Genomic DNA, 72,089 nt, shown 5'->3' on the forward strand with positions numbered 1-72,089 from the left:
CCCGGGACCTCTCGTTCCACACAAACACTCCTAACCATCCCTCTGTTCTGTTTTTCTGAATTATTTCCAGCCTAAAACTATTTAACTAATGTTTCTGTTTCTGTCTTTCCTTCTTCTTCTCTCTGATCGACCAAAAATACCAAATATTAAAACAAAGACTTAAATACTTCAAAATAATTATAACAATTTAATGTCAAAGGTTTAAATTAATTGAAAATAAAAAAAACAAAAAAAAAGAACTTGAAACAGCTGCTGCTGTTCGACGAGTGGGAGGAAGAAAAAAAAATTGATTTCGCGTTTGGAACGTTTTGAGACCTTGTTATCTACATGAACTATCTTTCAAATGATCATTAGAATACACTAGCATTATCAATTGAACCTTAATTGTAACAGATTACACTAATTCGTTCGAAGAAAAATGTTTGACTTTTTAAAACCAAAACTTTGACTTCGAAATTCGAATTCGTTTTGAGGAATTTGTGACAACCCGAAAATTTCCGACCAAATTTAAACTTAATCTTTATATGTTTCCGACACGATAAGCAAAGTCTGTAATATTGAATCTCAAAAGTTTTGGAATTATATTCATGTAACCAATTACTCTTTGACTGTGCTCGACGATTCACGAACATTTATGTGTATATAGATATGTGTATATAATATATATATATTAATTGAAAACGTTAACAAAGTATTAGATGTATAATACTTTACATGAACGTATTTGTTTCAATATATGTTTAACATATTTATCGAAGGAATTAAGAGGTAATATCAAACGATTGAATTACCAGACACATTGTGATATGATTACGAGTCTCTGTTGTGAGGTCCACATTGATTTGAGAAATCTTTCCATTTTAACAATATTCGGAAAATGTCAAAGTAATTTTCAAGTAAAAACAAATATGTCAAATAACGATAACCGGGCAAAGGTTAATAGAGATTCTTGTTTAACTTTCAACGCTTGTTTTGCAATAATTGCCTCGTGTCTCTTCATAAATTAATTATTTAGTTGTTATAATATTAAAACGTTATTTGATATAATAACTTTTATTATTTAAACGATTTTAATTTATATAAAACAACTTTGCAATATAATTAGTTTTGATAAACTAAATATTATATTATTAAAATATTTCAATTATATATGTACAAATTTATATTTCTAAATATATATATATATATATATATATATATATATATATATATATATATATATATATATATATTACAATAAGATAAAATATAAACTTAGTTATAAAAAACGTTTTGGTATAAATTACTTATATTAATAAACAACGAGAAGTTGATTTATAGAAGCAAATGACCAAAACACTCAAATGAATAAGTTACATTTCAATTAGTATAATTATTGGTGAAATAAGTCTAATTATTGTTAAAGGTACGTGTCGCGAAACGTAAAGTACCAGTTTTCTAAGCCTACAAAAATGCGTTCGAAAAACCGGAACCGGTACGTAAGTTGAGTGTCAACGTACAATTCATCGGTGCCAAAATTACAAATCAACTATGCACGAGAATATAATATAATAATTAATTAATTCTAAAGATTAAATATATTATATATTAAATAATATATATATTAAGATCATAAGTGTCGGCAGAGGATTTTTAAGAGATATTGAGCTGGTAACATGACTCATGCGATCGCATGAGTCTTCCTCACAACTCTCATGCGATCGCATGAGGGGGTAGGTGGGCTAGTTTCTTTATAAGGCGAACGTTTTCAGTTTCTGAGATGCATTTGTGCATCAAACACTCCGTAAAATTTAATATATATTATTAATATTATTATTATTATTATTATTATTATTATTATTATTATTATTATTATTAAGATTGTTATTATTAATCTTATTATTATTAGTAGTAGTTTTAGTATTATTATTATTATTAGTATTTATACATAAAATACTACGACGGAGTGCTGTTCGAGTAATTTAAAAATGTGTCTCGAGTGGGATAGAGCTAAGGAAATTATGGGTTATAGCTATGGAAGTCATGGGCATTGCTCGGGGGTTATGCTCGTGAGTCAAACTAGTGTTTATCATCTCCGTTGCGTTTACGTACTTTCCTACAATATTGAATCACAATATTGATACGTGAGCATTCATATCTTATCTTTTATATATTAATTGTGTATCCATGTCTAGTGCTCGAGTATATATGTTTATGCATGCTTGTATGCTTTAATTTTGACGTTAGATAGTTTATGATGAATCACGAATTTGATACATATGCTACTGATATAAAGTATATGATATGCATATTTTTGAAAAGCTGGCAAAAAATTATTAACTTTTCATTTAGAAATCGTGTGATTTCGATGAACGGATTAAAAGATATGGTCAACTGAATTATGGTTAACTTTAATTGAAATTGTGTTTGAAACTGTAAATTAATATTTAAACAACTTGTCTATGAGATTGATAAATTGGATTTTTAAATATTACTAATCGAGTAAATGATTTCTATATAAGGCACGTTTTGTTTTGTTGATCAATTGTCAAAGTTGACTGTATTATCATGTTTTAAAAGCTTTATAAACACTATAATCTAATTTTACAAGTATTGGAAAAACTATGTGAAATAATAAAATATGTTCGATTGTCATGATAATTCAAATATAATATAGCTCCTGAAATAAATAATATTTTGATTTTGATAAACTATAAATTCGTTCAATTATCAAGACTTATATTATGTTAATAAACATGTATAGATTTAAAGATCATATTGGGTCAGGTTGACTTTTGAGATGACTTTTGTTAACTTTTGCATGTCGGTCTCGAGCATTAGGATTGTGATACACTATGACCTGACCTAGCTTGATAAACATCTATTGACCAACATATATTCTCTAGGTTGAGATCGGTGGTTATTTTGCATTCCGAGTTTCGGTCACATTTCGATGAATGACCTTATGTGCTGCTAAGGTGTGACGAACCGAAAAATTTAGACTAATTTTAAAACAAACTCTCGATACGATTTAATATTTTTGACACGATAAGAAAAGTCTATTATGTTAAGTCTCAAAATTTTTGAACTGTTTCATATATTCAATTGACCTTCGGCTGTTCTCGACGATTCACGAACAACTATTTATAAATAGATACACACACACACACACACACACATATATATATATATATATATATATATATATATATATATATATATATATATATATATATATATATATATATATATATATATATATATATACATGAATGTTAATTGTAAATATATTTATTTGAAAATATATATATATATATATATATATATGTAGAGTTATATAATAAAACCTGATATTAAAATGTATTTATATATACATATAGTATATGAAAAATAAATGATTTCGAGCTTAATTAGTAAACCTCAGTAATACTCGGTTGACATTTCGTTAGTGTTCATATAGATCTAATACGAATTTGTGAAGATTAGAAGTAAAAGTTAGTCCATAAATGGATTACGGAGATTTTAGGTTTGATAGAAATATTTTTATCTTTTTAGTTTAAATTATAATACTCCGTACATATTATTTGAAACCGAAAATAAATAATGGATGAACCTTTTTGATCCCATTTATCACATTTAATGATCAGAATAAATACATATATATAATGTAAAAATTTGGGATTTTTTGGAAGACTTTTATTCCGCCACTGATTATCAACGGACCACGATATAGCAAACCGTGTAAAACTGTCAGTAGATATTTAACTGAGTTTACTGTACTTTACTATTCTTAAAGTTTCATTCATTCATCAAACACGTTTACATCTCTATCATAATAGATATTATAATTATATATGAATTACATAACTAATATAATATTGTTATACATATACAAATAATTCTAATAATAGGTAACAGCCAAAATCTTGAAAATTGCATCATTCACGAGCACTTTCTCTCTCGTTTGCTGATTGGGTTTTAATTATGACTCATCTTCTTTGATTCCTAATCTTAATTTTCATGTATATATATATATATATATATATATATACTTACATATACATAACATATGGAGAAAAATAACCACCAATCTACAATCACTACCGCCACCCATCAACCACAACAAACGATCACCACTCTCTTCAACCTTCGGTAACCACCCTTTAAAAACCGAGAACAAACAACCACCTCACCTTCGGTTACCATCTACAACCCATTGAAAAACTACTTCATTTTTCATGTTTCTAATCGAACTGCCTTGCTACTACTACGCTTATCTTTTCTGTTTTCTAGTCTTGAACGACCACCGAATACACCACCTTTCAAACCACTACTTTCATCTCACCATCACCACCACAAACCATGAAGAACCACCACCTTTGGTTTCTTCCTGTTTGTTCGAAAACCACCCCAACTCATCGTATATTGCTACTATTTCATTTCAGTTATGTCCAAGATTCATCATCGAGCTGCTACAGCCACTATTTAACTTGTAAGTGTTACCATTTTTCATCTCTTGTTCAAACCCATTAAACCATCATCGAGCCACCTTTGCTACTGTTTGTTTTAGTCGAGGACAATCACCATCGAACCATAACAAACCCATTAAACTAGTTAGTGTTTGTATCCTTCGACCACCAAAGAAAAATCACCAACAAACCCACGCACACCCCACTTCGATCACTCATTTTACAACTGCTAATCTTGCTACTATTGCAGCTAACCGAAGCCAAAACCCTATCTGTTACTCGCTAGCTTTCTGTTTCAATTTCTGTTCTAAACGAAGATGATGATACTGTTTTGTTCCTGCTGATACTATTACTACAATCTGTCGTTACTGCAGTTCCTTTGATCTGTTTTTGTTTCACCACCCAACCCATCGTAAACCTACTGTTGTGTTTACAGACTGCTATACCTTCTACTTTTGCCATGACAAACGAAGAAGAGGAAGATAGTCATGACTCTCATTCGTATTTCTTTCTTTCAATATTACAAGTGGTAATATTCATGCAAGAATTGCATTAAATAATAAAAGGAACACTCTTAAAAAGAAATTGATTTTTGAGAACCTGTGAATTAACAACTTCGTGTATTGATAATGGGTCATGGGACCGTGTGTCTCTCAAAAGCTTCAACTTTTTGTTTCCTGATGATTGGGTGGGGGCCCTCGTTCCACAAAGCATGTTACACAGTTCGAGTGCGAGCATATTTGTGTAGGAAATTGGTTCATGATCTAATAGTCTTTATATATATTAGGATGTGATAATGATACATGGTTGATGATGATTATGTATTGTTCCTGTTTCCACTTCCATTATCGTTCGAGGGTTATACCCTAAAACCGAACCCAGCTAACCACGGCAATCGATATATGTCGTTATATCTAACTGGGTTTGTTTCTCTCTAATTGGGCTTGTTTTGTTATTGGATTAAGCAATATCAATTGGGCTCTATATTCAAGCCCTTGACCCACTTTATATCTTGAGGAAATTCGATAAAAATAATGGCGAGAATAAATAATGGTGAAGATGAGATAATATGTATGATACATGATAATGATGATGAAAACGGAAACGATGATTAGATGATGATTATGAAAATGATCATAAGATTAAGATAACGATGATGAGAAAGAAGAAGAAAATGAAACAAAAAACAAATACGGGTTACAAATAATTCGTATGGGTGTAAATTAGGAAAATAGAAACAGATCAATGGTTTGGTGTGGTGTTGGGTTAGCGAGAGGTCTCGGGTTCGAGCCCGGGCGGAGACATTTATTTTTAGAGCTTGTTTTGAAGGTAGCCTATCTTTTCTTATTATTATTATTATTATCATAAGTATTAGTATTATTATTAGTAATATTATTATCATTATAGTTATTAACATAAATATTAGTATTATTATTATTAGTAAAATCATTATTTTTATAGTTATTATTATTAGTATTCATTATTATTAAAAGTATCATTTTTATAAAATTATCATTTTTATTATTATTATTATTATTATTATTATTATTATTATTATTATTATTATTATTATTATTATTATTATTATTATTATTATTATTATTATTATTATTATTATAGGATAAAACAACTTTTTATTTATTATTATCAATATTATTTTATCAAATAACTATTAGTTATATAAAACCATATTTACTACATATAACATAACTATATTAATACTTTTATAATTAATATTAATAAATGTAATTAACTAGGTTATTAATAAAACACATAATTAAAAATAACAATTAATTCACTAATAATATATAAATTGTTCGATTACTAGGTTTTAATATATATAATTGATATAGGTTCGTGAATCCGAGGCCAACTCTGCATTATTCAGTTCAGTCGTATGCATATGTTTACTACAAAATATCGTATAGTGAGTTTCATTTGCTCCCTTTTTAAATGCTTTTGCAATATATATTTTTTTGGGACTGAGAATACATGCGCTGCTTTTATAAATGTTTGACGAAATAGACACAAGTACTTAAAACTACATTCTATGGTTGGATTATTAAACCGAATATCGCCCCTTTTAGCTTGGTAGCCTAAGAATTAGGGAAATGGCCCATAATTGATGCGAATCCTAAAGATAGATCTATGGGCACTGACCAGCCCCAGTCAGAGAATTTGAACTGCTTTAGTACTTCGATTTAAATGGTGATTGCGATCACCGTTATATAGCATACTTGCGAGTATGCGGGGGATATTCTATATGCATTAAAGTTAATGTCGGTTACCAGGTGTTCATCATACGAATGGATTTTATACACTTGCAAGTGTTTAAATGAAATCTTGTGGTCTATTGAAATTATTGAAATGATTGTTTATGATAAACCTATGAACTCACCAACCTTTTGGTTGACACTTTTAAGCATGTTTATTCTCAGGTATGAAAGAAATCTTTCGCTGTGCATTTGCTCATTTTAAAGATATTACATGGAGTCGTTCATGGCATATTTAGGTCAGAACCTCGCGATGGGACCATATGTTGAAGACTTCGTCCAGGTGGATTAGGACGGGTCGCTTCATAAGGTGAGTTTCATATGCTCCCTTTTTAATTGCTTTTGCAATCTATATTTTTGGGCTGAGAATACATGTACTTTATTTTAAACGCAATGGATACAAGTACATACTAAAATCTACACTGAGTTTGAACCGAAAATCCCTTAAATTTGGTAACTAGTAACTGCCATTTATAAGAACTGGTAGGTGCGAGTAGTTGTATATGGATCCATAGGGCTTGACATCCCCGTCTGTTCCAGGTATAGAAACCCTAGCCTGAACTATAAAATAGACGTATGCTATTTGAGTTTAGTACACATTAGATTGCGTGTATTGTACATGTTGGTTGCATGTATGTTAAAACAGGGGTACTTATTATATATACGTTAAGTTTAGTTACCAGGATGCTCAATCTTGTAGAATATTTTGATAAACGTTTCTGAATGAAACAACTGAAATCTTGTGATCCATCTTTATATACGGCTTATGCGCAACATTAAAACTATGAACTCACCAACCTTTATGTTGACAATTTTAAGCATGTTTATTCTCAGGTTCCTAGAAGTCTTCAGCTGTTTGCTTATATGTGATACAAGCTATGTGCATAGAGTCATACATGCTTTATTCGAGAAAACGTTGCATTCACAAAATCATCACTATGTATCTTATTTTGACTGCATTATCAACGGATGTGGAATTGTAAACTATTAATTACGGTGATTGTCTATATGTAGAAATCATCAAACGCCAAAAACCTTGGAATTTGATATTCAGTTATGGTGTGCCTTTTCAAAAGAATGCAATGTTTACAAAATGTATCATGTAGAGGTCAGTACCTCACTGTGAAATCGATGAATGATGTATTCGTCCAAAGGGATTTGGACGGGTCATCACAGAATTGGAACTTGGAATTTTGCAGAAAGTTTAAGTGAATGATTTCTAACAACACTTCATTATTAATTTTTGCAATCGACTTTGAATTCTAGTTTTTGAATAATTGAACCAAGAACACTATAAACTCTAAATTGGATTTTAAATTTTAGATAGTTTTAGATTATAATTTCAACATGAAATATGTTGTAAATGATTCCTGGAAACTTTTTGAATACTCAACTGAATCTGAAACATCAAAAGAACTTCGAATTTCCGCATGAACAAAATATTTGACTTTTTGATTTAAAAGTTTGACTTCAAGATTCGAAATAAATAGAAAGAATTGGAAGTTGAAAACTTACAGATAGTTTACATAGATCATTCTTAACAGAACTGCAATTCCAGATTTTGAATTAAATTTGTATTTGAAGCTTTTGATAATTTGAACCAAGAACAGAGGAATAAACAAGTTCAGCTTCTTTTTCTTTTTACTTTCTAAACGAATTGTAGGGAATAATTTAAGTAGATGATTAATTGACTTGTGCAGTAACAAGAATTGATAGATAGTTGTTTGTATCTTAAATTGCATTGACACTTTCTCACAAGTGAAATAGAACATAGGGAAATTAAGAAAAGTTGATTATGATTGAATTGGATTTAGTAATATATATCTATATATGATATAATCTGTATATATATTTATATAATATATCTGTATATAACCATATTTATATTTATAGATTATAATCAATTTCATTAATAATTATAACTATAATAATAATGCTCCTATTATTATAGATAATAATAAATAATAAATAATAATTTATAATAATATACAAGCAATACTAATAATATTATTATTAATGATAATAATAATAATAATAATAATAATAACTATAAAATTTATAACCATAATAATAATAATAATAATAATAATAATAATAATAATAATAATAATACTAATTATAATAATACTAATATTATTAATAATAACAATCATTTTTAGTCAATATAACATTATAACAATTTATATATATCAAATTTTATATTTAAATATAATATTATCAATAATCCTAATTAATATTTAAAATAATAATAATAGAGTTGTAATCACTTGGATCCATAAATTTGCTTGAAAACAAAGGGACCAATGAGAACGCGACATGTGGCGCGAAAAATCACATGTGATTGAAAAAAAAAATCGAAAATTTTTTTTTGAAATTTTTTTTTTTAAAATTTTTTTTTCGAATTTTTTTTGCGAAATTTTTTTTTTCGAATTTTTTTATAAAAATCACATGTGATTGAAAATCATATGTGATTATGCATGTCAATCACATGTGATTGTAAACCCAATCACATGTGATTATGCATGGCAAATCCAATCACATGTGATTGTACGATTCAATCACATGTGATTGTGCATGTAAATCACATGTGATTGTAAAAAAAAAAAAATTTAAAATTTTTTTTTTTAAATTTTGAAAAAAAAATTAAAAATTTTTTTTTCAAAAAAAAATTTTTGAAAATTTTTTTTCAATCACATGTGATTGTAAAAAAAAAAAATTAAAAATTTTTTTTTTTTAAAATTTTGAAAAAAAAATTTAAGTAAATAAAATTTTTTTTTTCAAAACAAAATTTTTGAATTTTTTTTTCAATCACATGTGATTTTCGCGACACATGTCGCGCTCTCATTGATCCCTTGAATCTCAACTTAATTTATGGACTCAAATGAATATTCCTCAATAATAATATTACTATAACAACTTATAATTTAATATATTACATATTTTTAATTATGTGATATTTAAATATTACATAATATATATAATAATACATATATAATTTTAATTATACCCTATATATATAAATTACAATATACATGAAATTTTAATTATGTTTAGAAGTCCTATATATATATACATCTTTATTATCTAATATATTATTTTTAATTAATTCTAATGTTTCAATTGTATTTTATTATTTCACATTATTATATATATATATATATATATATATATATACACACACATACATACATATATATATATATACATATATATTTATCTGCACACCATTGTTCGTGAATCGTCAGGAGTAGTCAAAGTTAAATGAATCCATGTGAACAGTTCAGAAATTTTTGAGACTCAACATTACTGACTTTGCTTATCGTGTCGAAATCATATAAAGATTAAGTTTAAATTTGATCAAAAATTTTCGAGTCGTCACAATATACACATAATCAAATTTACCCCAGTTAGCAAAAAAAAGACACAATCTAATTATGAAACATAACAATATAATTATGAACATTAATAACATTATAAATCGAGTTTATATCTGATTCAATAAGTGAGTAAAATACGTATGAAGAAAATACCCATTCATTACAAATAAAGATACTTGTGAATAAGTTATTTTCATAACAACATCCCTTATTTGATGCTATAAGTTAATCAAAAAGAACAAATAGATGCTAGATGTTACCATACATATACATAGACAGGCCCGTCTCAATAATTTAGAAGCGCTGTTTGAAATATAAAAATAGACCCCTTATAAACATTAAATTTTGTTAATACATATGAAAATACTATACTACTAAAATAATTAATACATAAAAAGTTCACCAAACATGCATAAAATTTTTTTTAATCACAAACAATTGTCATTTCAATGATATTTCGCTATTATATATAAAACTATGCATTACGGAATAATATATTTTAGAATTTTGGGCCCCTACAAAAGTTTGGGCCCAGTTCAGCTGCACACTTTGAACATGTACTGAAGACGCCCCTGTACATACATAAAAATAGAATAAAGCATAAATAATTACTCCGTATGTTGTTGTTATACTATTATTATTATTATTATTATTTATATTTATATCTTTTAAAATAATATTTATAATTATATTATTTTATTATTATACTATATTATATTATATGATATATGATACATATATATATATATATATATATATATATATATATATATATATATATATATATATATATATATATATATATATATATATATATATTATAGTAATTTATATTACATTATATTATATTATATTATATTATATTATATTATATTATATTATATTATGTTATATTATATTGCATTTGTCCTTCTATATCCTAGACTATGCCTTCGCTACATTGTTTTTAGAAATCGGGTGTGCACTTTTGTTAAAAATATTAATGCTTGAAATGTAAAATACATTAGAAAGTTACTTTGTACTCCAATATATTGTAACACCTTTTCCGGTAAGTAAATGTTATTAACTTCATGAACTATAAGAACCTTTTAAGCTAGAAATTACGAGAACTCGTTGTTCGAACAAAAAATGTGACGTCCGAACAAATAGGGGTTGTGGCTGAACAATTTTGAAAGATGCAAAAAACATTTTTGTTCTACATTCATGTTCTACATAATGGTCTACATTATGTTCTAAATTAATCTTTTACTTTTTAGGGTCTAGATTTAGGATTTATGGTTTAAATTTGACGTTTTACACGAACGGTTTATAGTTTTGGGTTTAAAATTCTAAACCCGAAACACTAAACCCTAAACCATAAAATTTAAATCGCGTTTTATTTAGAAACAAAAGTTGAATTCGAACAAAACTAGATTAATTAGAAACAATTTAGTTTGTGTTCGAACAAAAAAAATGTAAAACAGTATATTGTAGAACAGAAATGTAGAACGAAAAGTGATTATTATGCATCTAATTTTTTTGTTCGACCATACCATGAAATTATTCGACCACCTTCAATTTTGTACGACTACGTTGTTCTCATGGTTCCGTGAAAATTGGAGTTCTCACATATATAAAATATAATACATGCATACAAATATAATAATAATAATAATAATAATAATAATAATAATAATAATAATAATAATCTATCTATCTATCTATCTATAAGTTCTATTAACATTCTAAATTGATGATGTAATAATTACACTTTTTCCTTCTATAAAAAAATCAAAGACAAAGAAAATTTTGTGAAGACATTTAGGTGATGTCATAAATAGAATTATTTTTACAATTAAATTAAATCTACATATATATTAAATTAAATCTTTTTCAACAAATAACTAATTGTTGCACGGCTTCTCTATCTCTTCAATTAGGGTTTCTTTATATATAAAAAAACACGCCAATGTACTTCATCCTCAAGAATCATTCCTTTTCCAATTTCAAAACCTGCACGCGCGTGCCTGACATAATTGATTACCTTAAGCACGTCTCTTCTTTTTCAACTGTTTTATTTCATCTCTCTTCTTTTTTGTTTCTGGATTCAAATTGAAGGTGCTCGATGAATTTGGATTTGAAGATTTTTACAATTATTGGATTTGAAGTTTTTTAGGGCTGAAATCCGTGAATTTGTATATCTTCTTTTATGATGTAACTTCTTCAGCTTCTAAACTGGTAATCATGATTATCGTGAAGTTGAACCATGTATTTTGAGTCCCTCTTTTAATGATAAATAACTACTATTAATGACAAGAAAAATAGTAATTGTAATAAAAATTGTAAAAGGGTGGTGGGATAATTAATGTAGTTCATTTATTCTGACAAAGTTAACAACGACGAGTTTCTTAGTCGAAATCTGTGGTTCCACGGATTATTAAACTAAATGACTTTAACATTTACATTAACTTAATACCTAAAACATATTATTAAACTGTTTCGTTTAAACAACCCCGTGGTTCCACGGGTCATTTCACTAGTAATAATAATAATAATAATAATAATAATAATAATAATAATAATAATATAATATAATATAATATAATATAATATAATATAATATAATATAATATAATATAATATAATATAATATAGGGGGATGATTCTCACACACACTTTTTTGATCCTCACACACCAATTGAGTATTATTTGAAGAGTAAAAGGTTAAAATAGGTGTGTGAGGATCAAAAAAGTGTGTGTGAGAATCATCCCCTATAATATAATATAATATATAATATATAATATAATATAATGGGGGATGATTCTTACACACACTTTTTTGATCCTCACACACCTATTTTAACCTTTTACTCTTCTAATAATACTCAATTGGTGTGTGAGGATCAAAAAAGTGTGTGTGAGAATCATCCCCTAATATAATACAATGATAAATTATTTATTAATAAATAATAAATTAATAGAAAAAATACAAATAATAATGAAACGGAGAAAGCTTAAAAAACACATCCTTAGACGATCGATTCTCTCTCTCGTTTTCAGTTAGGCTTTCTTTCTTTGTGGCTCTCATCTTCTTTGCTTCTCAATCTTACTCTTTCAAATCAATCAATCTCGCTACTGTAAGTATTCGATCTTAATTTCATCAATCGATTCATCTTTTATTGTTAGATCTTAAAATCAATTAAACAATCAAAATCAATTCATATTCATAATTTATAACGCCAGCCTTCATAGATCCGGAATTTTATTGATTTGCACGACTTTTATTTAATCGATTGAATTATATGTTTTTTTATGATGAGTTGATATAGATGATGCAGCTTACGTAGTTTATTGCAGCTCTAATTCAGATTTATTGAAAAGTTAGTTGCTGATTTAGTTTTTGATAGGTGTTAGTTAGTGATTATTTGGTTAGATAAGTTATTGAATCAGTGTTAGATTTATGAGTAATTATGTTTTTATTGATTTAATTTGATTTGTAACAATAGTTTGTTTCTAGAATTTGTTCCTGGTTTAATTTTTGGTGTTAGCTTTTTGTTATTGCATTTAAATCAATATGAATGCTGTATGAAGTTGGCAGCTGATTATAATAATGTATTATTTTTTATTGTTGCAATCTTTGTTGACTGAGCATGATTTTGGGATTAGGTAAGTGTTAGTGCATTTAAATCAATATGAATGCTGTATGAAATTGGCAGCTGATTATATTTAAGTATTGTTTTTTTATTGTTGCAAACTTTGTTGACTGAGCATTATTTGGGATCAGGTACATGCGAGTGATCTAGCTTATTGATAATCAAGATAATCCTGAACTTTTTCTAAACATTCTTATATATGTGCTTATATTTTCGGATCACAATTGTTATGAGGTTTGTGTTTGCATGTATGATGTATTTTTATTATACTGAGGTTTTGTTTTTTGATTTCTATGTGAAGGCAACCATGAGTGATGAAGGAGAAAAGACTTGTCCACTTTGTGCTGAGGAGATGGATTTGACAGATCAGCAACTGAAGCCTTGCAAATGTGGCTATGATGTATGTTTCGTTTTCTTTCTAAAGACAGACATTTTACTCAAGTTACCTTCTTTTTGTCGAAATCGAAGTTACTAGCTATTAAAATATGCATCTGTTCCATTACACTTATTTGAAAGCTAGTATTTGTAAATTGATTAGAGGCACTTTAGAAAATCAATTACTTTTGTCAACCAAGTGGTGTTGTATAACCTAAACTAGTTTTCTTATTAATTGTACAATGAGTTAGTTCTCAATTTTTTAATTGTATTTTCTTAAATTATTTTAATGCTTGGTCTATGTAATCACATTGCAGATTTGTGTTTGGTGTTGGCACCACATTATGGATATGGCTGAGAAAGATGCTACTGAAGGGAGGTGTCCAGCATGTCGTACTCCTTATAACAAGGAAAAAATAGTTTCGACTACATCTAAATGTGAAAGGTTTGGTTCTTGACACATATACTTGATAATCATTGACCTTTGACAATCGTTGATTTTTGATAACCATTGACTTTTATTTATTTTGGTGGTTATGGTGGATTCATGTGTTGAATTACTCAGATTGGTGGCTGAAATGAGTGTGGAGAAGAAACATAAATCACAAAAAGGAAAAAGTAAAACATCTGAAGGTAGAAAGCAGCTTAGTAGTGTCAGAGTTATACAACGGAACCTTGTTTACGTTATGGGACTACCTCTTAGTTTAGCAGATGAAGATGTACTTATCTTACTCTATCACTAATTTCCAATTTTTTTTTTTTTTGAATTACTATTTCGTGTTTCTAACGTTGTTACATTTTAAAATCCAGCTTTTGCAGCGGAAAGAATATTTTGGTCGATATGGAAAGGTGCTAAAGGTTTCTATTTCTCGTACAGCAGCTGGGGCCATTCAACAGTTTGCAAATAATACCTGTAGTGTGTAAGTTAATTTACCCTTGCTAACATTTACAGTGGACATTGGTCTAGATTAATGTTCTTGTCGTTTTTTATCTCTTCAATTCATGTTTGTTTTTGGCATCTTTGAAGTAGTGTTTTAGTCCACAGATTATTACATATAAACAGTATAATTATCTTTAGTTATTAAAGCAGTGTTTTTGATTTATATTTTCCAGATATATCACATACTCAAAGGAGGATGAAGCAGTTCGAAGTATACAGTCAGTACATGGGTTCATTTTAGAGGGTAGACCTTTGAGGTTAGATTCCAACTAATATGATTTAAGATTGTTTCTGTTCTTTATTATTTTTAGCTAATGGATTGATAAAATTGTTGCAGAGCCTGTTTTGGGACCACAAAGTATTGTCACGCATGGCTGAGAAGCATGGTACGATATGAAAATTAGTTAATTTTACCAAATTTATTTATTTATTTTTTTATTCAAAGTAATTTACAAGTTCTCACAGGATGGTGTAAGTTTGCTATATTTTGATCAAGTAATCTCATTTTTTTTGTCCAGCCTTGCACCAATCCTGATTGCTTGTATTTGCATGAGTTTGGATCACAAGAGGATAGTTTCACTAAAGATGAAATAATATCAGAATATACAAGGTACTTTTGTAACCAGAATATTCGTAACATTCTTGCAGTACATCAGAGTTTTCTTACCAATTTTTTAATATGATTTTGGTGACTTAAGAAAAATATGAAGTTTTACATAAAATAGAAGTCAAATCATAGTACTCCGTATTAGGTAATTAATAATGAATATATGTGTCTCATATAAATAGTATTGATGTGTTCATACTATTTGTAATTATTATTCTTGAGAACATTTACTCTGTAATTGAGGTTTACATACTTTAGCGTCTTAAGTGATAAGGCTAAAGTCAAACAAGTTTTTCCTATGTTTATAACAAAGATAATTTCCCGTGCTTACACCATAATATTTCATATTGAAATTGAAATTAGTATATGAATACACACGTTCCTTACTAGTAGTGTTAATCTGTCATAATTAAATGCATATACTTGTTGCTTATACACAATGTTAAACTGTTCATAAGTTCATTACTACTAATTTTTATTTCTCTAAAAATTTATTAGAGGTTTACATTCTAGCGTGTTAAGTGATATGGCTAGAATAAACAATTTTTGCTGTGTTTATAAGAATGATTAGTAGACTGGTGTTGCTAAGTAGATTCGTAATGAAATTACGTGTACGAGCTCTAATCTTTATGAAATTGTTTGCAACACACATTTTTACTAAACCTGACTTGAGTTGCTGTTAAATACACATATAGTTTGTAGTACAAACAGTTATTTGTTAGTTGAAATCTTGTAATTGTTTGTTGGCTGTTAATTAACTTACTTAGTGGTTTTAAAGGGGTAGAGTTCAACAAGTTACCGCAGCTACAAATGAAATGCAATGCCGTTCTGGGAATACGTTACCACCTGCAGCCGATGATTACTCTTATAACAGCACCTCGTTGGCAAAACCTATTAGTAAAAGTACTACAAATGTAAGATATTTGGTGTTGACCTTTTTCCTTTTATTCAGCTATAAGTTTTCTATGTCATCAAAATCAATCTTGATGGTTATCTTAATCACTTAAAGCTCATGTTATGTTATTATGATGAAGTGTGTAAAACTAAAACTAGAAGATGAAATGATATTTGATAGTGATGATTTGTATGGGACAGAGTAATAAATTTTTTACGTTAATGAAGATGTTGAAATTAAAAGATCAACGAAGCTGTTGACTTTGACTTTGACTTAAATGACACTTTTTTGTCATTTTTATCAATAGGACCAAACAAACAGTAAAAAAAGTTCACCACCAAATAGTAGTTCTGGGAGATCTGAAGCTCTTCCTGCAGCAGCCTCATGGTATGTCCTTCATTATTCACACATTATTGTTATTATTTAATTATTATTATATGATATGATTTTGTGATTATATTTAACACGTTCTTAACTTAAGAAGTAAAATGACAATCATGGCTTCTGGTCAACCTAATCATACTAAAGTTTCACATATTGACCTGCTAACTAATCCTTCCATAATGGTACAGGGGAACACGTGTTACAAATAATCAATCTGTTGCTGCAAGTGTATTGAGTTCCAAAGGACCATCTAAGCAAAAGGTGGACACCTGTACTAGCTTATCTTTTTCGACAGCAGTGGTAGGCCCCTCTTCATTTTCAAATGAAATACCGAAGAAACATAGTGAAGAAAGCCCATCTGCTGATGGAAAACGTAAGCAAGAAAATTTAGAATCTCCAAAACGGGTCAGGGGCACAGACTACAGAAAAACGGTGTCCGAAATACCTACTATAGACAATGACCTGGACCAGTTATCATCTGACATGTCATCAGTCAGCATTGGTAAGAACCATGCATTACAACCATGTGATGATGAACAACCTTTCATCTCAAATAAAGCAAAGGTGGACACCAATTCCACCATGGATGATTATGTTACAGAACATAAAGTTGCAATAAAAGAAGTAGAAGATGATTTATCATCTTTCAATGATCAGAGACTAAGGGATCCAGAAGTTGTTACACATACACATACAGGCTATGTACATAATACGCCTCAATCATCTGATATGAACAATTTTGTGGGTCATACTTATTCTCCACAACAACAATATGTCTCGGCTAATGTTTCAAACGGGGATCATAGAAATGCACTAGATCAAGGAGAAGACAGTATTATTTCTGATATTCTGTCATGGGATTTTGACCCTTGGGACGAGTCATTAACCTCCCCTCAGAATTTGACTAAGTTATTAAGCGAGAGCGATAAACAACACGGGTCTCAGAGTGTTGCGACTTTAAGGAAAACACATAGCTGCAATCAGTCAAGGTTCTCGTTTGCTAGAGAGGATGATGAATGCGTAGATGGTGGATCAAATTTTACACATAATTTAAGAGATTTGGGCTCTGGTGTTAGTCAGCAGAACTTAAACCGTGATTATGCGGGCCAGCTTAGCAATGGAAATGGTTTCTCTTCTTTTAACTATGAGGAATCTGATCGTACTGCTAGCAACCACTCGTTTTTGTCTTCCAATAAGATTCCAGGTAATGCCTGTTTATTTATTTGTTCTTTAATCAGTATACTCGTATTATATATTGTTATATACTGATATCTACTTAACATATGATGATACAGCTACAAGATCCCAAATTTCTGCCCCTCCCGGGTTTATGGGTCCCAGCAGAGCACCACCTCCAGGCTTCACTTCCAATGAGCGGATGGAACGGACATATGATATTTTGTCTGGTCTGTATCATATTCTTTATTCTACTATTTATTATTATTACATATTTTTATATGCTATCTTATTTCTTTTTTTTTTTTGGTTCATCCATTTATCTTGCAGGAAACCATATGTTCGATACATCTTCTTTAATGAGAAAAGTGCATCAAGCACCAACTCAACCTGTATATAATGGCAGTGTTAGTGAGCTTGAGTTTATGGATCCTGCAATTTTGGCTGTTGGTGGTAGAATTCCTGGTGGGGTCACTAGTCCAGGGTTAGACATGAGATCAAACTTTCCTTCTTCTTTCGAAACCGATAATAGGCTTCGACATTTGGCGCAAAGATCTTTTATAGAAAAAAACCAAAGATTTAGTGACCTTGGAGATAATTTATCGTATTCCCAGAGGACAGATTCTTACGGCGTTCCTTCTAGATTTGTAGAACCGAACAACCGATCCGCTTATCAGGGTAATTTTCAACAGCCAAGGATCTCTAATGGGCATTGGGATGATATTGCAATGGCAGAGCTTTTAAGAAATGAGAGACTGGGCTATAACAAATATTATTCAAGTTACGAAGATACAAAATTCCGGGTGCCTAGTTCAGGTGATCTGTATAGCAGGAATTTTGGTATTTGATCTTCACTGGATCAGCCTTTTTGGTAATTCTGAGCTTGTTGGGCGTGTAGAGTGGGCCATGGGACCCAGAAATATTATCATATGGCATACTCTTGATTTATCTTCACTTGATTGGAGAGAAAGATTGAACCTTCTGAAACAAGGGCTTCCGTAAACCAGCAGGTGATCCTTATTGCACTATACTACATGTTGTATATGCCTTTTTTTTTTACTGAATATCGAGTGTTACATATTTATACATCGATTCTTGATGCCTTTAATGAATGACCTTTAGTTTTGTGTTAGCAGGCAAAAAGCAAGTTATGAGATTGAGACCTTGTTCCAGAAGTTGAGTTATTATGGATATATATGATGTACATTATTAGCATCATTTAATCCCAGTGATTATTCTCCAGGAGAGTAATCTTCCTGTTCTCGCTACTCAGTGTGAAGATAGCCAAGTTAATTTGCATGCATCAAATGTTTATAAAGTGGTTTCTTTCTTTCTACTTATTTCAATTTGACTTCTTTTTTTCGTGTGATTATACATATACATCAATTGACCATCAATTAATAAAATGAATTGGTTTTCTTTCTGATATAATGAAACGTATCATGGTTATAAAGGACCGTTGTAGCTGTATGGAAATAGTATACACAAAGAACACAAACCCATATATGTATCAGCTTGCTTCTTAGCAGTTAGCACCAGGGCCTATAGCAAGTACTATGGAGTATGAAACAATCAACCGGTCAATATAAACAACGTAGTGTGTAAAGACATAGTAATTAAGGTAGAGGTGGTGGCCGCCTTATCTGGTACTAGTATTGGGAAGAGCTGGCGGCAGCCATGGACGAAGAATGATTGTTGTTGAGAGCCGCCATTGAGGTGTTATCTCTAGAATGGTGGATTGCACCAGAAGTCATGATACAAACGGCTACTGGAGCTGCAAATCCTGATGATGATGCTGCTGCTGCTTGGTTGTGATTAAGATTTTGACCGTGCAGTTGCCACCCCCAGTTGGCTGGTCCGTGTGATGCCGCCCCTGCTATAGCCCTACCCAGGGGCGGAGGGAGGGGGTCAAGTGGGGTCAGCCGCCCCCGACGATTTCGAAATTTTAGTGTAAATTTTTTCGAGTTTTCGATTTTGCCCCAGGTGGAAATTTTTTTTTGTTGCCCCAAACCCTTTATATTTTGTCTCAAAACTTTCATATTTTGCCCTAAAACCTTGGTATTTTGCTCAAAAGCCTCTAAATTTTGCTAAAAAAACTCTATATTTTGCCCCAAAACCTCTATTTTGTGGGGAAAAAAATCCTTACGTTTTAATTTTTTTTTTTGTCCCCGGTGAAAATTTTTTCTGGATCCGCCACTGGCCCTACCGTTCATCAAACATCCCTAAAAATACAAATTTAGTTTTTAAGATCATAAGGCATTTCATACTGACATAGTTGTATTCATTCATACATCAATACAATACAGTTAAAAGAGTATATTAGTAAAAAAATAGCATCAATTTAGAGAATTGAGCTACAAATGTGAATCTGGAATAATTATTACCTGCAAACTTCGAGTGTTGTCAACGGAGCTCAAATGGGATTTCTCCGAATTTTCATTTCTATTTGAACCGGAAGTGGATGAAATACCCAAATTTAAATTCAAATCATGATCATTTCCTGCATCACATAATAATTTAATAAATAAATAAGTTTATAAACTTGAAAAATATTCGCAAGAAACAGAGACGCAGTGACTATTAAATAAAATGAAAATTACCTTGATTAAATGCAGAAGTGTTCCCTTCATAAGTACTGGCATCAAAGTTTGTCACGGCTTCTCTTATGTTACACTCGATGGCTGTCTTATCGTAAGCCCTATTATCCATAAAAATAGAGGTTGCAGATCGAAATATTGGTCCTATAATAATTCAAGTACGAAGGCTGAAATGTGTATGTCATGATCAATTAGGACCGACCTTGCAGCATCTGCTTCACTGTCGAATAGTCCAAGATATATATATACCTGCAAACGCAGATAGTTTACCCACACTAATCTCATATGAGCTTAACCTAATCCAGAAGGTAAATGCACCTAGCTCAAAACAACGCATTATCTAATACGTAAATAATAACAATAATTAGAGTGCTCCCAATGGAGTGAAGTTCCTTCACCCTTAGTCCTGGTGCCACATCAGCACTTTCTTCCCTGGACTAAACCCAAGACTAAGGCCACTTGCTATCGTTCAGCTCTTTCACTAACATTTTCCCTGCCACATCAGCACAAACCCTTTAACATTTCTTTCACATTCCTTTCACTAAATACTCACTATCATAAACTTCACCACCCCCACTTTACCCATTTTTTATTATTATTTAAAACTTAAATATAAATAACATTTATAAACAAAATAAAATACAAATAAAATTAATAAAAAAGACGATTACATTAAATAATAAAAATACGATTACAATAAAATTAAAATTAAAATAAAAGGCACGAGTACAAAAAAAAAAAAAAGCACGAGTAAAAAAAAAGCACGAGTAAAAAAAAAAACACGAATACATAAAAAAATACCGATTAATCGGTATAATAACCATCCGCACTACCATCGGTTTCGTGAGGAAGCTCGTCCCAAATATGTTTCGTATACAACACGACATTTGCGAATTTGATTATTGCGGTTCCGAGTAGCCACGCCCATTTATCGTTATCCTCGAGCCACTCGAAGACGTTTTCGCTATTCCAGTATGTAAAATGCGAAATCTCATCGCAATGAGCGTTTCGCCTTAAATAATCGAACAACTCGCCAACTAGAAGGCCCGTAACCGGCACATCTACATAATCGACACCCCCACCGTCGTAACGGTCCATGTCATCGGAAAACAACCCGCCACCATGAATCTCGAACATAACAGTGTTTGTGGAAACCATTTTTGTGTATAAAAATTGAGAGTGAATTTTGAAAGAGTTAAAATTTGAAAGTGAGAATGTATGTTTTTGGTTAATTTGTGGGGTATTTATATAGAAAATGGGTTGGAAAAAGGAAAAAGAAAAAAAAAAAAAAAAAAAAACACCAACGGCCGAATAAAAATTCAAAATTGGATGTGGGCCCCACTATTACACCCGTTACTCCCGTTGCAGGAGCAACTGGCGGTACCTCTGGCGAAATGCTGGCAGCGGTGGTGAGAGGGTGGCGGCTGGTGGGTGGCGTACATAGCGGGTGGCCATGACACTTCCAACCATGACACTCCTTCCACATAATAATTGGGACCCACATTTAATTACTTTAACTAAATTAAATATATTTTTATTATTAATAATATTAAAAGAATTATTAAATATTAAATTACATTTAAAAAAAACTTAAAAAGTAAATTGATTATAAATATTAAATATCACTCGAAGATAAAATAAAATAAAAAAGTACCTATAACTCATTTTAACCACATACTTTGTGGGACCCACAATTAATAAAAATTAAAAATAGCATTCATCTTCTTCAATTTAAATTATATCTTCATCGTACCTGTTACTTATCTTCTTCACAAATATAAAACAAATAAATTTAAAAAAAAGTTGGGAGACCGTCCACAAATATTTCACAGATGCACGAAGAGAGGGACGATGGGCTGGGCGAGCATGTGGGCGAGACCCTGGGCGGTCCGCTGACATCGGCTCCTAGGTGGGAGGTGGCCAGGGCGGCTCCCAGGGCGGGTACGTTGGGAGCACTCTTATTATACGATGAAGATCCTATTACTTTTTGTCTAAAAGCCGCCCCATTCGCGCTTCCCATTTACCACATTTGTGTAATGTCACGCCTGTGCACTTCAAGTTTCCCCATGAAAACCTTGTGCACTGTCGCCTTAGTATGTTCACAAATTCTTCTTTCAAAAACTCCATCATCTGCTTCAACCAAAAACACTAATAATAATATATAATTATATATATCAAATACTAATAATAAATAAATCTTTCTAACAAACTCCAACCTGTTTCATATCCTCCTCTTAATCATTTATGTTAAAATTAATATCAGCATCAACACCACGAAATTTAATTGCAGCTCGATCATAAGCTCTGATCAACAATCAAACTCTAAATATCCAATACAGAAAAGGAAAAAAAAAACATAACAAGTAAGTTCATAATTTGTTTACCGTACCTAGCAGCAGCGTGAGCAGTATCAAATCCCCCTAAACACCAACCCATAAAGTTACCAAAAATAAAATCAAACAAAAACAGGAAATATTAATAGAACTAGTATATACCAAAAAGTGAACGAAACAAAGTTTATCTTCATCGGTTCCGACAACACCAACCATTGAGCAAAAACATGAACATGATTCCGAATATGAGCTAGAATGTATGTTTCAGATGGAATATGAACTGTAACAACCCAACCCGTTAACCAACCAATAACGCGGATAATTTTTTTTTTTGCTGGAACAACATATGGCGCGGCGCGCCATATGGCCGCGCGGCGCGCCAAAGTGGCCTGTCCGGAAAGTCTTTAAAGTGCGAAAATGTTTGACCACTTCCCGGCGTATTTAGACAAAACGCTTTTAACCATACATTAATATATGTAGAACTAACACGTCCCATTAATAAAATTAGTTTTACGAAGACCGGGCCAACATCGGCCATTTTACGACTTTCGTACGAAAATACAAGTTTTCAACCACATGATTTGTAATACAAAATAAAGGCCGAGCATGGCGATTGGGGATACGCTACCCAATCCTAATCAATCCAAAAGCAAGCCTTCTAAAGCAACTACGCAAGTCCACTAGTCCCCGCTTACCCGAGCCTCCGCATCCATGCACTCTATAAAAAAGTCAACAACGAGAGGGTAAGCTAACGCTTAGTGAATGCAATACTTATACATATACATATGTAATTTACCTACACGCATCCACTTACAATACCATGCAAACAAAATGCATAAACGAGCTAGCAACACCAAACATACGACTAGCAACAACGTTAGTATATAAATCGTCACAATAATATACTAAATCACAATAATGCATAAATATAACAAACCGTTCCTCGCTATGGCACTACCGACTTGTAGACGACCAATAACGTCGAGTCTCACTCGTATGTTGTCACCGACTTGTGACTCATCAAAGGGTGTCACCGACTTGTGAACTACACTCCAATATCTATGGGTCACCGACTTGTGAACGCCATGTGACATCACCGACTTGTGAAGCGCTACTAAGTGTCACCGACTTGTGAACACTATAGGGTGTCACCGACTTGTGAATCACCCAAGGATATCACCGACTTGTGAACCCCCATCAATACATATGGGTCACCGACTTGTGAACGCCATGTGACATCACCGACTTGTGAAGCGCCACTAAGTGTCACCGACTCGTGAACACTATAGGGTGTCACCAACTTGTGAATCACCCAAGGGTATTACCGACTTGTGAATAACCTGTCGAGACACTACCGACTTGTAGTTCCCATCCCATCATACCAACAAATATGTCACCGTCTTGTGACATAACGCCCACTACTTACGATGTGGCACCAAAGGCCCACATCGCGTACGAGTAAATAAACCACATACCTACATGTATAAATATTCCACTCACCTTGTCGCCTTGAAGAAATGCCACCGAATAATCCGCAACACACCGATGGAATGTACCTATTCCATTATCACAAACACAACAACACAATTAGGGTGGATTTACAAATCAACCCAAATTGACAACTAGTGCAATTTCGACCCAAATGCACTTCCAAGCACAAACCGTGCCCAAACTAACCAATAATCACTAACACAAGTGAGAATGGTCCTAATACGCCAATTAGACCCAATCATAGGTGTTAAACACCTATCTTGCCCAAAATGGCACTTAAACCCTAATTTTGACCCAAAGGAGTCAACATCGCGCCATTAGCGAGTTTTGACACCAAAACATATTTAACTTGGTTTTATACTTCAACTTAATCCATTTTAAGTTTATAAACCTTATTAAATCGACAATTGAGTCATAATCATCACCAAACCCTAATCTTTGACTCTAGTCAAAGTTAATCAACCCAAATTCACCTAAAGTGATTCCAACACTTCCATAATCACTAAACCTAGTGATTAAACTCAAGATTAAAGCCTAATCAAGGCCAAATCATCAACCAACCCAAAACCCGCCAAGTGACAAGAATAACTAGTCACCATAAACCCATTTTATCATCCAAGAGGGTTTCACTACAAATCAAACTCAAACCCTAACTTGAATATCAAATCTAACAAATGTAATTCGGAGTTTGAACTTACCAATACCACCAAAATGATGCCGTTGACGAGTAGAACAACTTTAAAACCCGAGCTTTGGTGAGAATCCAACTCCTTCTTCTCCAAATCAAGCTCTCTCTCTCACTAAAAGTGGGTTTCTCTCACTAGGGTTTGAAGAGAGTGTTTGTGTGGGTGAGAAATGAGCTCCAAAGGAGTTCTAGATCAGTTTTGGTGACCCCAAACCGACCCTAATTGAAAAGACCAAAGTACCCCTCATTTATACCTTTTAAAAAGGCTGAAAATTGCCTCTGCAGCAATCGGCGCGCCGCACCAGAAGGTGGAGCGCCGCTCCAAATAACTGGAAATTGTGGTCGAGCCCAAAACAGGTTTCGGCAACTTGTTTTGGCCATAACTTTTCGACCGTAACTCCGTTTTCGATGAATCAAATATCGTTGGAAACGTAATAAGATATTCTATCCAATGGTAAGGCTTTGAAACATCAACTCAAACTTTATTTGGGGTTGAAAAGATACGTACACACCTTGTCACTTCGGACAACGTCCAGTTTCCTTCGACGTTCGAGCAAGCAACACGTACACTTCATACACGCATCGTACACCATAAATACATTATGTACAATAAATATTTGGGTCTTACAACTCTCCCCCACTTAAACTCGATCACGTCCTCGTGATCTTCTCCACTTAACCAATCCGGACCTACTCAACGATCCTCACTCAAGTCCCAATACGAACTTTCCTAGACAATTCTTCCCAATGGATCACTTTTAACAACTAAAATCGTCAACCGTGATTTATCAAAACCACAATCCGAGCACTAAAACCTGCTCAATTTCCCATATCGGGAAAAACTCAACCAACCTCGTACCTAGATATAAATTCCTTAGTGTACCTTTACCACGAACAAAGCTAAAAGTGACCAAGTCTCAAACTAAAGTCAACAATCCGAACGTTGAAGATCGAACCACATGAATCCTCACGGATTACTCTTACCACTAAACATCCTTTGTAGTGTGCAATACAACCAATACGCCACTATCCTAACATCATAAGCAACGACTAAAACCAAAAGCGCCCAAAACGACTATGGCAACGCTAATCCTAAGGTGTCCAAAATCGACTATTATCACACCCGTAATAACACGTGAGCGAAACACGGCTATCGCAATAACTAATCACACAACATGGTCCTCACGATCCCACTTTCGGCGTATAAAACCACCAATAGATCACACATCCAACAATCATGAAGACTGGCCGAAAACTACACACATCAAAGATAGTCAACATCCGTGACTCTTCTTGCACACATACTTGGTCAACGTAAACGCCTCTCGAATGGCATACCATTTCTACGCTAACCATTATGGAGAACAATACAAGTAACCCTCTAATCACCTCATGGTTACACCTGACTTGGTTAAGCCTCCACACCAAAACAATTAACCCGAACTCGTTAGTCAAACACACTTGGTCAACCCGCCTCGATCAACACCTATCACCTAATTGATTAACCCAACTCGGTTAGTCAAACTCGCTTGGTTAACCCGCCTCGGTCAAACCTCTAACGACAAATGATTAACCCAACTTGGTTAGTCAAGCGCATTCGGTCAATACCTAACATCAAATTGATTAACCCGACTCGGTTAGTCAAATACCCTAGGTCAACCCGACTCGGTCAATGCCTATCATCTAATTGATTAACCCGACCCGGTTAGTCAAACTCACTTGGTTAACCCGCCTCGGTCAACACCTAACATCTAATTGATTAACCCGACTCGGTTAGTCAAACTCGCTTGGTTAACCCGCCTCGGTCAACACCTAACATCTAATTGATTAACCCGACTTGGTTAGTCAAACTCACTTGGTTAACCCGCCTCGGTCAACACCTAACATCTAATTGATTAACCCGACTCGGTTAGTCAAACTCGCTTGGTTAACCCGCCTCGGTCAACACCTAACATCTAATTGATTAACCCGACTCGGTTAGTCAAACTCGCTTGGTTAACCCGCCTCGGTCAACACCTAACATCTAATTGATTAACCCGACTTGGTTAGTCAAACTCACTTGGTTAACCCGCCTCGGTCAACACCTAACATCTAATTGATTAACCCGACTCGGTTAGTCAAACTCGCTTGGTTAACCCGCCTCGGTCAACACCTAACATCTAATTGATTAACCCGACTTGGTTAGTCAAACTCACTTGGTTAACCCGCCTCGGTCAACACCTAACATCTAATTGATTAACCCGACTCGGTTAGTCAAACTCGCTTGGTTAACCCGCCTCGGTCAACACCTAACATCTAATTAATTAACCCGACTCGGTTAGTCAAACTGCAATGGACTAACTCGACCTAGCTAGTTACTACATCACACTAGAATACCTTCGTGCGAGAGTATAAACTCCCCCACCTAGAACTCCGTTCCGTAAACACATCGTCGAAATAATAGCATCCCATGGAATGGCCACTCATCAACATACACAACCAATATCCTCATTGGTCATAGTCCTCTAATTCTCACGAATTCGTCTCCAACAATAGCTCCCGACGATAAACACATGCTCACTCTCACGGAAAGAGTGACCACTAATCCGACAACTAATGCGCCAATCGCATTATCATAACTCCTAAAAGAAAGACGAGGTTCACCCGCCTTGCATCTCTTAATACGCACGTCAACAAACCTTGCTCCAACCTTGAGCATACGAAGGATTTCGGATTATCCTTTGCTACTTCAACCGAAGCACTTACCGAACCGTACGGGTATTACTCTAGCAATCATCGAGCTGCTATCGCTTGTAACTTCCACACCGCCACTCGAACACCTAAGGGTTTTCTTGCCGGTACCCTATGCTCAATGTAACCGTAACACCATCGGAGTCGAATACCACGCTAGTAGGTATGAAAGAGGCACCTAACGTTGCGTCCCGTAGACTCCATTACCAACATTCATCTAGATCAAACACTTGATCTCAGGGGTTTCATCCGCTCGACGAACCTCATGGATCATCAACTTCAACACGAAAGTGAACACGCTCTAACATCCGAATATTACTACAATCGCCTAACATACGTGTAACTCTAGCATTAAACTCAGCGTCGTTCATCTCGATCCCATTTCCCGTTGCCATTCTAAGGAATGCAAAGCGATTAGATCAAAAACGTATAAAGCACACACACAATACCACCTCATCTTGCTAAACACTCGGATTACATCACTTGCTAGACACGATTTGTACCCGTAATAAGGTTTGCAAGTCCTTATTACGCATACACGCCGTATCAACTCGTTAGTACAACGACTGCCTCGCTCGATGATATATGCACACAAACAAAATTCTACGCGATATGCACATACGCGAGAATTTTTATCACAACACAATTAATATATTAATAATATCCGCATTACTAATATAAACGTTAGTCCACCTACAAACAAGGCACTAACTATAACCTATTCCGACTTGTAATCCTACAAGTCCCGCACAAAATTTAGCACACACAAAAGTCTAAGTCTAGGCACCTATCTCAAGTCACCTAAATCCCTTAGACCATGCTCTGATACCACTTGTAACAACCCAACCCGTTAACCAACCAATAACGCGGATAAAATTTTTTTTTGCTGGAACAACATATGGCGCGGCGCGCCATATGGCCACGCGGCGCGCCAAAGTGGCCTGTCCGGAAAGTCTTTAAAGTGCGAAAATGTTTGACCACTTCCCGGCGTATTTAGACAAAACGCTTTTAACCATACATTAATATATGTAGAACTAACACGTCCCATTAATAAAATTAGTTTTACGAAGACCGGGCCCACATCGGCCATTTTACGACTTTCGTACGAAAATACAAGTTTTCAACCACATGATTTGTAATACAAAATAAAGGCCGAGCATGGCGATTGGGGATACGCTACCCAATCCTAATCAATCCAAAAGCAAGCCTTCTAAAGCAACTACGCAAGTCCACTACTCCCCGCTTACCCGAGCCTCCGCATCAATGCACTCTATAAAAAAGTCAACAACGAGAGGGTAAGCTAACGCTTAGTGAATGCAATACTTATACATATACATATGTAATTTACCTACACGCATCCACTTACAATACCATGCAAACAAAATGCATAAACGAGCTAGCAACACCAAACATACGACTAGCAACAACGTTAGTATATAAATCGCCACAATAATATACTAAATCACAATAATGCATAAATATAACAAACCGTTCCTCGCTATGGCACTACCGACTTGTAGACGACCAATAACGTCGAGTCTCACTCGTATGTTGTCACCGACTTGTGACTCATCAAAGGGTGTCACCGACTTGTGAACTACCCTCCAATATCTATGGGTCACCGACTTGTGAACGCCATGTGACATCACCGACTTGTGAAGCGCCACTAAGTGTCACCGACTTGTGAACACTATAGGGTGTCACCGACTTGTGAATCACCCAAGGATATCACCGAATTGTGAACCCCCATCAATACATATGGGTCACCGACTTGTGAACGCCATGTGACATCACCGACTTGTGAAGCGCCACTAAGTGTCACCGACTCGTGAACACTATAGGGTGTCACCAACTTGTGAATCACCCAAGGGTATTACCGACTTGTGAATAACCTGTCGAGACACTACCGACTTGTAGTTCCCATCCCATCATACCAACAAATATGTCACCGTCTTGTGACATAACGCCCACTACTTACGATGTGGCACCAAAGGCCCACATCGCGTACGAGTAAATAAACCACATACCTACATGTATAAATATTCCACTCACCTTGTCGCCTTGAAGAAATGCCACCGAATAATCCGCAACACACCGATGGAATGTACCTATTCCATTATCACAAACACAACAACACAATTAGGGTGGATTTACAAATCAACCCAAATTGACAACTAGTGCAATTTCGACCCAAATGCACTTCCAAGCACAAACCGTGCCCAAACTAACCAATAATCACTAACACAAGTGAGAATGGTCCTAATACGCCAATTAGACCCAATCATAGGTGTTAAACACCTATCTTGCCCAAAATGGCACTTAAACCCTAATTTTGACCCAAAGGAGTCAACATCGCGCCATTAGCGAGTTTTGACACCAAAACATATTTAACTTGGTTTTATACTTCAACTTAATCCATTTTAAGTTTATAAACCTTATTAAATCGACAATTGAGTCATAATCATCACCAAACCCTAATTTTTGACTCTAGTCAAAGTTAATCAACCCAAATTCACCTAAAGTGATTCCAACACTTCCATAATCACTAAACCTAGTGATTAAACTCAAGATTAAAGCCTAATCAAGGCCAAATCGTCAACCAACCCAAAACCCGCCAAGTGACAAGAATAACTAGTCACCATAAACCCATTTTATCATCCAAGAGGGTTTCACTACAAATCAAACTCAAACCCTAACTTGAATATCAAATCTAACAAATGTAATTCGGAGTTTGAACTTACCAATACCACCAAAATGATGCCGTTGACGAGTAGAACAACTTTAAAACCCGAGCTTTGGTGAGAATCCAACTCCTTCTTCTCCAAATCAAGCTCTCTCTCTCTCTCACTAAAAGTGGGTTTCTCTCACTAGGGTTTGAAGAGAGTGTTTGTGTGGGTGAGAAATGAGCTCCAAAGGAGTTCTAGATCAGTTTTGGTGACCCCAAACCGACCCTAATTGAAAAGACCAAAGTACCCCTCATTTATACCTTTTAAAAAGGCTGAAAATTGCCTCTGCAGCAATCGGCGCGCCGCACCAGAAGGTGGAGCGCCGCTCCAAATAACTGGAAATTGTGGTCGAGCCCAAAACAGGTTTCGGCAACTTGTTTTGGCCATAACTTTTCGACCGTAACTCCGTTTTCGATGAATCAAATATCGTTGGAAACGTAATAAGATATTCTATCCAATGGTAAGGCTTTGAAACATCAACTCAAACTTTATTTGGGGTTGAAAAGATACGTACACACCTTGTCACTTCGGACAACGTCCAGTTTCCTTCGACGTTCGAGCAAGCAACACGTACACTTCATACACGCATCGTACACCATAAATACATTATGTACAATAAATATTTGGGTCTTACATGAACTCACAATTAATTATGTTCAACTTCGAACACTTGAAGAATAGAATAAGAAGCTACGACAAGAAAAGAATCAACTCATATCAGAAAAATATTTTTTAGCTAAGACAATTCAAACTCTTTAAGCTGAAAATAATTCAAGTCCGAACATGACCTAGATTCTAAAACCATTCTACAACTTTGCACTGATGTTCATCATGTGCAGACTCTTAGCCGAACATTATCTCAAGACTTCAGCAAATACATTTCGGAGTTACAACATGCGTTAGATGTTAAATTGACACCAATTCCAAAACCAACAATGATGTCGATGGGTATACAAGTTGAAATCCCAGAATTCAATGAACCAAAGATTTCATAATCAGCATGATCTTTTCCTACAGCGGAGAAGATGGTTCCTTCATCAGAGGTCCCCAAGGTTACTAAACCTCACAAATCTGTTTCCCACGAAAAACAAGTCTATTCCAATTACTAAACCAAAACAAATCAACCGTTTTTGAAATCTGCTTATGGGCAAAATGGAGAACTCACGGGGTTTCGTGAAAGCAATTAAGTTCAGAGAAATCATCTGTCACCTCAAGCAAAGCACCATTTGTTAAAACATCAACAAAACCAATCAAGTGCTCATTCAAAGAGTTTACTTTTGTTTCAACCAAGATCTGTGATCAAACTTAGGTGGAACTCAAGGTCAATCAATCAGATAGACCGTGCCTACAAGTTGTACACAAAAAAAAAATGACAAATCAAACCGAAAAACCCACTACTCCAACTTTCGCACCAAATCTCCGACACAAACTCTTCCTAACAACTCTTTTGTCTCCCTATGTCCGATTGAGGGGGAGCAAAATGAATCATCATTTCAAGGAGGAGCTAAAGAAAATCTCCAACCATGCTCTTTCCTACACCCCTCTCAATTCAATCAAGACATATTTGAACAACGCATACCAAGGAGGAGAAACAATGTCAAGACCAAAAGATGGTGTGCATTGGGATCGCTCTTATCCGACAATGAAGAATCTTCCAAAAGAAGAAGATTCTTCATTTCATGACAACAACTACGCCTATTAACTCGACAATCTTATTTCAAGGGGGAGAATTCAAGTTATCAAAGAAATCCCAAGACCTCAAAGAGTACAAGTTCACAAAGATGATCATTAAAAAATCACATCTAAAGGGGAGATTGTTAAGTCATATTGTATATATGTGATTGTACTAGAAGTAGGAGTATAAATACTTTTAATGTTGCTTAAAAACTAAGACTTCCCTTACAATTTGCACACCACTTACACCTTAAGTTTCACCTAGTTCACCAAATCCTCTCACCATTGTAATCCCTAATTGTGACAATGAGTATTGATAAAAATAGTTCCCGATCTTCATGTATTCATAGTGATTTGTTCTATCATCTTCATCATACTTGCATTATATATATATATATATATATATATATATATATATATATATATATATATATATATATATATATACGATTATATTTTTTTCACTCACACTAGAACACGAATATTCAACCAAATTTTAATCCAAACACATATCATAAACTCATATTAATATTTATGTAGTATATTTTAGATTATTTTATATTTGTTGACTTGACATTCCGAGTAATCTATTAGGATCCACGTAGTTGATAAATAAGATTTCTTTCATCACCATTATTAACGTTTAATAATCACAGTCGATGTGGTTGATGCACTAACAAAATTAGCTAATCTTTTGACAATCAAGTTAATTGCTTCCACTTATCTTTAAATGGAAAATAGAAATAGAACAGAATATTGTGTTTTTATCTGCAAAATGTTGCAATAAATGATAAGATGTGATAGGTCATTTTATATTATCGTCATCAATTACTATTAATATAATGTGATTTTAAACTTTGTAATGATATTATTAGTATTAGTATTTGAGGAAGTAGTGGAGGTAGCATCGATTGTCCATTTGTTAAAACTTCTTGGAAAATCATAGTTAGACGACATTAAACCGACCAAAATCAATTCAATACAATACAAGTTGGATTTGTCTTTAATTATATGGCAAATGATCTAAAAAGATAACCTAATTTATCTAATTTGACAATAAAGGTAATCTCAAATTTCTTTAAACCTGAATGGAATTATGATTTTTAATTTGGCGCAGAAAAGGACTACGGTTTGAAAGAGTTTGAAATTCGAGTAATCATTGTCAAATTCATTAACGATCGTTAGTCAAAAATACACGGTTGGTCCCTGAAATTTCTTAAAAAATTGCATCAAAAAGTCCTCTTTATCATCTTCATTAACATCTTCACCCCCAAATTCAATTGTGAAGGAATGAAATTTTAATCATGGTCAAGGCTTGATGATGATCAAATTGTGGAATACTCAACGCCTGGTACGCAATTTTGTCGTTAGTCAAAAATACACGGTTGGTCCCTGAAGTTTCTTAAAAAATTGCATCAAAAAGTCTTCTTTATCATCTTCATTAACATCTTCACCCCCAAATTCAATCAATTTAGGCAGTAAAAACATTTACGAATGGTGTTTAAAATATTTTTTTGGGTAAAGGGATCACCCGGTAAATCTTATTAATGATAAAATAAAGAATACAAAACAAGGGAAACAGTAGAAGACACAAAATCAACTACTAACGACCACAACTCAACATCACAAAGACGACCAACAAAACATTGCTCAAACCACCCCAAACTCCTTATGGGATCTTCCATCGATCTTTAAGAAGACGCACCTTATTTGAATTCTTAAACTTCAACGTCATGAGCTTCAATCTAACCGTGGAAAAAACCAAGTCAAAAACCTGATCCGCCGAACGTATCTTCCCATTGAAACATCGATTATTTCTCTCCATCCATATAAAGTAAATAGAAGCGGAAAACATTAGTTTCGCAACAATAACTCTCGCGACTTTCCGATGGGCAAAAGGACTAACATGCTGAATGAACTCTTTCCAACCTTGAACTAACATCGGTAATTCAATGACATTCAAAACCTTCATCCAAATACTCTCCGGGAATGCGCACTCGAAAAATAAATGAACATGCGAACCTGTTATTGCTTGCAAAAAGCGCAAACCAAATTATTTCCAGGCATATTTTCCCACGGCTTAACTTTGTCATGAGTTTTAAGTTTCTCCCTAACTAAAAGCCATGTAACAAAAGCGTGTCTAGGAATACAATGAGCGTGCCATATCACCGAATACCATCCAACAACACTTGCACGAGGCTTATGGTATGTCAAACAGTCCCCACTGAAAATTGCTGCATATTGCCATCTGCATCTCGCCAATTTACTTTGTCATCCTCATTATTAATCACAGGTGGTTGAATTAAATTCAAGATTGGATACTTTAGGTTCCAATTGGCAGGCCACTTCCATCCTGATTGATCAACAACATCGTGAACTTTAGACGTAGTAGAATACCCGGCTGAATTGATGTCTCTGTAAGAAACTATATTTGCCAACGGACCAAGATCACACCAAGTGTCATACCAAGCCGAACATGAGCTCCCATTTCCAATCTGATGTATAATATACCGGCGAATAATGTCTCGAATATGCAAGATTTTACGCCACCCCCAACTATCCATGGATTGAACCGAAACCTCCCACACACTTTTCGAATTCAACCTATACTCATGTATCCACTTGACCCAAAGCGATTGCTTATGAGTAATGAGACTCCATAAATAATAGGACATCAAAGCCACATTCTATCCTTTAAGCCTTTTAATCCCAAGGCAGCCTTCCTCCTTCGGCAAACAAACATCATCCCATTTTACTTTCGCCTTTCCTTTTTTCATCTCGCCTTGACTCCATAAAAAACCCCTCATAAGCTTTTCGATATCTTTAATTATAGAATCCAGAAGAATGAAAACTGACGACCAATATACTTGCATCGAGGTCAGGACCGAAATGATGAGTTGAACTCTACCAGCGAAAGATAAGAATTTATTCTTCCAATCATCTAACTTGTGCCTTATTCTTTCCACAAGGACTTGACAATCCTGGTTCATAAGTCTAGACGAAATAAGCGGAACGCCTAAATATTGAATAGGTAACTTACCTTCCACAAACGACATGATATCCAAAATCTGACTTTTAGCTGCATTCGAACAGTTTGCTAGAAAAACTGTACTTTTTGGCATGCTTGGAACAAGACCCGAACACAACTTAAACTCCTCGAGAGCATTAGCAATAACACGAACCGATTCTTTATTGGCACACGAGAACAAAAATAAATCATCCGCGAAACAAAGATTAATAATCTCTTGTTTTTCACACTTTGGATGGTATCGAAACAACTCCGACGAATTAACTCCCCGTTTCAGCATAAGAGTTAAAACCTCCATAATAATCGTAAAAAGGTAAGGAGACAATGGGTCCCCCTGGCGCAAACCCCTTTTTCCTTGAAAAAAACCATGAAGCTCTCCGTTCACATTTAAAGAAAAAGACGTCGTTGAGACACACTTCATAATCCAGTTGACCATAGTAGTATGAAATCCAAATTGATGCAGAATATATTCAAGAAAATTCCAATCAACAGTATCGTATGCTTTTTAAATATCCACCTTGAATGCACATATAGGAATACCTCGATCTAAGTGATAATTTTTCATCAAATCCTGCGTCAACAAAATATTATCCGATATACGACGACCTGGTATAAATGCCGACTGGTTATCACTAACTATATACTTCAAACCATCTCTAATGCGGTTAGTGATAATCCTGCTAATAATTTTATAAATAACATTGCAACAATAAATAGGCCGAAAATCATTAACCTTGGAGGGGACTTGAATCTTCGGAAGAAGAGAGATAGTCGTGTGATTAATCTCCTTTAGAAATTGCCCATTAGAGAAAAAATCTTTAATAGCCTCAACAACTTCATCGCCAATAATATCCCACGCGTGCTTAAAAATGGCAGCCGAATATCCATCTGGACCCGGAGACTTATCAACCCCAAAATTAAAAACAACATCCTTGACTTCACTCGTATCCACGGGTCTAATCATTATTTGCGCAATGTCTGGAGGAAGGCGATTACTGAACAAATTTTGAGGGTCTGTAATGTTATTACATGTAGATGCATTACCCAAAACTTGGATATAATGATCCACAAAAATATTTGGCACGTCCACTCCCTGATGCACATTACCACCATGGTCAACAATATTGTTGATTTTACTTCTATGCTTTTTCCCTTGAACGAATTTGTGGAAATAGCTAGAGTTACTATCACCAACTCGTAACCATTCAATTTTTGATTTTTGCTTCAGGAAACGCTCCTCATCCAACACCGCCTCATCAAAAAGTTTCAAAGTTTCACTTTCTTTGACACGAATGTCTTTAGAATGAGGATTTTTATCCAACTGATATTGAATGTCATCAAGATCCTTCCGAATGTTTTGAACCCGTTCGTGCAAATTTCCCTTTGCCCACATGAGCTTCCGTAACGGTTTCTTTAACATGCGCAACTTTTTGACAATCTTATACATTTTGTGACCTTCAACCTCACTTCTCCACCCAGTATCTACCACATTCAAAAAATCCTCATGGAATGCCACATGATTACTGAAGCAAAACGGTTTTCGTTTAGACCCAACAGCCTTTGGCAGTCGCAGAATAGAAGGACTGTGATCTGAGTTCCTGAACGGCTGAAATATAGCGAAAGCATCCGGGTAATCTTGCAAGAAAAAATCATTCGCCATAATACGATTAATCTTTTTAAGAATACCAGAAGTCGAGTTTGGGCGTTGGTTCCACGTAAACTGCAGACCCGTTCTATTAACATCCGTCATGCAAAGTTGATCACCACATTCTTTAAATTCCCGCATAGGAAGAGTAGACCGAGACGACCCCGATGTAAATTCCTGAATTGCAAGAGAAGCGTTGAAATCTCCCATCATCACCCACGGATCCCGACAAACTGTTTATGCATAAGTAAATCACGCCACAAAACCCTTCTTTGCACATATTTATTAGCCGCATACACAAACGAGACAAACATCTGCGAGTTATCCTGAGTAAACCGAAGTTGGCAATGAATGACCTGATCCGATAGCGACAAAACCATGAGATTGACATCCTCCGGGTTCCACCCAATAATAATGCGCGTACCTCTAACACAAACCGAATTGTTTGAAGTCCATTCCCATCTCGGAAAAATAACAGAACAAACCTTGGCCAACTTATTGATGACCACATGTGATTCTAAAATGGCACACACTGATATTTTATTGCTAGCAACCACCTCTTGAACCTCCGTTTACTTAGGGGTGCAGTTCATACCCCTTATGTTCCAAGCTGCGACGCTAATCATGGGACCGATTTAATCCGGGAGTGCTTGCCCCCTTGGTTTTTTCGGCCATAAACTTTGAAGTTTCATTATTCTTTAGCTCGACATCACTCTCCTCATCCATTAAACCATTATCCATGATCTTATTTCGTGGCTCGTTATCCTCCTGCAACTCAGCTAGGGAGCCAAACGCATTACTCGTAATTATCTTTGTTTGATCAGCGTGAGTACTAGGCTCAGACTCCCCTGGCCCAGTAGTCTTGGGCATATTATTTTGATCACCAGTTTTCTTACCCACCGGTCTGTAAACCATCTTCTTTTTTTGAGGTCCCACAACATAACCATGATATTGCTTCTGGATATTTTTTCCACTGTATACACTCTTGCCTTTGTTTCCAACTACTTTAAACCCATCGACATCTTTATCGTTTACAACAATTTTCTCTTCAGCATTCTTTGGACATTGTAGATCATTATGGCCAAATACTTTACAACAAGAACATCCCGGTGGCTTCCATTCGTATTCAATATGAACCACCTCCACAATCTTCCTTTTTCCTTCCATTATAGGTGTGGCTACTCGCAATGAGTCTTTGAGTTCATCTTTAGCTGCCACCTCAATCATTGCCCTTGCAAACGTTGGTCTACCCCATGATTCCAAGCACATTGTGCTAGTGTAAGCATCCAACCTCATTAGTGTCCCAATTTTAGTTGCAATGGCACTTAATCCATCTTCTGTAAATGCCGTTAAAGGAATATCAAATAACTTAACCCAAACAGGAACTTTTGTAAGATCCTCTTTGGTTAGCGAGACATTAGGAGACCAACAATTGAGAATAATAGGTACATTGAATTAACATAAAAGTGCATAAAAAGGTTTACAAATGGTGTTTGAGAATAATAGGTACATTGAATTAACATAAAAGTGCATAAAAAGGTTTACAAATGGTGTTTAAAATATGAAGACACGGCCTCAAAAGTATTGGTAAAACATGTACTATAATTTATAGGCCTGAACTGAGATGATCTCGAACTCTTTGAATTTAAACGAGTCGAGCTCAATCTCAGCACGACTTGTTTACATTCCTAATATATAACATAAAACGATGGCTAAACAGTTGATAGTAAATTGTCATTTTATAAAGGTAATGAGTATTAGTTTTCTTTTGCATTAGAATATGATAAATTAAATTAAATAGATCTGATGATTCAAATATGTAACAATTATTCAGAGCAAATTGCGTCTAAATGTTAAAGTCATACCACCTATTTTTTTTATTTATTTACTGTAACGATGTGACTCCTTATGAACGAGCATATTGATCCCCATAAGTCATAGCAAGTAAACCTCAAATTTTGGGAACTCATGCGTCACCCAGATAAAGTACATTTCAATATAAATCTCTAATTAAGCTGAAGAGGATATTGTCAGAATTAAACCCGAGACATAAAACTTAAGTAGGAGTTCTTGTTACTTAACTACTTAAGCAAATACCAAATGTTTTTGTTGTAATTATTTGAAATAAATCTAATTACAAACTAACTAAACCGAATAACTTACAAATATCAATCAAATACTAAACCAATGAACAAATAAACACACAACTTTGCACAAATCGAACTGAAGATTCACATAAAAGTCATCAATTTGTGATTCTAGAAATAGTGCTATTAAACAGTGTTGTAAAAAACCCGATTACTCGCCAATTAATTCCCGATTAATCATTTTTAAGAGCAATCCGTTCCGATTTCCAAAAATCCATTTAATTAAACGGTCAACATTAAATGATGGATCAAAATCGAATTTGATAATTAAAGTCGGTCAAATAAAAAATAGTTAACATTTTAACGTGAATTTAAACTAGAACTTTATGGTTTTGAGAAAAATAAATAATTTTAGATAATTATGTTAAAGTTTAATTTTATATTTATGGTTTTTATTCTATATTTACATATATAATTTTTAAAATTTAGATGTATAAAATAGAATCCGATTAATTTCCGGTTAATCTCCGAATTATCGATTAATCCTTCTAAATTTCCGTCAAATTAATCCCCGATAACGTCCATTGACTTTTGTACTCCGTAGTCCATAGTTGAGAGAGTCTAGGTAATTAATCATCCAGCTGTCATACCACTCTTCTAGTCTGACTTGCACCGTAAGTATTAAAACCTCTTCACTTGGCAGTTCACACCCACACACTAACTACATTTTACAATTTATTCCTTTTACTATTACGAATTTACATATTTCACCCTTAAAATGACAAAATCTCCTATAAATTGCAACCATCGACCCCATCTCATCTCATTCTCATTATTTCATTTCACCAAATAACAAAATTCACATCACACAACATGACCAAAGTTACACTCTCTGTCCTTTTTCTAGTTGAAAAAGTTCCGTAAATTTTTGTTTCCTCGTCCTTTGTTTTTCATCTAAAATTAATTTCTTTATTTTCATAGTTAAAATCATCATTCATCTCCTATTGATCAAACCCATAATTACTTTGTTACAATCAATTCTTTTAAATTTTCATCAGCAACAATCATTTTTCATACCTTTTAAATCAATTTATTTTAAATTTCTCTTTTTAAGCTCTGTTTTTATTTTAAATTTCTCTATTTTAAATTAATCTGTTTTTAAGCTCTGTCAATGGCGGCCCCTGTTCAACCACCACCACCGGTGAAGAAACCACCAAATACTGCTTTTCCACAGAGAAGGGGAAAAATCAAAGCTCAAATTTTTGGAGGGATTGCAGATTCAGTTGTATCTGCAGCCTCGAGAGCTGGCGATTTCATCGGAGGACTTACAAAGAAAGATGACACTTCTGCCCCTGCAGCACCACCTCAAACCAACACTACTTTTGATGGTTGATTTGTGAAGATGGAAGGGCTTTTTAGTCTTTTTCCATGATCTATCTTAATTATATGTTGTGGTACTAAATAATCATGATCCATGAGAAATATCCTTTAGTTTTATAAGGGGGTGATCTCATGGAAGCTATTTATGTATGAAAGTGTGTTATGTGTATGTGTCATGTGTGTATTTATTTTTATTATTTTTCCCTTTGAATTTGAGTTTGAGTTTGATCTGATTTGTCTCTTCAAATTTTGGAGAAGAGATAGGATTGGATTAAATTAGTATGTTTTGATTGATGTTGTAGTTTCCTGGTTTGCATGTTGTGGTTTGTGACTTTGTGTAATGATAAATGATTTAAAAAAGTGCAAATATATTTGTTATGTGTTTATGTGCAAATCTTTTTGTGGTTTTTGATCATTTGATTACTTTTATTTTACTTGATTTTAATATATATATTATATAAGTATATACGGAGTAACTATTATTGTTTTTTTGTTATACACGTCAGAAAATATATGGTACTTTTAACAAAAGTAATCTTATCTTATTGAAAAGTACGAAATACAAACTAAAGAGTAGACGTGTTGGTCTCGTTCTTCATGTTATTTTAGTACAACTATAGTTAAGATAAACTGTCTATGTGACCATGATTAGTAGAGTTTGCTATAAATTTCAGATTAAATAATGATAAAGTGGTACATTTATATTTACTTGATTAAATAGACTTCAAAGACCGATTCTATTTATATCCACCTCTTTTATCATTAAGTTGTTGGAAACCTAATGAAAAGTTAAAATTTTAGAAAGTGTGAAAAGAAAAGAGAAGTTTGGTTCTCATATTAATGGTATGAGGTGGTTACAAGAAAAGTTTGAGCGGAAGATTCACAACGAAACTTAAAATTTTACAGAGAGATGAATAATTCAAGCAAATATGTAGTCTCATATGATATACATATAGACGTAGCTATATTTAAGGAAAAGAGAAAAAAAGCAAATGACATATCTACCATTTAATGAACGGTGAAAATATGGTTAAAACGGCAATCCAACACTTCCGTGGCTTTTATTAGTTAGCATTTATATAACAAAAGCATCCATAAAGTTCTAAATATATATAAATAAACCTTCACTATGTTGGCCAAACTAGTAGATTATAGGTGGTAACTTTGGCCAAATTAGCTGCTGATAGATTATAGGTGGTAACTTGTAGCTGCAAGATAGCTTTTTATACGTATTTAGGTGTTTGACAGAGTAACTGAAACTGTTAACATAAATAGTAAAATTACAAAACCTAAGAGCTTTTTCTCAAACGCAAGTTCAATTAACTTTTAACTTTTAGCTTTTCACTCGGTCTAAAAGTTTTAACCTCTTAACCAAACGAAAGTTTTTATAAAATAGAGTTAATTACACCAATGGTCCCCGTGGTCTATTTTAAATTACGTCGCTAGTCCCTAACTTTTAAAAATGATATGGTTCGTCCAGGGCTGGTCTTGAGAATTTGGATGCCCAGGGCGAACATCTCAAAAATATGCCCCCTGCCCCCCCTCAAAATATATTAATAGCACAACACAAATATTTAGCGATTTGAAACCTACTCAAGATATGTTCAATTTGTAGCTTCTATTAGATGTCTCCGTTATCGGAAAAATTGTGCTCCTCACATGATGGCTAAAAAGGTAATTTAAACATTATGTACCGAATAAAATCCCTAAAGTTAGTGTCTAGGATTCCATTGGCACGTACGTTCTTTACACTTAACATCGAATTTCACTTGGTTCAAGTTTTAAGGTTCAATTCGGTTAGGGTTTATTCAATTAAATAATCGTTAAGCCAAAATCCGTTACGATGAGGTGTTATTGCGGAAGCAATGCTATTATTCGAACGTCTTCGACTGCAAAGAACCCTGGACGCCATTTTTACACATGTCGACGTATGAATTGATCATTTGATGTTGATATTTCATCCAAAAATTGATATACTTTACAACTTGCAGTGGTCAAAATGTTCATTTTTTCGATGGGTAGATCAAGTTAGGTACAATTGCCCGATTGAGGTTTTATCCGGATCGTTTAAAGATGTTGAAATTCGAAGGATTAGGATTATTTTTTGGGTTGATGTGTTTGTCATGGTATCAATGATTGTTGTATTTTTTTTAGTAGAATTTGAATATATGGTTGCAGTTTGTAATGTTATTGTCAATTTGCACAACATTTTGTAATGGTATTTTGAATCTTTTGAATGTTGCAATTGTTTTGCTTTGACATTGGTTAGATTGAACAATAGTTTGACATGAATATGATATATTGACATATATTAAATGTGATTGTCAATTTGAATAACAGTTTGAGATGTTACAATAGTTTGACATGATAGTTTTTTTACCTAAAAGAGATTGTCAATTTGAATAACAGTTTGAGATGTTACAATAGTTTGACATGATAGTTTTTTACCTAAAAGATTGTAGTTTGTAATGGTTATGGGCATTATGTGACGATCGCTCCAAATCCATATGGACGAACACGTCATTCATTGATTTCATTGCGAGGTATTTGACCTCTATATGATACGTTTTGTAAACATTGCATTCTTTTGAAAAGGCACACCATAAATGAATATTTAAATCAAAGGTTATCGACATCTGATGATTTCTACATATAGACAATCACCATAAATAATAGTTTACAACAGTACTTCCGTTGACAATGCAGTCAAAATAAGATACATGGTGATGATTTGGTGAATGCAACGTTTCCTTGAAAAATATGTCATGTAAGACTCCATGCACATAGCTTATCTAACATCTAAGCAAACAGCGGAAGACTTCTAGGAAACCTGAGAATAAACATGCTAACAAGTGTCAACACAAAGGTTGGTGAGTTCATAGTTTTAATGTTTCGTATAATCTGTATATAAAGGTGGATCACAAGATTTCAGTTGTTTCATCCGAAACGTTTATCAAAATATTCTACAAAATTGAGCACCCTGATAACTAAACTTAACGTATATATAATTTGTACCCTTTGTATAATCATCTTAATAATACACGCAAACCAACGTGTACGCTTATCAAATAGCATACATCCGTTAAAAGGCTAGCGCTCTAGCTCAGACGGGAATATCAAGCCCTATGGATCCATATATAACTACTCGCGCCCACCAGTTCTTATAACCGGCAGTTACTAGTTACCAAAGCTAAGGGATTTTCGGTTCAAACTCAGTGTAGAATTAAGTATGTACTTGTATCCATTGCGTTTAAAATAAAGTGCATGTATTCTCAGCCCAAAAATATAGATTGCAAAAGCAATTAAAAAGGGAGCAAATGAAACTCACCTTAGCAGCATATAAAGTTGTTCATCGTAATTTGACCGAAACTCGGTATATCAAATAATCGTAGATCTTAACCTAGAGAACATATGTTGGTCAATAAATGTCTATCAAGCTAGGTCAGGTCATAGTGTATCACAATCCTAATGCTCGAGATCGACACACAAAAGTAATCCAAAGTCGTTTCAAAAAGTCAATTTTGACAGTTGTTTAACCAAACGAGACGTGTTTTATATAAGGATTCATTTACTCAGCTGGTAATATTCAAAAATCCATTTTATCAATCTCGTAAAAGACCGAATCATCAAGAAAAATATTTTCTTGATATGTTTAGAGGTTAAATAGAATGAAAGAGTTATGTAACATGGTTCATGATGAGGGTATGATCTGTGAACCTTTATCACATTCCATTAGAAACTCAGCATGACTTACTGTAATATAATCACGTTGATCAAGTGTCATTATATTATACTAACTCATGCTTCAATTCCCAACACTACTTCAAAAACATCCATTTTTCAAAATTTTCAGAAATTAGAAACTAAAATAGTTTCTTTTATGATGTAACACAGATAGCATGAAGAGATAAATGATTTCAGATAAAAATAGTTATGAAAATATCTTGGGCAATATGGAGGATATTTATAATGGAAGATACGATGATATCTTAGAATTTCTAATATCAGAGGATGATGAAGAATATTGTCCGCAAAGGTTTTAGAGTAAGGAGCAAGGTATTCGCTAATGATTTCAGCAGACTATGAATCATTTGGATTCTTTGAAGGTAGATTTAGTCTTTGTGATTTGTCCACAGCCTCCTTCATGGTCTGCTCAATCCGTTTTTCAATTCCAAACCTTCTCTTTTTCTCAGCTTTACCACCATACTATTCTTTATCATCAAACTTTTGACTGTTAAGGTCGTTTATAGTTTTTGCTGCTTCATCAACATTTTTCCAAAATTCGGAGAACTAGTTTCGTAGTTTGGGGTGTTTTTCGAAAACTTCACATTCGAAGTATGTAAGTCCAGGAGGTAGACGTTATATGTACACATATAACTGTTGGCGTAGACGTGCTACAAGATTTCAAAATACTGATTGCTAATTCCCGATAGTTGGTATGGCAATTGCCGTTACAAGATGTGGCTGAGTACATGATACGGTTTCAATGAGTATAAGGATTTTTCGGAAGGTCAAAGATCAATGAAGTTGTTGGTAAATTTACTGCTAATGTGGTGGAACATGAAAGATTCCCCGATAAAAAAAATATATGCCAAAGTTACAAGTCTGGAAGTTCGTCGTTGACTGGTTGAACGGTTGATAATACTGGATACTTTGAAAAGAAATTGCAAGGTTATTTTTTTTTTTGAAAAGATAGCTTTGAAAGGTTATTTTTTTGTTAGCTTTGAAAGGTTATTTTTCGGAAGATCAAAGATAGCTTTGAAATTTCAAGGTTATTTTCAGTAATAACAATGCTAAAGGATCTTTCACATTTTTGAAGTCAAAGTATAGCTTTGAAAGATGTAGAGATCTAAGAATGATGTCACCCGTTAAATCTTGACTTGTATTCTGATCCGTCAATATCAGAATATGTAATTGAATTTGTATGGAAATGATTGTATATCGCTGTGAGCATAGTTAATAATTTTTGAATCAAAGTTGAAGAATGTACAGTATAACATATTAATTGTGAACTTATATATTTTCCGAGAATTACCTACCCGTTAAAGATTTCACAAGTAATATTTTGTACAAAAGAATTTTTATTACCATCTTTATGAAAATATATGTATGTATATTTTCTTCAGATGTAATACAGATTTGATGAGTTAATATCATATTAAGCTCATTTGATTTTTTGACTTGAATTAGAAATGAATAATCTCTAAAACATTAAAGATTTAATAATCTTTACGGAGTATTTCACTAATGTAATCAATACTCAGTTTTATTGATATTTTCTCAGTGAATCATGTTGGTGCTCATGGAACTCTTGCTAACTTCGCAAGGTACTAATGATGTTTTCTAGAAAGTTTCGAATACATCGAAGATGAAAGTATAAAATCAACCATATAATTGAATAATATACTTAGTTTATTATGAAATGGAATTCATTGAGTTGGAAACAGAGATTGTAGTTAACGACGGTTAAGTCATTAACGAAGGATGTACATCATAGCATATTAGTAATATGAATTAACCGAGTAGTACCTACCAGTTAAGATTCACACGTAATAACTTGGTACGAAAAGATTTATTTTGATTTCAAAATTCATATATATTAAATATACATAAAATTTCTTCAGGGGAAATGAGTTAATACTTCATCGGTTATTGTTGCTGGTATTTCTTGGTAACTACGGTGCGTATGACGTTGATGCTCGTGGAACAGATTGTGAAGTTGAGGTTTGCGATGCGGATGTTGTTGGTGGTTGTAATGGTACTGTTGGTGTTGTTGTCGGTGGTACTGTTGATGCCGGTGATGCTGCTGGTGCTTGTAACCTTTGCACCATATTCTCCAAAGCCACTACCCGAGCGCGAAGCTCGTTGACTTCTTCTACTACACCGGGATGATTGGTGGTTCGGACGAGCGGATGAGTAAGATCCAGAATTTGAGAGAGTATATGATCATGACGAGATATTCTGGAGATGAGAGAGAAAATGGTATTACGAACAGGTTCGCCGGTAAGTGCTTCAGGTTCTTCGCCAAGAGGGCAATGTGGTGGATGGAAGGGATCGCCTTCTTCTTGTCTCAAATAATTAAGTAGGCTACGAACCCATCCCCAATTCATCCAGAATAGATGATGGCTAATTGGTTGATCCATTCCGGTTACACTTTCTTCAGAGTTCAGGTGAATATTCATATCGAAATAGCTGTCAGAGTTTAAGGAATTTGAACTAGATACGGGATCCATCTTGTATAATTAGGGAGATGATTTTTTTTATATATGAATTAGATTATAGAATTTAGTTTGGTATTCTTCAATACATAATTTACATATGTATATATAATACCAAATTCCATAAATCACGGAGAAATTTTCGGAAGATGTCAGGAAAAGTTTACAGTAACAGATACGCTAAGATATGAATTTTGTCTATACACTATTCATGCAATCAATGCAGTAAAACGTGTCTAGACTTAAGAATGATAGGCATGTAATTTTCGACAAGAAATGATAAGCAAAACTTTTAACATGCAGACACGGTCGAAGTCCAGACTTACTAATGCATCCTAACAACTATCAGTTAGACACACTTATGCAAGACCTGGTTCACTAGGACCAACGCTCTGATACCAACTGTGACGATCGCTCCAAATCCATATGGACGAACACGTCATTCATTGATTTCATTGCGAGGTATTTGACCTCTATATGATACGTTTTGTAAACATTGCATTCTTTTGAAAAGGCACACCATAAATGAATATTTAAATCAAAGGTTATCGACATCTGATGATTTCTACATATAGACAATCACCATAAATAATAGTTTACAACAGTACTTCCGTTGACAATGCAGTCAAAATAAGATACATGGTGATGATTTGGTGAATGCAACGTTTCCTTGAAAAATATGTCATGTAAGACTCCATGCACATAGCTTGTCTAACATCTAAGCAAACAGCGGAAGACTTCTAGGAAACCTGAGAATAAACATGCTAACAAGTGTCAACACAAAGGTTGGTGAGTTCATAGTTTTAATGTTTCGTATAATCTGTATATAAAGGTGGATCACAAGATTTCAGTTGTTTCATCCGAAACGTTTATCAAAATATTCTACAAAATTGAGCACCCTGATAACTAAACTTAACGTATATATAATTTGTACCCTTTGTATAATCATCTTAATAATACACGCAAACCAACATGTACGCTTATCAAATAGCATACATCCATTAAAAGGCTAGGGGGATATCAAGCCCACCAGTTCTTATAACCGGCAGTTACTAGTTACCAAAGCTAAGGGATTTTCGGTTCAAACTCAGTGTAGAATTAAGTATGTATTTGTATCCATTGCATTTAAAATAAAGTGCATGTATTCTCAGCCCAAAAATATAGATTGCAAAAGCAATTAAAAAGGGAGCAAATGAAACTCACCTTAGCAGCATATAAAGTTGTTCATCGTAATTTGACCGAAACTCGGTATATCAAATAATCGTAGATCTCAACCTAGAGAACATATGTTGGTCAATAAATGTCTATCAAGCTAGGTCAGGTCATAGTGTATCACAATCCTAATGCTCGAGATCGACACACAAAAGTTATCCAAAGTCGTTTCAAAAAGTCAATTTTGACAGTTGTTTAACCAAACGAGACGTGTTTTATATAAGGATTCATTTACTCAGCTGGTAATATTCAAAAATCCATTTTATCAATCTCGTAAACAAGTTGTTTAAATCCTAATTGCAGATTCAAAAGCAATTTCAATTAACGTCAATTATAATTCAGTTGACCATATCTTTTGATTCGTTCTTCGAAACTATCCGATATCTAAATGAAAAGTTATTGATTTTTCGCCAGCTTTCCGAAAACATGTATATCATATACCTTTTACCAGTAATATATGTATTTAATTTGTGATTCATTATAAACTGTTTAACGACAAAATTTAGTATACAAGCATGTATAAATATATACACTCGAGCACTAGTATGTATACACTATTAATTTATAAAATATAAAATATAAATGCTTACGTATTAATATTGAGATTCAATATTGTAGAAAAGTATGTAGACGTAACAGAGATGATAAACACTAGGTTTGATTCATAAATATACCCCCGAACATTACCCATAACCTCCTTGGCAATAACCCACAATTTCCTTAGCTTTAGCTTGCTCGTAAACTCGTTTTGAAAGTGACACGCTCATAACCTCGTCGTAGTATTTTATGTATTAATATTAATAATAATAATAATAATAATAATAATAATAATAATAATAATAATAATAATAATAATAATAAGATTAATATTAATAATCTTAATATTAATAATAATAATAATAATAATAATATAAATTATAAATATAATACAGTGTAATATAGATGGATATGTGTGTGTGCATTATGCCAGAACTCGATTGAATTTATAGACTTTTCCTGAAATCTGACCCCATGCGATCGCATGGGTTTTGTGGGTAAATGCCATGCGATCGCATGGCCCGTAAATCCAGCTCACATCTGTTTTAACTTCTAGTTTGTCGACATATTAAATAAATATAAATATAATATATATATAATTTATATAATTAATTATATATTATATTAAATTCACGTGCATAGTTGATTTGTAATTTTTGTTCCGATAAGTCGTACGTTGTCACACGACTTATGTCCCGGTTCCGGTTTTTCGAACGTCCTTACGTGCACTGAGAAAACTGGCACTTTACCTTTCGTGACTCGTACATTTGTCAAAATATAGACTTAACTATCCATAAATTATATCACTCGAAATATAACTTATACATTCGAGTGTTTTGGTCATTGACTTCTATAAATCATCGTCTCGTTATCTATCAAAGTAAATTTAATAATATTGTTTTAAATCAAAACGTTTAATAACCAAGTTAATATTCATAAACACGTTTTAAGTACACATCGCAAGTTATTCATACAATTACAATTCCAACTTATCATATATGTTCAAATAGATATTTAAACCAATAAGTTTAATGTACGGTATCAAACAATTAATACATTGTTACCTTTTCAAGTTATAGTATATATGTATCTATTTACATATAATTGTTCGCGAATCGTCGAGAACAACCGAAAGGTATTTGAATAGTTTAAAATTTTTGAGATTCAGTTTTACAGACTTTGCTTATCGTGTCGGAAATGTTAATCATACAAAGATTAAGTTTAAATTTGGTCAGAAATTTCCGGGTCATCACACATTATTACCCAAAACATGGCAGTTTGTAATGGTAATGGCATTTTGACTTAAAAGATGGCTGTGACAATTGACCCATACTAAAGTGTCATTTTGACCCAAAAGAGAATGCATTCCAACTATGAATTAATTGATAAATCCAATTTTCCCAAGCATTCTAAAAACCATGTCCAAGATTGAATGTTTTCAGCGTCAACAATTACATACGCTAAAGGGTATATGTCATTGTTTGGGTCAATTCCTACAGACGTGAGTAACTGACCTGGAAATGGACCTTTCATAAAGGCACCATCTAAGCCAAGAAGCTGCCTCATACATAACCTAAAACCTTCTTTAAGTCAGACCAAACAAATATATATATCTTTTTGAATTTCCTTGAATCAGAAGTAGTATTATGCAAAGGTTCAACATCAATGCTAATTGTCGTACCTGGGTTCTTATCAATTAACTCACCACAATAATCTCGGAGTAAGCCATATTGTTGTTAATCACCTCGAATACGTTGAAATTCTTTCTGTTTTGCATAATATGCCTTCTGATTAGTAACTTTGATTGCATACTTCTTCTCTAACTCTTCTTTTAAAGCTTGTGTTGGTATGTCAGGATTTCCCTCAATTTGTTGCATAATATCATTTGCCAAATAGACAGATGAACATTGTTTTAACCTTTCATGTGTCACCAACTTGTAACTTGCTAACTTGTAACACCCAAGGACATTATCAGGTTTGTTAGCTACAGCAGTAGACTCAGAACAACCCCCTTACTCAATCTTTTTGCCAACACAAACAACTCTTACTCTCTCCAAATCATTTTTACAATTTTCAACTTCTTTCAAGTTTCAACTGCTATCTTGTTGACTAGATCTTTCACTTCTCTTGAGGTTCCAAAGGTTTGCCCAACATAAAAGTGTGTCTTTACCTAAAATCTGAAGTTGATTTTTCTCCAATTCCCTTATTTTCCTTGCTCTAATTTTAATATTTTCATCCTCCTCATCTTCATCTGTAGCACTGAATTTCTGATTATCCATAAGTTCCAAATCTTCATCTTCATCTAATGGTTCATTGTCACATGTGATGTTGGGTTGATTGCGAGAAGTTCTCATAAACTCAACCTCCTTATCAATATGTAAGTTGTAATCCCTCATATCAACATGAATCTCATCAACATGGTTCTCTTCATCAACTAAATAATCACTATCTTCTCCTTCATCTGCTTCATCATCATTATGTGTACATGTATGAATATATCAGTTATTCTTATTCTGAACATATTATCTTATGAATACAACTTTGGTAAATGAACATGCATAAACACTATAACACATTATCAGTTCATATGTACCCGTATAAATAAGACTATATCAGATTTGAATGAGCTTATTACCACTTTTTTGTGAATCAGATTAAAACATAAACATCATTTATAACAACATAACAACATAACAACAAAACATTCAATACTATCACTGCTCAGTTAGAGTATAACAATCAAACAACATGAATCTTTTAAAGACTTATTATAACAACAAAACAGAATTAACGAACCATTCACTTATGAGTATATGTTTTGTATAAGTAATATATGTATATATGTATATGGTATATGTATTATCGGTAACTTACGAATCTGATCATCTTCACGTTCATCTTCCCATTGTTCGAAATCATCATCATTTTGTTGTGATATGTTCATCGTCAAGTACAGTTGCTTTGGAATTAAATGGATTAAACAGGTTTTAAAAATACGGATGAATGTTATATCATGGAACTGAATCGTCGAATAGGTTATCTAATATTATGGGATTACCCTAGGTTTATATTCAGTTATCAACGAGTGTAATAGCCATCATGTGAGGAGCACGTGTTTCCAGGTAACGGATACATAAAACAGAAGTTACAAATTGGACCACCACAGTTTGGATTTAAAACCACATGGACGAACCATATAATTTTTAAGAGTTAGAGGCTAGCGACGTAATTTAAAATAGATCACAGGGACCATTGGTGTAATTAACGCTATTAAATATGAGTTTTTTTCATAAAAGTTAAAAACTCTTTAAAGCACTAAAAAAAAACTCCAAAAATCTCAATGCCAAACATTGCCAAAATCTCTAAATTTAACAATTACACACTCTGAAATTCTGAATGAAACATTTATGAAAAAAAAATCTAAGTGAGCCATCAAATTTAAGGTTAATGTTGTCGTTTTACACGTAGTAATATCAATTAAAGGTATTATTAGAAGTTGTGATGTGGTCCAGCGGTTGGTGGTCTGCCTCCTTTAGGGGAGGTTAGGAGTTCGATCCCCGTTGGCTACATATTAAAAACACAATTTCATCCCTGCCATGAAGTATCCACCCATGGCACCTTTTCCATATCGTTTGGGGGGGTAAAGGGGAGGGGGTTTTGCTTGGCCGTGCCCTTGGATCGGTTTCAAGGTTTCCTCCCGGGCAGCGATGTGGGCGGGGTTATTATCGCTGCATCGGCATAGTCAAAACATGAAATGATCGCAACGTGTGGTTTAGTCCCCCTCGGGTGATCCCAATTGTTGTTCAAAAAAAAAAAAAAATTAAAGGTGTTATTATGTAGTCTTTTTATGAAGGGGGATTAATACAAGTTATAAGTTGAGGGCTTAAACAGATACTTTAATAATCAAAGTGTAGCCAAAAATAATACTGATTAACAGTTGAAATACGGGGGATTGAGCAGGACTAGATATATCATAAGTTAAGCACCAGAATAATCAACCCACAATAAAAGGGAAAGTTAATTTTAATAATATATACACATTTTAAAAAATATTATTTTATTTTATTTTATTTCTTTATTTTTTTTGAAAAGCAAGTAAAACTTTTATTAATATAACGAAGTATTACAAAGCCCTATACATTATACAACGTATTTGAATCATAAGGCAATACGAGTTACTACACATATTCAAGATTGGGGAACCACTATGCACCACGGCACTTGAGAAGACGAGCTGTGATGGAGCAACCAAACAGTACCGTTTTTGCGATGACAAAGTCGATCACGCCCACCCATTTAACCAAGTGCGTAGAGGAGCCAAGATCCGAATAGTGTAGTGGTATGCAATTTTTTCTATTTAACCGATGCCCGTTTTTTGTGCGTTCGATGATGTATAGAAGGATGGGTTAATAAGCCATTGATGCCACTCAATTGTTGACTTTTTTATTCTTTTTGAAATCTATGTGAATGTTTGAGATTGGATCATGGAGATGATGTTGGCGGCATTCCATTCCTTTTTACTAAATACTTTAATGTTACGGTGTTTCCATATGATGTAGGATGAGGTCCATTTGCTGGCTTGCCAAATGAAGGTACCAATATGCGTCGAGGTAAAGTTTTGGTTAGTTGTTGTTATATCAAGGAGGTTGGTTAGGGAGTTGGAGGGAAGATTCCACCAATGTAGAAATGACTTCCAAATTAATGTTGTTTTTGGGCAATGGAATAAGATGTGCTCTATGGTTTCGATGTGTGAGTTACAAAGTGGGCAAAGAAGTGTATCAAGGTCGACGTTGCGTTTGTCGAGTTCGGTTCTAGTTGAGATTCTTCCGTTTATTACGCGCTACATGAAGATATTGATTTTTTGTGGTATCAATTTGTTTCTAGGCGTCTCAATTAAGGAATGCGAGTTAGCAAGTTTTAAGTTATCGAGAGTAGCCGCTAGTGATTTTGTTGTGAAAATACTGGATTGATCCATGTTCCATTTTCAAGTGTCGGGATTATCGGAGAGATTAATGTTCGCTAGGAGATTGTTTAATTCCGTTAATTCATTGTGCATACGACCATTTGGTGTTCGTGACCAACTCCATGTTCTCTTCGTTGTCGAGTTACTTGTAGTGCGTCGATCCGAAACATACGCGTTTTTGTTTGTTTCTAGCATAAAAAGTCCTCAAAACTGGGAGCAAAATTTTTCTGTTCCACACCAATTATCTAGCCAAAATTTGGTGTTGTTGCCGTTGCCTATGTTTTTGATGATCAAGATGGTGAAGTTGGTGCCAATGTTGTCCGCGATTTTTCCAGATTTGATGATCCCGTTCCATATTGTGTTACCTGAAATATTTCTCGAAAAAACGTTAGCGCATACCCCCGCCCGCCCCATAAATGCTCGATATGATTTTTACCCATAGTGCATTTTTTCATTATGAAACCTCCACCACCATTTGCATAGTAGGGAGATGTTTTTGCAAAGTAAGGTTCTGATGTTCAAACCACCTTTATCGTATGGCGATAGTATTTGTTCCCATTTTATCCAATTTATTTTATTTTCTGTTTTCGATTCAACCCAAAGAAAATTTCTTCTTTTAGTTTCAAGTGTATTAATTATTTTAATGGGTGCATGGAATAAGGAGAAGTAGTAAAGTGGGAGACTTGTTATTACGGATATGATTAAAGTTAACCTTCCGCCGTATGATATGATTAAAATTTCTTCTTTTTCAATGATTGGTTGCCATGAAGATGCTTTTGAAGTTGGACACCAATCGGTAAACCGAGGTAGGTGAAAGGGGTAGTGCCTGCCGAACAGTCAATGAAGTTGGCCATTACTTCGACATCACTTTTTGAAACCCCGATCCCGTATAATTTACTTTTTTTAAGGTTGACTTTTAGACCAGAAATATTTTCAAAGCATTTTAAAAGTTTGGATATATTTTTTGCGTTACGTTTGCTTCATTCGTCGAAAAAGATTGTTTCGTCTACATATTGGAGATGGGAAACAACAATCTTTTTGTGTCCAATGCAAATGCCACGAAAATGATCATTTGCGATTGCACGTTTAGCGAGGATATTAAGGCCTTCGGCATCGATGATGAATAGGAAAGGGGAAATTGGATCTCCTTGACGGATACCCCTACCCGGTGAGAATTCCGAGGTCGGGGATCCGTTGATAAGGATGGAGATGGACGATGATGTGAGACATGCATTGATGAATTTAATCCATTTAGTTTCGAATCCCATACACTTCATAGTATCGAAAAGGAAGTCTCATTTGATGCAATCGAATGCCTTTTCGAAATCTACTTTGAATATGAGGCTCTTTTGTTTTTTTCTTTTTAATTCATCAATTATTTCGTTTGCTATTAAGACGCTATTAAGGATGTTTCTACCTTTTAAGAAAGCAGTTTGTTTAATACAAATTATTTTATGTATTATTTTCGATAGACGATTGGAAAGGATTTTGTTGAGGATTTTATAATAGCTTCCTATTAAACAAATTAGACGGTATTCATTAAATCCGATTGGATTGGCTTTTTTAGGAATTAATGTGAAAAAGGAGGCGTTACATCCCCTAGATATTTCGGGATTGGTCCAAAACCAATCTAGGGCATTAAGGAGATCCTCTTTTATCAGCCACCGGTATTTTTTGAAGAATTTCATGTTGAAACCGTCAGGACCGGGAGCTTTAGAGCTGTCGCAGTCTTGAAGCGCATTCCACACTTCATTTTCATAAAATCGGGCTTCAAGAAATAGATTGTCCTCATTGGTGATGTAAGAACGATGGGGATCGTTTTCGAAGAGGCAACTTCCTTTACGTTTTTTGGATTTAAATAGAGTTTCAAAGTATTTAAGTGCTTCGTTTTTTATTGTGTTTGGGTCCTCGGACCATGATCCATTTAGAGATATGCCTCGGACGTTATTTTTGTTTGAACATCTTTTAATATAGTTATGAAAGTATTTGGAGTTTTCGTCGCCCTCGAGGTTCCATTTTATACGCGCCTTTTGTTTTAGCATGTTTGTTTTCTTTTTTTCCTTTTCGTTGTGTTGTATTTTGTTATTAATCCAGTTTACTCTTTCGGAGTCGATTAGTGGTCTAGTTTTCGCGAGTTTCTCCCATTCATTAGATGCATTAAGGTGTGTATTAATTTCTGTGTCAAGGTTATTTAATTGTAGACTGCATTTTTTGAGTTCAAGTTTAACATTTTTTAATTTATTTCGGAGAATACAATCTGGTCGGTTGCCATTGACAGGGAGAAGCCAAGTGTTTTTTATAATTTCGTCTGCGTTTTTGAGTTTTAGCCATGTATTGAATACACGAGTAGGTTTTGGGCTGAAATCAACGAAGCAATTTTTAAGAATGATTGGACAATCGTCGGATAGGTCACGGTCGAGTGTTTTAGAAGAGACGTCGGGCCATAATTGGAGAATGCTTTTGGAAATGTGGAAGCGATCTAGTTTACTAAATTTTAATTTGTTAAAACATATTTTTGTGTATTTTTTTCCCCAAAGTGGAAGGTCAATGAGATTGGCATTTAATATGAATTTGTTAAAGTTATCTGCCCATGTTTGTTTGAAGATACAATTAAGGCGTTCGGATTTTGTTCTAACTTTGTTAAAGTCACCAAAGATAATGTGGGGAACATCTATGGAATAGATTAATTTATTAAGTTCAGACCAAAATCTGAGTTTCTTCTGATGTGAGTGTGGGACGTATACGTTAATGAACATCATATCGGAAGCATAACCTGCCCATTTGCTTTTGATGGCAAGAAAAAATTCACCCACAATGGCTTGGTCGAAGATAAAAGTGGATGGGTCCCAGATAAGTAATAAGCCCCCCGAGGCCCCGATTGCATCTTTTTGAACAAACTTAAGATTTGGATTGTACCAAAACGCCTCGATTAGGGAGTCGGGGGAGTAACCACACTTGGTTTCTTGGAGACCTAATATTACCGGATTTTCTTTATTACATATACTTTTGAGCAAGTTAATTTTACCCGTTTGTCCTAAACCCCGAATATTAAGTGAAATGCAACTCATTAGAAAACTTATAGAGCGATTGGAAGGATATGAGCTTAGGCGTCGGCGTCCCAACGAATAACAATTCCTTAACCGAATTCCTTTGAGTCAATGGAATTGTTTGAACCTTATGTGAGTTATTTTCGTCCGTACACTTCGACTTAGAAGATGTCTTTGATGTGTTACCCGAGATCTTAGATGTGGAAGTCGCTTGCGATTCAATTGTGAGAACTTCAGTTTTTGCCCACTTCTTGCACAATGCTTGATGTATAGGAATTTTGACCTTGTGCTTTTCTTGCAAGAATCAGTAGGAGGTTTTGTGATATTGTTTGTAGTCGATGTAGGTTTTGAGATCGGGTGATCATGAGCTACCTTTTTGAAACATAAGTTGTTTGCATTTTTATTTTTATTTTTATTGTTCGACAACTCCTGATGTGTGCGATCGAGACCTTTATTTATGAACGGATTTGAGTTGTTTTGTTACACGAATTGATTTATTGTATATGTGGTATTTTATAGATTTTAGGTTGATTTCACACATATATATAGGCAACTAGTCCTATCCGTGTAGTTTAGTTTGTTGGTAAATCCGATTCGTTCCACAGGGAGATGGAGTGTTTAATGGTTTTTAATAGTCTTTGATGTCAAACTTAATTAAAGGGGGTTTTGGATTAGGCAATTGTAAAATAACAGTAAAAGAAAATAACTAAAACTAATTTACTAAATAAAATTACAAGATTACAAAAATTAACTTAAAAAGGAACTAAATGAAAATAAACTAATTATGATGCATTAATTATGTTACTAAATGGTAATTAGTAAAATAGTAATTTTTAATGAAACTATATATTTAGAATTTTGTTTTGAGCAATTACAATAGAAACTTATTTAAATTAACTAAAATGCATTTTTAGTAAAACTAATACAAATTAAAAGGAATTTAATTAATTTACTAATTATAAACTAATTACAATTTATAAACCTATAATAAGTAATACTAATTTTAGGATTAAAACATGTATTTTAAGTATTTTAAATAACTTTAACTAATTAACTTAATTAAAATAACTAAAATAACTAATAACCTAAATATAAATATAATTAAATAACAAAAAACCCTAATTTTAACCTAGCTGTACTGTAGCCGCGTTTTAGCCTTACACGATTCGTGTGACCATACACGATTCGTGTATGAGTAAAAAGATGTGACAAACAGAACTGTTACGAAAATTAACTATTTTTATGTATTTTTTTATATTTTAAAATAATACTTCGTAAATAATAATGATAATACTTTTATAAGAAATATAAATGAGGTAAATGGGAGTGTTTACTTAATTGTGTCACCCCTAGGTCCATGGATTGTTTTAAGTTTTACGCCCTATTAAAATGTTCTAGTATCAAACTTTACATTTTTCTCTCGAATAAACATAAGGTTACAACTTAACTAAATAAAATCTAATTTTCATCGGATTCTTTTTAGAAAGCTACTATTCCCTAAGTATTTAAATTGAGACCTAGCCTAGTTTTGACCTTCGCCAATACCCAAATTATAACGGTTTCCCTTTTTATAATTTCACTGTCATATAATTTTATTGATATCACCCAAACCACCGAAGTTTATTTCTAAATTGGTGTCAATAATTTATCCATAAATTCGTCTAGATCATTTTTAATGTTGAAGCTTAATTTATATAAATAAAAACAACTTTCGTTATTTAAATTTACTAAATTAAGTGGCAAGGGTTAAATACCTAATTACATAAAAATGGTTCTTTTAACTAGGCTCAATATTAAAAATACTAAAGTTACATTTTTAACTTTTACTAATGGTAACAATCCATTTCACTAGGGGCTCTACATTTAAGCAAACACTAGGGAAATTTAGCTATCCATTACACTAAGGTAGACATAAAAATATAGATATGCAAACATAATAACAACGCTAATTTTAACAGAATAAACTTACTAAAATATCTTCACTTGCATTAACTTCAAACGGTAGAAAAATTACAATAATAACACCCCTTTCATGCGTACAATAACACCCTTAATCACTGACAATACACCCTTAATATTTGAAACTATCCTAATCTTCAAACTTGAAATTAATATTGAACAATACTAAAAACTAGATGAAATGATACGGAGTACTTTGAAATTTATGAAAATAGTGAGAATATTAATTTCTATATTGTATCTTCATATGTGTCTGTGTGTAATTTGCATCCTCACTAGTACTCCGTATTTAACATTCATAATTGGTGTAGTATTCATAATTGGTGTAGTAGGTAAAGTTGGTCAAAAAGCCCCATTTTCTGTAGCACTAGGCAAAAGAATAGATTTTTAAATACAAAAGCAGCCGTCCCACTTTCATTTGGAATCTGATTCTGGTTGAAAGATTACACGATTCGTGTAGTTGTACACGTTTTGTGTAAGTACAATTCTTTGAGGTTGTAGATTTTTGAGTTACGGACGTCTGGACACCTGATTCGCCTTTTTTCGAGTCCGTATGATTTAGTTATGATTTTTCTCGTGCAGGCGCGCTGATTTCGTGATTTCGATCATTTTGACTTGTAGTCTTGAGGCGCGATGTTGTAGTCTTTTGTTGCTCATTAGAAATCTTCATTTTATCTTCATTTTGATCTTTATATCATTGAAAATCCATAATAACATTTCATTCGACGCTTTGGACATTTTTACCAATTACAAACCGAAAACTACTCGAATACACATAAAAATCATAACATTTTGGATTGATATTGCGACGAAGTATATGTATATTTATAGCAATATCAAATTACCCCACACTTGAACGTTGCTTGTCCTCAAGCAATTACATCTTTTAACAGAATTAGAACATTATATATTTTTCTTTATCGAACATTTAGATCACACAATACACACTACACGAAATGAAACACACGCTATATGAAATATATTACACAACACAGTATTTATTGGATCACACGCACACCACACGAAACGAAATTCTGACAACAGAAACAAACATGAAACTCGTGATTAGGGTTTAAAAATTTGGATCCTTAGCGAAAATTGGACCTTGTGAAAACGTTTTATGATTTTATAAAATGTCATGCTAGTTTTTACACTAGACACGTTTTCCGGTTTTAACCTCAAATTCCGGTTGAGGGTAACTGAAAACCGAAGTCTCAGTCGGCGATTAGCAAGCTATTCGCCCCCATGATTGTAGTATCATGGAACTTGAAGCCAAATGTCCAAAAATAGTTTTACACAAATATAATTCATAAAATAGCATAAGTTTTAGAACAAAATTATATCGTGTCCAAATATCATCGGTGAACCATGAGTTTGCACACCTCAATTTGTTATGGCATATGTATGTTGACCGCGGTCAAACATAGATGCAGTTGATCTTTACGGAGATCATCCATCTGGGGATTAGATTCATTAGTCTTAAAAGCTAATTTGCAATGTGCCCCCCATTGTACGAGACAGATCCATCTCATGGTTAGGATAAGTCTGACCACCAAAAACCCTGTTTGATGCTGAGGTTAGGTGGATTTCCAGCCGATTTTAGGGATGACTTTTCAAGATTTTTCGTCAACCTACAGCTGTTCTGGACTACATCTTCTAACAAAAGTTAGCAAGTGTGTCAATTTGGAAGACTTTACTTCCTTACGAGATGGACTTGATTCATCCTCTATTACTCGTCATAATGGAATATTCAGGTTTATACGTTCCAAAGTAATGATATCTGCAATAACTTGAAAGAAACATGTGATAAATGGTTCTCAACATAAGGTTTTCAAAATTCTTGTTATAAATGGTTTTCTTTTATAAGTTTTAAAATAATAACCTTATGTATTTTTAATGTATGGAGACAACAATTTCGGTTTTTACACCTGATCTTTAATTGCTCGTAGTTACCTTAAAAATTGATTAGATACATTTGTTTAAAAATTTTCAAATTTTCATAAAAACCAATAACTTATTAGTTCTCGAGAATTTATATATCTCCACCCCACACTTAAGATTATGTAATGCCCTCATTACATAAAATCAGATAATAATTTATAAATTTGAGAGGACAAAAAGTGTAGAATATTTGGAACTTCCTTTGTTAACCGATTTGGATTTTCTTAAATTGTTTTACCTATGATTGTATCCAATTTTTGTATCACAATGTATTTCGATATTTCTTTTCCTCTAATTGCATTTTCTTCTGTACCTGTCAAAACCATGTTAAAAACACACAAAATATGGGGTTGTACTTCAATCGTACAACACATTTTTACCCCACACTATATTTTCTTGCTAATATATAAAAAATAAAAACATAATAAGTTTCAATACACACCAAAAAATTATGTTATTACAAACTATTTTTTTTTTTTTTACTTTTTTCATTTTATATTTTTTTTATATAACTTATAATCAATTAAATTTAAAATATCTTTTATAAATTTATATTTGTAACGGAAATTCGGTTGTTATACCTGATCTTAATCCGTTTATAAATTTTTAAATTCAATTTATAAAATTTAATCCATTAAAAGTTAAAGTTTTTAATGTTTTTCGAAAACAAATTTAAAATAAAATAAAAACACTCTATTTTTGTGTTAAAAAGATTAACATTTTTAAATTTTAAAACAAGTATATGAGAAATACAAATAAAAAGGAATTTAAAATAAAAACGAGACACACGAATGGGACTATTTACAATTTGTGAAGTTTATTAGCGAGTCGTTCACGCGACTCCACCCTAATTTTAACTAACGTCGGGGTGATAAACATCACCCTTCTTTACTCCAATAGAACCATTACTGCAACCATTCTTACCACTAATTTTTGATAATAACCAAGAGTCCGAAAATCTTGACTCTTCAACCAGTTTTTTCAACTTATATTTCTCAAGTTTTGATAGGTTTGAAATCAATCTCTCTCTCAAATGTTTATCTTTTTTCGACATAGCATTTCTAATCCTACCATATAACTTCTTCATGGTTTTCTCAACAACACTATCATTGGGCGGTTTACTATCTAGTTTCTCCTCATCACCCTCCCCACACTTAGCTTGTTGACTAATGGGTTTGACATTGTCAACAATATTCACTGAAACTATCGGTGTGGGTGGTGGGTTCATACTAAACTCAGTTTGATAGGTTGCACTCTTGCCTCTATCCTTCAAAACTAGTTTTCCTGTTTTCCAATCTGTTAAAGCACATGCAGTTGCTAAGAATGGTCTACCTAAAATAATAGGTACAAACTTATCTTCCTTCATGTCTACAACTACAAAGTCAGCTAGAAACTCAAGTTCACCTGTTTTTACTACTAAGTTTTCAGTAATCCCTATAGGTTTATTAACCGACTGATCAATGAATCTAATGCCTGAATTGGTTGGTTTAAGTTCACCTAAGTTCAAATGCGAGTAAATGGAATAAGGCATGAGATTTATACTTGCACCTGAGTCAGCTAATGATCTAAGAATTTCAGATTCATTAAGCTTACAAGGTACTATGAACGGTCCAGGATCACCTAACTTAGGTGGCAATTCATTCTTTTTCACAATAGCAGCACATTCTGCTTTAAGAAACGCAGATGATTCCTGCTCACACACTCCTTCTTTTTCCATCAAATCATTCAAGAATTTCCCATAGTTTGGCATACCTGCAACAACATCAACCAAAGGTACATTTACACAGATATTATCCGTATTTAAAGGCTTACAATGATTCTCCTTTGGTTTTTCGGATGCAAGTGCTTGTGGGTATGGAATGGGTTCTTTATAGTCTTCCACTTTAGGTGCTTGCTTCACCGTATCTTCCGCTTCTTCTTTGATCATCTTCAAATCATTATCAACCCTAAATTCGGAAGGCTTGGTGATTTCCATTTTCTTTACTTCCACATGATTTCCCGACATCAACCTCATCAAATAGTCACCATACTCGGGAGTTATGTCACCAACTCGGATCCCTTCATCTTCACATGTTATACTCTTCACACTTTCAACTCGGATACCATCAATCTCTTGATAAGGAGTGTAATCCGCCATATTGGATAAATCAGAAAATATAAACTCATCACACTCTTCGTCATCGTCTTCACACCCAAGAGTAAAAATAGGACTATGCCCCGGTGTTTTGAAACTTGCTTCATCTTCACAGAAACTATAAATAGCATTCACTTGTGAATATGCTGGAGCTTGAGGATCATTCTTCTTTAGTATAACCGGAGGGTTACTTGCAATTGGTGGTCTCTCTGCTAGTAATTGTGAGATCCGTCCAACATCTCTTTCTAAAATCTGAATCGTGGCTTGTTGATTTCGAATTTGCTGAGTTTGAAGTTCCGCATTTTGCTCATGCTTAACCATAAAATCTCTTAAGAGATCTTCTAAACCAGATTTCCTCTCGGGTTGAGGTTGCATAATTGCTAATGGTTGTGGTTGCATAAGTGCTAGAGGTTGTGGTTGATTATGTTGGAAATTATTTTGATAATTTAGTTGAGGTTGATTTCGGTTATTGTAACCTGGTGGCGGATTTCTTTGATTTTGATTTGGGAAATTCCGGTTGTTTTGGTAACCTGGATTTCCTCCTTGATAGTTATTGTTATTTTGATAGTTATTATTATTTGATCCTGAAGGTCCTCCTACTTGATAGCTGTTTATAGGAGGATATTTTCGGTTGTTTGCTTCTATGGCTGGAAAATCGCTAAAGTTCATTTCACCTTTTCGTAAGTAACCTAAGAAATTTGCTTGCTCTTCCATTGTACTTTGATCACAATTTCTAGTAAGATGGGGACCTTGGCACAGTTCACATCCTACTCTGATAGCATGCATTTCCTTGGTTACTTTCTCGATTTGCCTTGCTTGATTTGCTATTTGAACTTTTAAAGAAGCAATTTCATCATTGCTTTCAATACTAGCAACATTTGATGATCTAGAAAATTCTATTTCTTGATGCCAATTATGAGAATGGGAAGCTAAATCAGCAATGATTGTGTGAGCGTCTTCAGGTGTTTTCTTCATAACTGAACCTCCGGCTGCAACATCTATATCTTTTCGAGTTGCAACATTGACTCCTTTATAAAATACACAGACTTTTTGGAATGTACTCAACCCGTGTTGAGGACATATTCGAAGCATTTTATTGAATCGAGTCCAAGCTTCATAAAGAGTTTCATTAGGTTTTTGTTTAAAGTGATTTATATCACTTTGTAATTTTGCTGCTTTTGAAGCAGGAAAGAATTCTGACAAAAACTTATCCATCATATCATTCCAGTTTTCAATATAACCTTCTGGTAATGAGTCTAGCCAATCTCTTGCATCATATTTTAAGGACCATGGAAAGATTTTTAAACATGCAACTTCATCGGTGACATCTTTGATTTTGAAAAGCTTGCAAATGCTTACAAACTTACGAAGATGCTCGTTAGCATCCTCATTTGGGGCTCCACCGAATTGACATGTATTAGTCACCATGTGTAAAAATTGACCTTTTATTTCAAAGCCATCACTCATCGTGGGTTGGATGATTGCTTGACCTTGACCTTTTCTTGTGGCCTTCATTAATGCTTCCATCGTTTGATTTGTATCAGCCATTTCTTCTTCTTCTTTAATAATCGGCTCTATGATTGGTTGAATTATTGGTTCAGAGTCGGATTCTAAGAAAAGTGACTCTAAATTTTTAGCAAGAGATTCTACTTCTTGAGCTCTTAAGCGTTCGTGGAATTTTCTTTCGGGTTCAGGATGTGAGGGAGTTAATTCAGCATTGGAGGAACGTAAGTTCATACATTAATTTCTATTATGAGATCACTTCACTAAAGGTTTATCTAGGGTTACCTACTTGTTTCTCTTTTTTTTTAGTGTTTTTCGGTGTTTAAAATTACTAGTACTTCCTATTTCTTTTTGTTGTTTTTGTCCTTTATTAATTCTTTGAGGTTCCGGATTAAGTTTAACGAGTTTAGGATTGAACGGATCATACAATTTGGGAAATTGTACAAAGAATTAAAGGATTTATTCAAAAACTTTGAACTTTCTTGGAAATGAATTTCCTCGAGAGGATCGAATAACATAAAAACAATGATAAAAACCCTTAAACAACAGATTTTCCTTCTGATTTTGCCCACGTTTTGAATAGCCAAAAGATGCAGCAGAGGGGCAGGATCCTTCTATTGACCAATAAAATTGGTGATCCAACAACCCGGTCCACGTACAAATCCAACTACTACTACGAATCAGAAAAATTATCTATTTATTTAACTGCCAACTCCCCGGCAGCGGCGCCAAAAAGTTGATGTGTGCGATCGAGACCTTTATTTATGAACGGATTTGAGTTGTTTTGTTACACGAATTGATTTATTGTATATGTGGTATTTTATAGATTTTAGGTTGATTTCACACATATATATAGGCAACTAGTCCTATCCGTGTAGTTTAGTTTGTTGGTAAATCCGATTCGTTCCACAGGGAGATGGAGTGTTTAATGGTTTTTAATAGTCTTTGATGTCAAACTTAATTAAAGGGGGTTTTGGATTAGGCAATTGTAAAATAACAGTAAAAGAAAATAACTAAAACTAATTTACTAAATAAAATTACAAGATTACAAAAATTAACTTAAAAAGGAACTAAATGAAAATAAACTAATTATGATGCATTAATTATGTTACTAAATGGTAATTAGTAAAATAGTAATTTTTAATGAAACTATATATTTAGAATTTTGTTTTGAGCAATTACAATAGAAACTTATTTAAATTAACTAAAATGCATTTTTAGTAAAACTAATACAAATTAAAAGGAATTTAATTAATTTACTAATTATAAACTAATTACAATTTATAAACCTATAATAAGTAATACTAATTTTAGGATTAAAACATGTATTTTAAGTATTTTAAATAACTTTAACTAATTAACTTAATTAAAATAACTAAAATAACTAATAACCTAAATATAAATATAATTAAATAACAAAAAACCCTAATTTTAACCTAGCTGTACTGTAGCCGCGTTTTAGCCTTACACGATTCGTGTGACCATACACGATTCGTGTATGAGTAAAAAGATGTGACAAACAGAACTGTTACGAAAATTAACTATTTTTATGTATTTTTTTATATTTTAAAATAATACTTCGTAAATAATAATGATAATACTTTTATAAGAAATATAAATGAGGTAAATGGGAGTGTTTACTTAATTGTGTCACCCCTAGGTCCATGGATTGTTTTAAGTTTTACGCCCTATTAAAATGTTCTAGTATCAAACTTTACATTTTTCTCTCGAATAAACATAAGGTTACAACTTAACTAAATAAAATCTAATTTTCATCGGATTCTTTTTAGAAAGCTACTATTCCCTAAGTATTTAAATTGAGACCTAGCCTAGTTTTGACCTTCGCCAATACCCAAATTATAACGGTTTCCCTTTTTATAATTTCACTGTCATATAATTTTATTGATATCACCCAAACCACCGAAGTTTATTTCTAAATTGGTGTCAATAATTTATCCATAAATTCGTCTAGATCATTTTTAATGTTGAAGCTTAATTTATATAAATAAAAACAACTTTCGTTATTTAAATTTACTAAATTAAGTGGCAAGGGTTAAATACCTAATTACATAAAAATGGTTCTTTTAACTAGGCTCAATATTAAAAATACTAAAGTTACATTTTTAACTTTTACTAATGGTAACAATCCATTTCACTAGGGGCTCTACATTTAAGCAAACACTAGGGAAATTTAGCTATCCATTACACTAAGGTAGACATAAAAATATAGATATGCAAACATAATAACAACGCTAATTTTAACAGAGTAAACTTACTAAAATATCTTCACTTGCATTAACTTCAAACGGTAGAAAAATTACAATAATAACACCCCTTTCATGCGTACAATAACACCCTTAATCACGGACAATACACCCTTAATATTTGAAACTATCCTAATCTTCAAACTTGAAATTAATATTGAACAATACTAAAAACTAGATGAAATGATACGGAGTACTTTGAAATTTATGAAAATAGTGAGAATATTAATTTCTATATTGTATCTTCATATGTGTCTGTGTGTAATTTGCATCCTCACTAGTACTCCGTATTTAACATTCATAATTGGTGTAGTATTCATAATTGGTGTAGTAGGTAAAGTTGGTCAAAAAGCCCCATTTTCTGTAGCACTAGGCAAAAGAATAGATTTTTAAATACAAAAGCAGCCGTCCCACTTTCATTTGGAATCTGATTCTGGTTGAAAGATTACACGATTCGTGTAGTTGTACACGTTTCGTGTAAGTACAATTCTTTGAGGTTGTAGATTTTTGAGTTACGGACGTCTGGACACCTGATTCGCCTTTTTTCGAGTCCGTATGATTTAGTTATGATTTTTCTCGTGCAGGCGCGCTGATTTCGTGATTTCGATCATTTTGACTTGTAGTCTTGAGGCGCGATGTTGTAGTCTTTTGTTGCTCATTAGAAATCTTCATTTTATCTTCATTTTGATCTTTATATCATTGAAAATCCATAATAACATTTCATTCGACGCTTTGGACATTTTTACCAATTACAAACCGAAAACTACTCGAATACACATAAAAATCATAACATTTTGGATTGATATTGCGACGAAGTATATGTATATTTATAGCAATATCAACTCCGTTGTTTTCTTTTTCTTCTTATGGTTTACGATTGATGGATCACTTAGAATGTCAGGAAAGTCGTGTTGGGTACGTTGAGTTAGTTTACTAGGTGTTTTAGATTTATCGTAACATTGAAGTGGAGATGCAGGTTCGCTAATGTTTGCTGACTAACTTATTACAACAGGAGGAATATGTGATACTGGTGGACTGGTAACAGGAGAGTTGCTAGGGTTGCTCAAAGGTAGCACGATAGGCAGGGGGTCAATTACTGGAGAGTTCATCTCATGTACTGGGTTAGTCAAATTGTGTTGAGTGGGCTTAGGGGGGTTTTCGTGGGCTGATGGGAAGTTTTGGGTCGTGCTAGGTTCAGTAATAGTGAATTTGGGTGGTGTGCAAGGTTTATTAACAGGCTCATTGGGTTTGTCATGTGTAGAATTGGGCTTGTTATTTTGTGTGGAATTCATCAAGTCAATTGGGCTCAAGGGGTTTAGGGGATTGGGAATAGGTGATTCGATGTTGGGATATAAGTTGGTGTAACAACCCAACCCGTTATCCAACCGAAATACGCGAAATAAAATTTTTTTTTATTACAGGTAGGGTGCGCAGCGCGCAGCCCCTTGTGTGCGCGGCGCGCACAGGGTCTGGCAGCCCGCTGTCCAAAATATCAAATTTTCGTTAAAATATCTCACACTTCCCGACACTTTTAGGCTAAACGCTTTTCACAACATTTTATAATATGTAAAACTAACACGTTTCAATAATAAAACAAGTTTTATGAAACCGGGCCCACATCGGCCGTTTTACGACTTTCGTACAAAATACAAGTTTTCGACTACATGAGTTTAAGTTCCAAACACAACTACGAGCATGATGTTTGGGGATAAACTACACCATCCTAAGTTGAAACCAAAGTAATCCATGCAAGCATCAAAAGGGAAAATCATCTAAATCCCGAGCATACCCATGCCAAATCCGCTTCCGTACCTAAAAATGTAAACAACGAGAGGGTAAGCTAACGCTTAGTGAATGCAATACTTATACATATACATATATAGTTTACCTACGCGCATCCACTTACAAATACCAAGCAAACATACGTATAAACGAGCTAGCATCACCAAAATACAACTAACAACAACATTAGTATATAAACCGCCACAACAATATACTAAATCATAACAAGGCATAAACATGCTAACCCTTCCCTCGCTTTGGTACTACCGGCTTGTAGTCGACCAATAACGTCGAGTCTCACTCGTATGATGTCACCGACTTGTGACTCATCATAAGGTGCCACCGACTTGTGAATCACCAAAGGGTGTCACCGACTTGCGAACCACCCACTAATACATATGGGTCACCGAATTGTGAACGCCAGTGGCATCACCGACTCGTGAAGCACCACCTAGTGTCACCGACTTGTGAATCACTTTCCCGACTTATGGTATCACCGAATTGTGAATTACCATCTAGCGTCACCGACTCGTGAACGCTATGAAGTGTCACCGACTTGTGAATCACTTTCCCGACTTATGGTATCACCGACTTGTGAATCACCAACCAACTACTAAGGGGTCACCGCCTCGTGACCACCATGAGGTGTCACCGACATGTGAGACACCTAACGAGACACTACCAACCCGTAGTTCTCTTCACTAATAACCTCAATAAGTCACCATCTTGTGACATAACGCCCAACACTCACGATGTGGCACCTAAGGCCCACATCGCGTACGAGTAAATAAACTACATACATACATGTATAAATATTTCACTCACCTCGATTACGAGAAAGGCAACTCCCGCTTGAGCTTCTAATCGTCCAAATGTGAATCACCTACATAATTCGCAAACAAGTAAGCTAAACACTCTAGCTTATGCCCAAAATACCATAAGTGCAAATTTTGACCCTTTTGCACTTACTTCCACTTTGACTAAGTCAAATATCTCCCAAAACAACCATAATCACAATTAACTAATGATTATGTTCCAACAACTCATTTTATTCAAGGTTTCATCATCAAAACACATTACTTGCATCATTTGACACAAAACCATTTTGACCAATCTCAAGTCAAAACATCCATTTGCAAGCTCATACCTTTAATCACTTATAACCTTAATTAACTAGTGATTTCAACAATCAAACATGATTATCAACCAAATCAATTTCACTAACCAACCCAAACCAACCAACAATGGTCATTTACACCATTTACTAGCTCAATCACCCAACTATCAACTAGTGGGTTTACTCAAGAACACTCAAATCAAAACCCCAATTATGAACACTAGTCATACTATGAAAACTCGGAGTTAGAACTTACCAATACTACCATAATGTAGCCGTGAACGAGATGAACAACTTTAACACTTGCGACTTTGATTGATTCAAGCTTCTTCTTCTCCAAATGAAGCTTTCTCTCTCTAAACTCTATTTCTCACTCTAGGGTTTGAAAGTGTGTGGAAGAGATGAAGAATGAGATCCAAATGAGATTGGATCAGGTTTTGTGGCCTTAAACTGTCCAACAAGTGAAAAGACCAAACTACCCTTCATTTAACTTAATTAGAAAAAAGCAGAATTCTGTCGCAGGAACAGTGCGCGGAGCGCACTCCTGCATGCGCGGCTCGCACCAGCTCCAACTCAGGCTTTCAGTTTCTGTTTGATTCAGTTTGATTATATAACGTTTATGTACACATGTACACTTGGGTTTAGGGTCTTACAGTTGGTTTGGCGAATTTGTGGAGGAGTGGAGTGTAAATCATTAACGCTTTGTGTATCCGAGACATGGGTATCTTCGCTAGTAGGTTTTGGATTTATGGTATGATTATCATCGGCGTTGGGGGAGTGGCAATTATTAAGGTTGGTTGGAAAAGTGGTGGTTTCAATACGTTTTGATGATGAGGACGAATCTTGCTTATCATGTGAGGTGTTTAGATCGACATTTTCCTTTGAAATGGCATGTTTTTTTTGTTTTCGTATTCTTGAGATCGATTACCAATATTTTGTTGGTCATCATTCATATAGGATTCCTCATCGGAGATGTAGTCGTCGGATTGAACATCATCTTCATCCTATACCGGCGATTCCTTATCATTATAATTAAAGTCGACCGGTTGATCGGTATTTTCATTAACAAATGTGGAGAAAATTTTGGAATCGTGGTGGATATGAACGTGTCCATTGATGAAAGCGAACGAGTAGGTCAAGATGAGGACCTTACCATTGGAAAGATCTTGAGAACCTTTTGCATAAATTGTACAATTTTCCATCTCAATGACCTCGCCCCAACAATTAGCAATTTTGCGGAATGTGGACTCGGACCAACATGTTATAGGTACCCCTTTAATATCAATCCATACTAGACGACCCGGGGATGAATATTCATCCGGGTCCCAAGGGCGGATATCATCAAACCAATTCCAAAACGGATGTTTCTTGCCAAAACTTTGGGAATTAAGTACATCAAGACCAAGTCGATTATCCTCAAATATTAACATGATTTCTTTACCCCTGAGGTACTTGGTTTCAAAGCCGTTGAGGTTTTCGGACTTACAAATTTCACTAAAATAATCTAGATGATCAATATTTTTAATCACGACTATTAGAGCATGACCAGGAAGACCGATTATCCTTTCATCTTTAAGGATTTTGATTGAAAATTCTTTATGTTTATCTAGGCTTACCTCAGTACTGTATTTGGTTTATTGGTAAGTACATCAGAAAACTTGCGCTCATCGACAGCTTTATTAGGGCAGGATGGTGGGATATCTTTTGGTACCTGTTGTGGTGTAGCGATAGGCTGTTGACAGGATGGTGTATTCCTGTTAGGGCCTTTTTGGTCATGGGCTTTGTAAACAATTAGGAGCTTACCATCAATTGCAATCATGTTGAGCCTCCTGGTAAATGAATCGACACTATGTTCGGGGATGCTCTTATATCGAACAAATCCAAATCGCTTCCCGTTCTTTAATTTTTTTCGGGATGTATACTTCCGATAGGTCGCCGTATTTTTTGAAAAGCCCCCATAGGTTAACTGACGACCAAGAATCTGGGAAGTTGAAGAATAGGAATGATTTAAGTGATTTGTTTTCGGGTTTCGTAGGTTGAATAGGTGTGTTAGGGTTCCCATATTTCTTTATTAGGTTTTTTGCATGCTCATGGATCTTAATACGATGGTAGATCGAGATGTTTGTGTCGTTAAGGTTGGTTGATATTTTTGTTTTGGGGTTAGGATTTGAACGAAAAAGGGGAGGAAAATCGTCACCTGTTCTTGTTCGGTTATGGTTGGAATACGAAAAGTTACCTGATTGAATATCGGATACGTGATTTTTTGCCGAATTTGATTCTGACGATTGATTGTTATTTCGATTCCGATCCACCTTGATCCATACACCTACATTTTCAGGTTAGTATTTGGTGTTGTTGATGATATGTGAAGTATTCGAATGATGGGGTTGGGGTTTGTTAATGGTGTAAGATCTTGGTGTGAAGGGTGATGTGTGTAATGAAAACATGATTAAATTTGTAAAGACCCGTCCTTATCCCCCTGGACGAAGTCATCAACATTTGGTCCCATTGCGATGATTGACTCCAAGTAATGTCCTTAAAATGAGAAAATGCACAACGGAAGACTTAATTCATACCTGAGAATAAACATGCTTAAAAGTGTCAACCAAAAAGTTGGTGAGTTCATAGGTTTATCGTAACAATTATTTCAATATGTTAATAGACCACAAGATTTCATAATCATAAACATAATACACTCGCAAGTGTATGTAAAGCATTCTAAGTGGTTGAGCACTTGGTAACTATACTTAACTATTAATCAACGTCGCATATTCCCTTTATTATGAAATCTCACTACACTGTACCAAATGTAGCCTACAAAATGAAGTACTGTGCAACCGTTGAATACTGGTCGTCCAGTCCGGTTGGGGTTGTCAGGCCCGATAGATCTTTCAACAGGATTCGCGTTTACAATACCACATGTAAATAG

General features: G+C 33.9%; 3 protein-coding genes and 1 pseudogene across 3 annotated transcripts; 1 reads left to right on the forward strand and 3 right to left on the reverse strand.

Moving 5' to 3' along the window:
• The first annotated feature begins 13,084 nt into the window (after positions 1 to 13,084).
• LOC139870197 (uncharacterized) lies at positions 13,085 to 19,478 on the forward strand. Its single transcript, XM_071858037.1, has 14 exons — positions 13,085 to 13,214; positions 14,032 to 14,130; positions 14,423 to 14,550; positions 14,671 to 14,824; positions 14,916 to 15,025; positions 15,219 to 15,302; positions 15,383 to 15,431; positions 15,564 to 15,655; positions 16,431 to 16,641; positions 16,855 to 16,934; positions 17,120 to 18,135; positions 18,227 to 18,337; positions 18,438 to 19,117; positions 19,241 to 19,478. The coding sequence occupies exons 2-13, from the start codon at positions 14,038 to 14,040 to the stop codon at positions 18,953 to 18,955; spliced, it is 2,646 nt and encodes an 881-aa protein (XP_071714138.1). The 5' UTR covers positions 13,085 to 13,214; positions 14,032 to 14,037; the 3' UTR covers positions 18,956 to 19,117; positions 19,241 to 19,478.
• Positions 19,479 to 20,343: 865 nt separating this feature from the next.
• Positions 20,344 to 23,140, reverse strand: LOC139870198 (APETALA2-like protein 1; annotated as a pseudogene).
• Positions 23,141 to 34,553: 11,413 nt separating this feature from the next.
• LOC139870199 (uncharacterized) lies at positions 34,554 to 35,018 on the reverse strand. Its single transcript, XM_071858038.1, has one exon. It carries the CDS (start codon positions 35,016 to 35,018, stop codon positions 34,554 to 34,556), a length of 465 nt encoding a protein of 154 aa, XP_071714139.1.
• An 858-nt stretch (positions 35,019 to 35,876) lies between these two features.
• Positions 35,877 to 37,226, reverse strand: LOC139870201 (uncharacterized). The gene has a single exon (XM_071858039.1). It carries the CDS (start codon positions 37,224 to 37,226, stop codon positions 35,877 to 35,879), a length of 1,350 nt encoding a protein of 449 aa, XP_071714140.1.
• Positions 37,227 to 72,089: the final 34,863 nt, after the last annotated feature.

Source organism: Rutidosis leptorrhynchoides, chromosome 10 (assembly GCF_046630445.1).
Source record: "Rutidosis leptorrhynchoides isolate AG116_Rl617_1_P2 chromosome 10, CSIRO_AGI_Rlap_v1, whole genome shotgun sequence".
NCBI lineage: Eukaryota > Viridiplantae > Streptophyta > Magnoliopsida > Asterales > Asteraceae > Rutidosis > Rutidosis leptorrhynchoides.

Bases quoted from the DNA above. Each gene is read 5' to 3' on its own strand.
- LOC139870199 (XM_071858038.1), bottom strand. From the start codon at position 35,018: ATGTCCTATTATTTATGGAGTCTCATTACTCATAAGCAATCGCTTTGG.
- LOC139870201 (XM_071858039.1), bottom strand. From the start codon at position 37,226: ATGGGAGATTTCAACGCTTCTCTTGCAATTCAGGAATTTACATCGGGG.
- LOC139870197 (XM_071858037.1), top strand. From the start codon at position 14,038: ATGAGTGATGAAGGAGAAAAGACTTGTCCACTTTGTGCTGAGGAGATG. The intron at 14,551-14,670 runs GTTTGGTTCTTG...TGAATTACTCAG, and splicing joins ACTACATCTAAATGTGAAAG to ATTGGTGGCTGAAATGAGTG. The intron at 16,935-17,119 runs GTATGTCCTTCA...ATAATGGTACAG, and splicing joins CTTCCTGCAGCAGCCTCATG to GGGAACACGTGTTACAAATA.